This window comes from Lathyrus oleraceus, chromosome 6, assembly GCF_024323335.1.
Source record: "Lathyrus oleraceus cultivar Zhongwan6 chromosome 6, CAAS_Psat_ZW6_1.0, whole genome shotgun sequence".
NCBI classification, from domain to species: domain Eukaryota; kingdom Viridiplantae; phylum Streptophyta; class Magnoliopsida; order Fabales; family Fabaceae; genus Lathyrus; species Lathyrus oleraceus.
In genome coordinates this window covers 214,373,086-214,445,174 of record NC_066584.1, presented here as the reverse complement: position 1 = coordinate 214,445,174, position 72,089 = coordinate 214,373,086, and the positions used below count along the sequence as shown (strand labels likewise).

Genomic DNA, 72,089 nt, shown 5'->3' with positions numbered 1-72,089 from the left:
CCAGAAGGCAATTTAGCGCTATGTTAAGCAATCGTAAGTGGACTAATGTAGTAGTCACACCTATCTGAGGCCGGTCAATAAACCTATAGGCAAACGAACACAAGTTAGAGATCATGACTAGTAAGCCAAGCTCCTACAACTTGCCATGCCAAAAGAAAAGAAGAATGACCTTGTATGGATTTCAGGTTCTTTGCTTAACCAAGAAGCAACCTATCTTGGACACAAAGCAATTCACTTGATCTTTGATCAAGTTGAATTTGATTTGGATCAAAGAAGATTAAGCCCCTCATATGTCAAGGCTAACCATAAATCATTAACTCATTGGTCAAAAAAAAAGATGAAGAAAGGAGATGAAGATAGAATGTACAAAATGAAAATTCTAATGACATAACCAAAACACATTGATCAAATATGAATGGAATCAACATAAATCAATGGTAAACAGAAGTGAAATGAAGATTAGAAGTCAAGAAAGGTCAAACATATTTTTGGTATTTTTGGAATTAAAATAATACATAAAATGAAATGAACAAAATGAGGTCAAACTTCAAATCCAATTCAAATCAACTTGGATAAGTCCAATTGGATCATCATAAGTCTAACATGGTCAACCAAGGTTTGACAAATTTTCTTAACATTTTTTGAAAACAGAAACTATTTTTAAACAATTAAAAATGAAGAAAAATAACATGATTGGACTAAAATCTCAAATAAATATCAAATCAATTAAGAAATTGATGAGAATATTTTTCATAGACTTATCATCATCCAAAGATGTTAGGAAAATATTTTTGGAATTTTTGAATATCTAAAAGTATTTAATATGAATTAAAAACAATCAAAAAAAATAATTAAAAATCATATTATAAAACTAGAATTTAAGAGAAAATTTTTGCAATTGGTCCCATATTTTTGTGATTCCAAATAAAAGAGTTATGAATTAAAGAAAATAAAAAGAATTAAAGAAAATAAAACAGAAATTAATAAAAGCTGGAAAATCCACATCGCTTACATCAGAATTCATTAATTGACGTGGCTGATCCTAAGGCCATGAGGCGCGCGCGCATGGTGATTATGAGTCAACAGCATCACACCATGCATTAAAAAGAGTCAAACAAAAGCATGGCCAGGATTAGATCATAGCACTTGGATCCAATGGCCAAAGAGCTTCCACGTAAGGGACGGTGGTGGAAACCACCGTCTTCTCCGGCGAGCTCACTAAATCTGGCCACCAGTTGCAGGTTTTGCAACCTTAACAAAACCAAACGATCCTTATACCAAATTAAAGTTGGGGTGGTGTACATCACCCCTATAACCTTAGATTTTACTCAAGATCCCTATGGAAGGAGAAATCTGAGGTTGAAAATCTAGGTGTTCAATCTGAAGTTCAAGAATTCATGAAATTAAAGCCACCATTGGCTTGCCTCTCACACGAGGACTTTAGAAAACCAAACCAACACAAGCAATGCACAATATATAGTGAGATTTGAAGCAAAACAGTTGAGATGCAAACCTTTGAAGTGCAACTTTGATGAGCACGATCCAACCAATCTCTTGCTTGCAGCTTGATCTTGATGTATGATATGAGAGCTAGGCTTAGGAATTAGTATTGAAAATCAATTGATGTTGTTGAAAATCAAACTTGAAAAAGAGAATGAAAATTCAAATTCCTATGGTGAGAGGTTAGGATTCAATTGCAGCAGGGTTTCAGACGCCTTCAGGTTGATTATTCAATGAAGTGATGCATCTATTTATAGTTGAGATCCAAGGCAAGGTGGAAAGGAACTCGTGTGCATGAGAAAAGGGTCCTCCATGCATGGGCCTGTACAGGAAAATGTGAGGCCCAAAACCAATTGGAAATGCAAGCTGAAATGATTTAAAGCAAGTTTGGACATGCAGATTGAATGGCATTTGCTTGTGCATGAAGGTTTCACTTGGATTCCATATTTGTACCTAAATGTTCCCTTCTTCGAAAATCATACATAACAAATCCAAACATAGGCATGTGAGTAACGATTGGAAAGGTCTTTACATAAGGAATAAAAGCTATGTTGAAAAAAAATCCATTTGGAGTTTGGAAAATTATGAAAATTGGCCATGAAGTTTGATGTACAAAACATGTATTTGAAAATTGCCAAAAATGACCAACATCAAGCCCTTCTGTTTCATTGATGAAAGTCTCAAATGTTAAAACCTCCAACATTAAAGTTTTATACCGTTTCAAGACAATAAATTTGGACTTAAATTTTGCATCATTTGGATTTTTTATGAGAAAGTTATGGGAAATTGAAGTTGGACTTTTTCAAGATTCAATGGCTTTGGTCCAAAGTGACCTATAATGTTTTGTATTATCACATGTGTTTATTTTAGGATATGAAATTTTGTCCAACCTAAATATTGAATTAGACATCTCAAACAACTTATAATGAATGGATAGTGGGGGCTTTATTCTGCTTGGAATGTCACTTGTACTCAGAATGCCTGGTTGTTGGCTCAAGATAATACCATAAATAATGGATGGGAAGGCAATGGGCAGCTTCACAACATTTGTGGAGGCATGTCTGATAATTTGGTCAAACATAAACCTTCCAAAGTCATAGTTTATCCTGGTTCCAATAGCATGAATAATTCTTCCAAGACCAATGGTGATGGTAGAGATATGATTAGTAAGCACCCAGTTGGCTGAACCAATCCCTTGCAAGATGGCATATTTGACAATTAGCTTGCCAACATATATGTGATTCTTACTAGGCCATTCCTTAACTTATCCTGATATATGATTATTTATCATTAATGTTGCTCTTTCTTTTAAGTGGGCAGACACTATTTTTATTTCCTTTTCCTTTCCACTTTAATTGCCATAATTTCACAAGAGTCCAAATCCCTAATTTCCCTCTTACATATTCAAATTGAATATCATCCAAATCCCTTGTTACCTTGTCAGCTAGTTGCATTTCATGCTTTAGAACTATGAATTTGTCTTCCATAAATTTTCTAATGGAGTGATGACTACAAATAATGTACTTGGTCCAACTGTGCTGAATATGATTTTTGGACATAGTTGCAACATTCAGGTTGTCATAATACAATGAATGTCATGACATCGTGTGTGACATTGTATGCAATTATCAATAGTTTCATCCAACCCATTTGAGGACAGCTGCTTCCATGTTCTATATATTCATAATAAACACCATTTTCATCTTTCAAATGTGTAGGAGAAGGTGTCCTTTCACTCTCCATCCCAATCTTCTCCACATTGTTCTTGGCACTTTTGCTTTGAGATAGACACATAGTCCCTTGTGGCCCAGTTCCAACAAAGCTCTCTCCAATTTCAGACTGCATATGACTAGTCACATGTCCACCTATCTGATCTAACCTCTTAGCTATTTCGGCCATCATGACCTTTTCTCCTTTGAAAGTGAGGTTAAGTCTGAGCTTCTGGTGTGACATCCTTGTCTGACATTTCCCACAGACTTGTCTTTCATCACTCTTGAGAGTTCCTCTAGCAGCTATACTCATCTTCATCCCTTCTTCTTTGACATAGGTACACTTTGAGGAATAATCAATTTAAGAGCTCCACATGTAACAATTGTCTTTGGTCCTGATTCCTTTCATAATCATTTCACTGTCTTTGTTAGAAATTAGACATTCAGTTTTGGTGAAGTTAAAATTCAGACCTTGATCACATAGTTAACTGATGTTTATTAGATTTGTAGTCAAGCCCTTAACCAGTAGGATATTGCGAAGTTTAGGAACTTCAGGACAATCAAGCTTGCATATCCCCTTGATTTCACCCTTTGCTCCATCACCAAAGGTTACATAGCTTATGGCATGAGGATGAAGATCAGTTATCAAGTCTATGTTTCCAGTCATGTGTCTAGAACATCTACTATCAAAATACCACTCTTCTTTGGCTAAGACTCTGAGGGGAATGTGAGCTATTAGACTTGTAACAATAGTCTTAGGAACCCATTGCTTCTTGTTGATAGGCCTGTGCTGTTTGAGTCTGGGTTGATAGTGAGTCTGATGATGAACAGGGGTAGGATAACCATACAGCTTATAGCAGAAGGGCTTCAGGTGACCAAATTTCCCACAGTAATGGCATCTCCATCTTTGGTGTTTCCCTTTCTGCTGTTTTCTCCTCTGATGTTGTGACATATGATGTGACATCTCAGGTCTGCTCTTACTATGGTTGCACTTAGGTTTGGCTTAAGGTTTGCAACCAGTGTAACTGCTCTCAGCCTTAGATTTATTGTACCCAATGCCTGATTTGTCTCCTGTTATTAGTACAGTTTGGAGAATCTTGTCTAAGGAGTCAGATCCATTGTTTAGCATCCTTACATACTTGGTCATATCTTCTAGTTTTGAATTTAAGAACATAGCTTCAGTTTTTAACTTGGAGATGGTTTCCACATGTTATTCCTTCTCATTCTCCACTTGTACTATCTTCTGGCTTTCAACTTGTTGACTTTCATCTAGCTTGACATTCAGAGCCACTGCTTCTGTTTTTAATTAGGAGATGGTTTGGTGTTCTACCTTCTCATTCTCAAGTTGAGTTATCTCCTTCTTCTGGCTTTCATCCTTTTTACACAACTTTACACTTTTGTGACACAACTTTACACTTTTGTGACACAACTTTCTGTAGGTAGAGGCCAACTCTTCAAAGGTTACTTCATCATCACTTGAGTCTTCATCAGAACCCCATCTTCATGTCAACGCAGTCACAAATTTTGCAGCTTCCTCTATTTCACTTTCATCAGACCAAGTGGTAGCAAGACTCATCTTCTGCTTCTTGAGGTATGTTCCACATTCAGTTCTAATGTGTCCATACCCATCACATTCATAGCACTGTACTTCTTTTCCTTCTTTGGGCTTATCATCTGACCTTGCTCTTCCTCCAGCATTGTTGGATTTACTGATGTCAGATGAGATGTTCTTGACATTAGCCGTGGATCTTACATCCATCTTTCTCAACAGTCTGTTGAACTGTCTTCCCAGCATTGCTACTTCATTGGCCAAATCTTCATCACCATCCTGGCTATTTTCCTCTTTTGTGTTTGACATGAAGGCCATGCTTTTGGTTTTCTTTTCAGAACCATCATTCAATCCCATCTCAAAAGTTTGGAGAGAACCAATTAACTCATCAACCCTCATGTTGGAGATGTCTTGAGACTCTTCTATGGCAGTCACCTTCATAGCAAACCTCTTAGTGAGAGACCTGAGTATTTTTCTTACCAGTTTTTCATCTGATATCTTCTCTCCTAGGGCTTCTGAGGCATTAGCAATTTCAAGGATACTCATATGAAATTCATGAATATTTTCATCTTCTTTCATCCTTAAATTTTCAAACTTGGAGGTGAGCAGCTGTAGTCTAGACATCTTTACTCTAGAGGTGCCTTCATGAGTGGTCTTGAGAATGTCCCAAGCATCTTTAGCCACTTCACAGTAATTTACCAACCTAAAAATATTCTTGTCTACTCCATTGAATATTGCATTCAGTGCTTCAGAGTTTCCAAGGGCTAGATCATCCTCCTCCTTGGACCATTGCTCTTCAGGTTTCTTATCAGTTGTGGCTTCTCCTTCTTTAGTAATTAAAGGATGTACCCAACCTGTTAACACAACCTTCCAATCCTTGTTATCAAGAGATTTTAAAAAGGCTACCATTCGAGGTTTCTAATAGTCATAGTTAGAACCATCCAAAATTGGTGGCCTGTGAATAGATCCTCCATCTCTCTCCATTTTACCAGAAAGTATTGTCCCTAGATCTCACCCAGAACCAGAGCAGGATGCCCCCTCTAATACCAATTGAAATTCTGGTATCAGATATGAGATGTCGAATGTAATGTCACGACACTAATATCTGAGTAACACAAACAGGATAAAGATACAGAATGGTAAATCAAAAGACACAAGCAATTGTTAACCCAGTTCGATGCAACTCACCTACGTCTGGGGGCTACCAAGCCAGTAAGGAAATTCACTAAAATAGAATCAGTTCAAAGACTCTCCGTACACTTCAACAAGTTACAATCTTTCTCACCTAATCTCTACCCGTGCAATTTCTACCTAAGCACTCTTAGATATGAGAACCCACTCACTTCCCTACAATCACACCTGTGATTTTAAACAACAATCCCTTGAGAAAAGAAAACACTTTTCAATAACACACTCTTGATTTTACTTCACAGTTTCAATCAAGAAGACACACACTTGTCTTGCTTAACAACTTTGATCAAGTAGACACACACTTGATCTTGCTTCACAACTTTGATCAAGTAGACACACACTCTTGCTTAATAGCTTTAGAGTGACAAATTACGACCACAAATCGGACCAATTCAATCATCAAAGGATGACTTGAATGGCTTAAAAGTCTCACGACTAACCAAGACACAAACCCTAGCTCTCTCTCTATATTTTGCTAAGTATTGGTTGTGTTCTAAAACAGGTTTTCCAAGTCCCTTTTTATAGAAGCTTTCAGCTGGGCTTGGACATCTTGAAAACCCTAAAACTATTTTCCAATTAAATCTTTTCATAACAGCTGGTTAGATCTCCTTGGAAAATAAGTAAATCAGGTTGTAATCAATGATTGAATGCGCTTGCAAATCAGATCTTCAATCATACATAGATTGTCATTAATTGTGCAATCACAAAACACCAAATATTCACACTGAATGTTCTGTGTACAGGATGTCATGACATCGGGTCTGACATCCTTGAACAATCCTGCATAATTCCATAGTTCCTTTTATAATTTCCAGCAGGTACAAAACATCAGATGTCATGACATCGTGTATGACATCCTGATACAATCCTGCATAATTATGTTTTCCATTTAAACTCCAGCAGGAACAAAATATCAGAGGCCATGACATTGTGTATGACATTCTGAAACAATCCGGCATGATCATGTTCTTGAACTCCAGCAGGTACACATGATATCTTATGTTAAGACATCATACATACCATCTTGTGAACACTCTTTATTTTACCAAAATTGCTGCCAATACATAGAACCAACAGGATCAAAACCTCGTAGTTCAGGGTAAAAATCTCAAAATAAGTTGGTGAATTGATTTGTCAAAAGCCTTAAGGTCTTTTGTTATCAAAGGGAGAACACTCAACCTAAACCAACAATCCACCATGTGAGGAGAGCTTCAATATACTAGTGAGGGATCCACCCTATAATAAGTATGGAAGACTTATAGTCCAATCACTAAGGATACAGGTGAGGTTTATATCAACCACTATGATAACTCAAACCTAACGACTAATGTTTATGAAAAGGTTTTAACAAAGGTGGCCATTGGAACCACAAAAATCTCTTGAAGTGAGTTGTATTTACCGATTAGAAGTATTCACAAAATGAAGTCAAAGTTGACTTAAGATTCAATTCAAAATAAGTATTAATGAAAAGAGTTTGAAAAATCAAAGGCATAATTCCTAAGTTTCTAATTTGAAAACAATGTCAAAGTTTGCACAAAATAAGTTTGGCTTGGGTTAGAGTGGAGAGAAGAAGAGAATGACTAGTCCTAAACATGCAAATATGAGAGAAGAGAATAAAACCCTTGGAGTTCCTTTCTTGAGATCATAAAGATGATTCAAGTTGCTCCTTTCCTTTGGACTTAGCAATTAACTCAAGCAATCAAACAAATATTCAATCAAGCTCCTAGGATCTTCCAATTGGCTTGTCTCTCTTAACTTGGATGCTCATGACAATGGTCCTTCTAATTATCTAAAGTTTGGAATCCCTATCACATAAGAACAAACAATCAAAAAGTTCACAATGCAATATGAGGAATGGACAAAGAGAGTAGATTAGTAGGCCTTTCAAGTCAACTTCAAGATTAAGCATTCTAAAGGCATGAGGCCTAAATGATCTTCATTCAATTTTAGCATTCTAATGGCATGAGGCCTAAATGATCTTCATTCAATTTTAGCATTCTAAAGGCATGAGGCCTAGTTGCTCTTGAACTTCATTAAGCATAGGTAAGGTCCTAATTCTAAGTCCTTTCTCCTTTTTGCATTGGTTCACACAAACAAAACAAAACAAACACAAGGCAACAATATATTTACACAATAATGTGCTCAAGTGAGCAAAAGGCAAATGACATAAACATAAACATGATTTCAAGTGAGCAAAGGGCAAAAGCAATATGAATAAATGAGCAAGAAATTAAACTGTATTAAAGTAAATTGCAAGAATTAAATGCTTGAATTAAAAGTTAGTAATTAGTAGTTAGTGTTAGTGTGCCATAAGGCCATTTAGCGCTATGTTAAACAATCGTAAGTGGACTAATGTAGTAGTCACACCTATCTGAGGTCGGTCAATAAAACTATAGGCAAACAAACACAAGTTATAGATTATGACTAGTAAGCCAAGCTCCTACAATTTGCCATGCCAAAAGAAAAGAAGAATGACCTTGTATGGATTTCAGGTTCTTTGCTTGACCAAGACGCAACCTATCTTGGACACAAAGCAATTCACTTGATCTTTGATCAAGTTGAATTTGATTTGGATCAAAGAAGATTAAGCCCCTCATATGTCAAGGCTAACCATAAATCATTAACTCATTGGTCAAAAGAAAAAGATGAAGAAAGGAGATGAAGATAGAATGTACAAAATGAAAATTCTAATGACATAACCAAAACACATTGATCAAATATGAATGGAATCAACATCAATCAATGGTAAACAGAAGTGAAATGAAGATTGGAAGTCAAGAAAGGTCAAACATATTTTTGGTATTTTTGGAATTAAAATAATACGTAAAATGAAATGAACAAAATGAGGTCAAACTTCAAATCAACTTGGATAAGTCCAATTGGATCATCATAAGTCTAACATGGTCAAACAAGGTTTGACAAATTTTCTCAACATTTTTTGAAAACAAAAAATATTTTTAAACAATTAAAAATGAAGAAAAATAACATTGATTAGAATATTTTTCATAGACTTATCATCATCCAAAGATATTAGGAAAATATTTTTGGAATTTTTGAATATCTAAAAGTATTTAAAATTAATTAAAAACAATCAAAAACCAAATAATTCACCAAAAATATTAAATGGAATCACAAAAATAATTAAAAATCATATTATGAAACTAGAATTTAAGAGAAAATTTTTGCAATTGGTCCCGTATTTTTGTGATTCCAAATAAAAGAGTTATGAATTTTTGAAAATAAAAAGAATTAAAGAAAATAAAACAGAAATTAATAAAAGTTGGAAAATCCATAGCGCTTGGATCATAATTCATTAATTGACGTGGCTGATCCTAAGGCCATGAGGCGTACGCGCATGGTGATAATGAGTCAACAACATCACACCACGCATTAAAAAGAGTCAAACAAAAGCATGGCCAGGATTAGATCATAGCACTTGGATCCAATGGCCAAAGATCTTCCACGTAAGAGGGACGGTGATGGAAACCACCGTCTTCTCCGGTGAGGTCACTAAATTCGGCCACCAGTTGCAGGTTTTGCAACCTTAACCAAACCAAATGATCCTTATACCAAATTAAAGTTGGGGTGATGTACATCACCCCTGTAACCTTAGATTTTACTCAAGATCCCTATGGAAGGAGAAATCTGAGGTTGAAAATCTAGGTGTTCAATCTGAAGTTCAATAATTCATGAAATTAAAGCCACTATTGGCTTGCCTCTCACACGAGGACTTCAGAAAACCAAACCAACACAAGCAATGCAAAATATATAGTGAGATTCGAAGCAAAACAGTTGAGCTACAAACCTTTGAAGTGCAGCTTTAATGAGCACGATCCAACCAATCTCTTGCTTGCAGCTTGATCTTGATGTATGATATGAGAGCTAGGCTTAGGAATTAGTATTGAAAATCAACTGATGTTTTTGAAAATCAAACTTGAAAAAGAGAAATAAAAATTCAAATTCCTTTGGTGAGAGGTTAGGATTCAATTCCAGCAGGGTTTCAGGCGCCTTCAGGTTGATTATTCAATGAAGTAATGCATCTATTTATAGCTGAGATCCAAGCAAGGTGGAAAGGAAATCGTGTGCATGAGAATTAGGTCCTCCAAAACATGTATTTGAAGTAATGCATCTATTTATTCAATGGCCATGAAGTTTGATGTACAAAACATGTATTTGAAAATTGCCAAAAATGACCAACTTCAAGCCCTTCTGTTTCTATGATGCAAGCCTCAAATAGAAAAACCTCCAACATAAAAGTTGTACATATTTTAAATACAATCAATATGGACTTACATTTGTCATCATTTGGAGTTTTGATGAGAAAGTTATGGGTAATTGAAGTTGGACTTTTTCAAGATTCAATGGCTTTGGTCCAAAGTGACCTATAATGTTTTGTATTATCACATGTGTTTCTTTTAGTATTATGAAATTTTATCCAACATAACAATTGAATTAGACATCTTAAAATTTCCAATGCATATGGTCTCACATCAAAAGCATAAAAAATGAAGGATTCAGGTCCTTGGGAAGTTGACCCAAAATTAGGGTTTCAGTCAAAATGACCTATAATGTTTTGAAATGAGTGATGACCTTCCAAGTTTAAAATGAAATTTTTATGAACATGAAAGTTGTTCATGTGGTTCTTAATAACAGTTTTCCTCTTGGGGTCATCTTGATTTGATAAGCACATCAAAAGTTAGGTCTCAGTGGATTTCAAAATAGTCAGATGAATTGATTGGTCAACTTCTCAAGTCCAAACTTCAAATCTTGATGAGTGAATGATTGAGGATACTCACATAGGCTAATATATGCATAAAATTATGAATTAAATAACTTCCCTTGATTGAATTTGATCATAGGTTGAGGTTGCTTCATGAGCAAGGCACAATCAATGCACAGCTGAATTAGGGTTTCCTTGGGAAACCATCCTCAAGCCCCTTTGATTTATCTTGATGAAAATGACAAATTGAGATACTTGGGAAACATATATGATGATTGAGAACTTTGGGGACCATTGTCATACTTGCTTTCATTTTCATCTAGCCATTTCAATGGGCATAGGGGCCTTCTAAGAGCCTTGGATCACATGACTGCTTATGCTTTAAAACAAAAGATGTTAGTGACATATTTTTGTGCTTTTGGTTAGTAAACAAAATAATAAATGAAATAATATACAATTCAAGCATGCTTGGTGGTCTCAAACCAACTCACACAAGTCCCAACGCAAAGGGTAAGGAACCAAGATGCTATGATCCTTGAGGCAATGCAATGAGAAATGATATGATGCCATGAGGGATCTTAGGGTCAAAATTAGGTTCTTACAGGTGGTATTTCCTTTGGAATAATTTCTCCTTGATGGACAAGGTAAGGTAACAATTGAGCATATGGCACAGGGATCTGGTCCAGCTGAGGGCCCTTTCTATCATTACCCTTTTTCTGCCCCTGACATCAGTTATATTCCACAGTTTGTTGACTTTGCAGATTTTGAGCATGAAGAGGTTGTTGATATTGAGTTGTAACACCATATAGGAATGAGTAATATGACACGGTAACCGAAGGTACTTGGAACTGAGAATGAATCTAAGGAGTAGCCACTTGTAGGAACATCTGAGCAGAGTATATTAAGCCAGGATTTCCCATTGATTAGAAGTCTGATAACACTGAACCCCAAATGGAGCATAGGGTGCCCCAGGGTAAGTATATTGAGGTGCAACAATAATGGGAGACAATGCCCCAAGATAAGCCAAAGGTATCCTAGTGTGAAGCCTTTAATATTGATACTGTGCAGTGGGATAAACCACAGAAAGAGGAATTTGCATAAGAATCGGAGGACCCTTGTACTCAAACTCATTCTCAATAGGCGCCTCAGCAGTCACAAGTGTGAAACGTAACAAATTCTGATTAATGAGCTTTTGAACCTTGTTCTTGAGTGGGTAGCAATTCTCTATAGAAAGCCCTACATGTCCAACATGATACCCGCATGTGGCATTGGGATCATGCTTACGATGGTAGGGAAACCTGAAAGGCTCGATATTTTTGGGTAGAATTACCTCAACATGAATTAATATAGGCAGCGGATGTGCATAAGACATAGGAATTGGATCATAGCAAGGACATCTTCTTTCTTGATTGTTGTTCTCTTTACGTATTTGTTCATGCTCCAATCTCTGATTAACTTGAGAGGCTCTCTAATGTGGTAGGATACGTTGTTCTTGGGAGGGAAGTGTAAGACCTCAATTTTGACCCTAAGATCCCTCATGCTATCTCATCATATGCATTAGCATTGGGATCACAACTTGGCATCCTCCTTACCCCTCATTCATTGGGTTTGTATTGGGAGAGATCACCAAGCACTTTTGATTGTATCATACTTCATTTTTCATTATTTACTAACCAAAATACCAAAAATATGACAATGTATAGTTTATTGTTTTTGTAGGTGGTGTACATGCTCACCTATGCTCACCTAGTTCATCTGGGTATCTTGTGTGACTTCTTCAACAAGTTTCTTCAACAATTGATAAAATATTTCAAGGTATACTTCACCTTACATGATATTATGTGTAACGCCCTTCTAAATACCCCAAATATTTAATTAAAATAGCAGTATATCATCAGAGTAATTATGCCCTTAAGGGTGTCACACAATCATTTCACACCATTTTCCAAAATATCCTGTCATGCTCATTTATTTAATCAAATAAAATATTTGCATAATACGCAGCGGATACTGGTCAATCGATCATTCAAAAACATGTAACTCATACATGTAAAATCATTCAACAACCAATAATGAAAATAAGACAAACATCCCGTCCCGATGTTACATCTATCAGAGCATGACCCACTAAGGAATTACACTAGACTCCGAACATTAGCTTCTACTCAACTCACTGCTCGTTACCTGAAAAATAGTTGTAAGGGTGAGTTCCTCAATCGATATAATAAGCATTATAAATTAACATGTAATGCCAAGTAATTTAACACATTGATCACCCTAATCACATCGCACATTCGGTAACGGCACATCAATTCAAATATCATACTCAACACAAATACAACTCATGCTCATACTCAATATCAACACAAACACACGTATAATATTGGAATACATCCATTCATATTATACGCCATACACATTTTATGCAATGAGACTCCATGCATGCGGTACCGACTATTTGTGAACATATAGTTCACCTCACCGTCCAAATCCAGGCACGGCTACCAAGCCCACTAGTCCCACTCATTTGAGACCTAGTGACTCACTCACTAATTCCTCACCATGGGAATTAGCTACCACCCCCAACGGGCCATGAAATGCACGCTAATCACCTAGCATGCAAACATCAACAACAGTCCAAAATGACTAACTCACTAATTCCTCACCATGGGAATTAGCTACCACCATAAAGGCCACAATATGCATGCTAATCACCTAGCAATGCTACATCATCAACAACAATTCAAGAATAGACATATGCTCACACTCTAAGCCACAAAACAGTCTATTCACAAATGCACACATAACTGATACATTCACAGCATCATGCATACCATCACACATAATCAATATTTTATCACATAAGCATATCATATCATGCCAAATCACAACCACAGTATTAGCACACTCTACTAATACCTATACTACTCAAAACAACGGGAAATGATCCCTAATATATCATACATCAGCTGAATTACGTTACTCAGCCGAACAGTGAAAAACTGCACAACAACAGCTCAGGAAAATCACAATCCTGCCCATACGCGTATTGCCTATTCCCATACGCGTATGGCCCATTTCCACGCCAATCCCATACGCGTATCACCTGTCTCATACGCGTATGCTACGCGTACCACTTCCCCATACGCGTACCAACAGAGACCAAACCACGTTCAAAACCTCATCTTCCTCATCCATACGCGTATTGCCTAGTGCCATACGCGTACCAGACCATCTCATACGCGTATTGCCTAGTGCCATACGCGTGTGACCAGAAACCAGATCTCCAGATCTGCTATGGCATTCTCTGCTACGAGATCTATCCAATTCAACCTTCCACAGTCCAATTTTACACATTATTCGTCATATCATCTAACACAAATCATATCTTATTCAATCTCACGAATCCTAACACTATTGCATCTAATTCCTACGAATTTCCTTCAATTTTAATCCAAATTCGTTCATCCCAAAAGTTCACAATTTTCAGCACAATTATTCCAATCAGGGGTAAATCAATGGTTTATCACTACCCATGACATATTATCCCATAATACCCATTAAACGATGATAAACCCCCCTTACCTGAGTTAATCCGGCAATCTCTGAGCTCCAAGCTTTTCCATCCTTCAACCTTCGTTCTCTGGCCCTTTGCCCTTTTCCCTTTTCCGCTTTTTTGTCTCTTTTCCCTTTTCACGTGAAAATAACTCTTTTTACCAAATGGAACCCTTTTTACTGATTTCTACTTTTTTTCCAATAATAATAATAAAAATAATCCAATAATAATAATCCCAATAATATTCCAATAATTATTATTCCAATAATAATAATAATTCCAATTATTTAATTAAATTAATAATTATATTATTAACTCAATTTAAATAATTACCTTATTTTATCGGGGTGTTACATTATGCATATATGATCCGCCATGAGTCCCAAAAGTCAAGGAAATGTCAAGCTAGCAAGTTGGTTCATGGTGGTTGACCAGAGGAAGTCAACTGGTCAAAACTGGGGTTCCCTAGGCCCTATCTCCTACAATTTTTGTCATATGAAAATGATTCCAAGTACAAATTTACTTTAAATGACATTAAAAACAACTTTAATGTTGAGGTCTAGAGATAAATTTTCTTGGAAAGTCATTTTATATGGTGAAAGATTATAGGTCATTTTGTCTAAACCCTAGTTTGGAGGTCAACTTCCCAAGACCATAACATGCTCAATTTTTATGCGATGAACTCCATTAAAATTTAATGATCAAATTCAAGATGTCTACTTCAACTTTTATGTTTAGAGGAAGTGAAAATTCAAAATGAAAATGCATGTGCCAAGAGGAAACATTATAGGTCATTTTGGGCCATTACCATTAACCAAGTGATTTTCCTCAACTTCTAAAATGCATAACTCCTTCATGCCAAATCCAAATGAGGTCAAATTTGTGACAAGATTTAATAGGTTTGAAAGATCTACAACTTTTATGAAGGATAGTTTTTCATTTGAAGTCCATAAAAAAAGTTATTTAAGGTGGAAGAAGTGAACATTTGACTTGGGACTTAGAAAATTTTGAAATATGTTTGATTTCCCAAACTTCCACCTCAAAATTCATCATCATCCAAGATTCAAATGAAAAAGTGTTCAACATCAAAGTTGTTCCCCTTGATCTCACCTATCCAAAACATCTAAGATCATCTCATTTGGATTAAAATTGGGGGACTTTCGCATGGCTTCATTATGGAAAGTGTTTTGGCAAGATTGGACTTTACATGATCATTTCCTTTTGCATGCTTCCACATGATGAATTCAGCATACTTTGTACACAAAATAGGAGTGGATTGCATCATCCTCAAGGCCTAGATAATTGCCCATGCACCCATGTAAGGAGGTTTCTAATTTTGTCCAATTTTCAAGTGGTGCAAATATCAAGTGCATTGCCTATTTAAACAAGCTTAAGGCTTCAGATTCATCATCAACACCTTGCCCAAGCTTTGCTAGACCAATTCAAACCCTCACTGCCATCGAATTTTCTGAGATTTCTCTTAAAACCGAGCTTGAACTTCATCTTCTGTTTGGAAGTTCAAACTCCAGAAATTCACTCCCCTTTTCATCTCATTTGGTTTCTACAAGCAAGAGGAGGAGAAAGCCATCAAATCTAGATCAAGATCAAGTTGAATTAGATCAACTTGAAGGTGATTTTTCAGTAACTTCTCTTCGATTCTCTCTTAATACTCCATTATTCTTGTTGATTTTTGGTTTGCAGAAGTCCTACCAATGTAGGCAACAAGATTGAGTTGCTTTGAGGTCAAATCGAAGAAACACAGTTTATGATCCTCAAAATTCAATTCCTTGTATCTTTTCATATACTTGGAATTAGACAAAATTGAGGCCATATTCGAGCTCCTGAGCATCTTTTCTTTGAATCCATGTATTGCTTTTTCATTTTGGTGATGGTTGAAGGTGGACCAGTCCAGTGAGATCCACCAGTGAAGAAGACCGAAGCTCTGGCTCCGGCGATGTGTTGGAAGCATCTCAACCATAGTATCTGTTTAAATTGTTTTAATCTTGGGCGTTGATTGTGATAACCACGTGTGCATCTCATTTGACTTAGGAACATGTGGAATGCGCATTCTGATCCATCTAATATGCCACCTCTATTAATGAGGGAGATCAGATGGTCCACATTTTTTTTTATTTTTTGAAATTTCTTTTAATTGCTTTATTTTCATTAATTCATATTATTTTTATTATTGGTCCAAAAAATATGGGACTTTCACCAAAAAATTTCAAATATTTTTCTCTTTCATTTTCTGAATTAAAATTATTTTTTTGATCAATATTGATATTTTTCTTGATTTAATTGTTTTTGTGCATTTAAATACTTATGACATTTCAAAAATAATGAAATATTTTCTCCAAGGTCCTTTGACCTTGTTTGACCTATGATAAATCCCTTGGCTATTTATTTGCTATTTTGAAGAGGTTTTAGGTTTTTGATCAAACATAATTTAATTTAATGCATTTTTAATTTGATTTTTAATTGTTTAATTGTGTAGAAATTATGTTGAGCTATTTTTTATTGACTTGTGAAGTTTGACTATGTGTTCGGGCCTTGGTCAAGGTTGATTTGACTTTTGTTGGATTAAAATCATTGGATTTAGGGGATTGATGAAATGTATATTTCATCTCTCAAAATGAATGAATGATTTTAATTTGATAAAATTCCTCCCATGACCAATTTGTGTTTGTCTCATTTCCCCTCCCTCTTCATCTTAAATCTCATTCTATCGCCTCCCTCTTCATCTTCAATCCCATTTTATCCCATCCCTCTCATTGACCAATGACATCTCAATATCCTAAGGCTAATTGGTTCATTAATAACTTTGTGTTAGATGAACCAATACAAGTATGAATGAGATTAGGTCCACCCTTTGATCATTTTCTTTTTGTGTGTGGTATGTTTTAGGAGTATGGGGTTCATTATACCATATGTCTAACATGAATTAGCACTAAAATTTCTATTCCCCGACCTCAAATAATTGTGACTTCTACATAAGTCCAATTACGATTGCTTAACATAGAGCTAAATTTTGACCCAAAGGCATATCATTATAGTAAGTGAGATTGTAAGTTTCCCCCCTTTCATGGTATTATGTGGAAACTTGGCCTTTATTCTTTCCTTTGGAAGATGTCTTGGTTCAAGGATCCTTGCTTGTGAATAGAGGGTTGAGTGTTCTCCAAAGAGTGACTTAAACAATTGAAAAGCAAAACTTCATTAACATCTAATCAACTAACATTTGACTAACTTTTAATTTCAAGTCATTTACTTTATGCCATTTAAATTCAAGTCATTTATCATTTGCCATTATACATATCATTTGACTTGTTTATTTTAATGTCATATTCCCTTTGCTCACTTGAGCCATATATTGTGATTGTATATATTTGTTTGTATATTTTGTTTGTGTGGACTGTTGGATTTGATCCGAGCTTTGGACTTAGAATTAGGCAACATTCCCTATGCAAAAGGAAGTGGCCAATGCCAGTATTTTTGAAACCATGTTCTTGTGATTTGAATTTTCATTTGATACAAGTATTGATATCCATTTGAGTTTATCTACTACAATAGTCTTGACATAACTGTTACTTTGAACTTGTGTCTAATGCCTTGTTCTGAGCTAATCAAGGAGTATGTCATCTAATACATGACAAGAAAAAGAAGACTGCTAGATGTGAAATTGCTTGCTTGGATGTGTCTATCTTTATTTGATGCCTTGCTCTTCATATTGTTATTTACTTGTTGATATTGCTTGATTCAAAGTCCAAAGGGAAAATGGGTTTTCTATATGATATTTTTGTCTGTTGGATTGCATCCCATTGGTCAGATCTTTTCAACTCTTAACTTTTAATTTTATGCTTAGGATTAGTCTCTCCATCTTCTCCTACTTCTTAAATTTCAAAATCTCTCCCCCTTTTCAAAAACCTTCTTTGCTTGTGATTTCTAAACTTAGACTATATTGCAAATCAGAAACTTTGGCCTTATGCCTTTTCATTTTTAAACTCTTTTCTTAATCAAATTTATAAATGAACTTAACCATATTGACTTAAAATTTCAAAAGACAAAAAGAACTAACACTCATTCAAACTCTTTTAGACCTTTGTGCCTCTTTTAAATTTAAATTTTGATTTAAAGCAATCCACTCATTTTGAAATTGATACCATGAACTACGAGGTTTTGATCCCCCATCTAATGTTGGTACGTAGGCACAAGTCCGAAGGTCTTATCAAATCCAAAAATATAATTAATGAATTCATTTCTCATAACCATAGTCTATTTATTGCAAACATCATTTATACCAAAACACATACACACATAAAAAAGGGATCCCTAGGAGTAGCTAGGACACTTTGGGTGCTATCACCTTCCCTTTGTGTAACCAACCCCCTTACGTGTAATCTCTGGTGTTTTATTAGTTTTGATTTGAAAACTTCTTATCTTTGGGTTTTATTCGTACTTTTCCCTTTTCCTTTGGAAACAATAAAAGTGCGGTGGCGACTCTGGTTTTAGTGATGTTAAGTTTATCCGTAGCTTAATGGTCATGAGTTTACCGCTACAGAAATTAAGTGTCGACTCTGTTGGGGAGTAGTTCTCAGTGGGTTTAGCCTACTTTCGTATGTGTATATAATTGTATACTTGATGTTTATATATATTTTTTTTGTGATATAATCTGCTTGTTGTGCTTGGTGATCTCTGAGTGGTGAGATAAGTTCTAACCCGAACTTGAGTGCAATTAAGATAGGAGGATGATATAATCATGTTTAACTTTTGTGGAGTAGTCCTTAACAAGTTGGCTTGAGACTCATCTACTTAATGGAGACCCTTTTAGAGCTATTGATGTCACACAAGTTATCTGTGGTTAGGCATTACTTTCTCTGATTTGGGGTCCGAGAAGTTGAGGATCGTAGAACATTTAACCCAACTTGGCCTATTTAGGACGTAGTGCGGAGACTGTTCAAGTGTAAACTTGATAACAGTTGTTACGCGATAATACACTCAGACGAGTTTCTCTTGAGAATATTATGGGTTGATGAGTCAGTCATCCTAACCCGTAATATCCGATAGATGAAATTAAGACTCTGGGAACCTTTTAGAACATGATGTACAGGTTTTTATCCTTAGTACACTCCCTTGGGATGGTTCTTAACTTGAATCCATGCTCGTGACTCACAACAAACCCTTGATTCTTGGTTGATCCAATCAAGTCTTGTCAATATCAATGGAACTTGGGTGTTGATAAGGTGAAAACCATAATCCACCAAAATGGATGATTGATCTTGACAATGACTTGATTCATCCCTTGACCTTTGTTTGTTTGCCTTGTGTGTGATCCCTTATTTGTGATTGTTTCATTCATGCATGCATGCGCATCTTGACATTCATCGCACGAAAAATAGCTTCAAGGAACTAAGGTTTTATTTGCAAATATTTTTAGACCATGGATTATGGACGAAGGAACACTAAGAAGTACAGTTTCAGATGTCCAGACTGAAAAGAGCTAAGGAAGCTATCATTTTTTGTATTAGATCCCTTGGATTTCAAGCAACGTCATGGGAAGCTTTTGTTTGTGATATCTGCTAATGTAGTTGAAGGACTCTTGAGTGCGTTGGTTCAGTTCTATCACCCTCTCTACCGTTGCTTCACTTTTCCCGATTATCAGCTTATGCCTACGTTAGAGAAGTATGCCCATCTCTTGGGAATACCTATTACTGACAAAGTGTCGTTTAACGGATTGGAGGAGATTCCCAGATCTCATATCATAGCTGAAGCTCTTCATTTGAAGAAGTATGAGATTGAGGCTTATTGGGTGAAGAAAGGAGGAATATTTGGGTTGACTTCAGAGTTCCTTATTGGGAAAGCTACTTCTTTTGCTCAAGCCGGTAGTATGGATGCTTTTGAAGCTATCTTGGTTTTGCTCATCTATGGTTCAGCTTTGTTCCCTAACATTGACAATTTTGTTGATGTCAACACCATTAGAATCTTCTTGATTGGGAATCTTGTGCCTACTTTTTTAGGTGATATGTACTTCTCTTTGCATTTAATGAATTCTAAAGGTGGTGGAAATATTATGTGTTGTTTTCCTCTTCTGTACAAGTGGTTTATTTCGCACTTGCCTCAGACGCCTGCTTTTGTGGAGAACAAACAATGTCTACAATGGTCTCAGAGACTTATGTCTTTTACTAATGATGATATAGTTTGGTATGATTCTTCATTAAGTAGCTTGAATATTATTAACATTTGTGGTGAATTCTCTAATATTCCTCTCGTTGGTACATAAGGAGGAATCAACTACAACCCTACTTTGGGTCGTCGTCAACTTGGGTTCCCCTTGAGAGACAAACTAATAACACTCAGTTAGAAGGTCCTTCCTATCATGAGGATAAAGATCCCTAACATTTGAAGCAGAAGATAGTTCATGCTTGGCATAATGTGCATAGGAAAGGAAAATCTGAGCTTGGTCCGTGCAACTGTGTAGCTTTGGAAGCTTACACTCTTTTGGTAAAGAAAAGAGCTTTGGAATCGAAGATGTTGTATGCTTGTGAGAGACTTATGTCTATGGTTGTGGCTGAGCCATTAACTCTCCCTAACCAAGATGTAGAGGAGTGGGAAGACGCACTCCCCAAGATGAAGCAAGATAAGGATATGTGGGAAGAGCGGTTCCATGCTTTGAGCCGAAAGCATTAGGAGTTGCAGTTTTAGGCTAAGGACAAGGACACGCTTATTGAACTTCTTGAAGACCGAGAAGTGAAGACACAGAGAGAACCAGAGGGTCCACCTTCCTTTAGTATGCCTTAGCCTTCCGTTGCTTGGACAAAGATTGTTGATCAGCTTGTCCTTGAGAAGGCTCAGATGAAGACATCCTTCTTGACCGAGATTCGACGCATCCGAAGGAAGTACGTGCCTGCAGCCAGATCAGCTGACAATGTTGTTAGGGGATCCTTAGGATGATTAGTTTCCTATTCTGTTGTACTTGTATTTTGGTTTCTGAAATTGTACTCAGTGTAATCCTTCCAAAATTATATAAATAAAAGAGATTTTTATGGTCAATCAAATTTGTTATTGTTATTATATATATCTGCAAATAAAATAGTATGTTCCTTGAAAATAAAAACAAACAAAACATTGCATTTCATGCATCATTTGCATAACAGGTTTTCTTCTGCCAAATGTCTTATTGGTTATTCTTATGTGCTTTAGCCAAGCTGACTCATCGATATAACACTTGCGCCAATCAACCGAGAATCATGGAACATTTGGAACAAGAGAACTGAGAGCTGGAAGATGGGATTACTCGTTTGACTACCATGATGGAGTCTGTTTTAGCTGCTCAGAATCAGTCTCCTCCAACGCCTGCAATTCCTCCTCCTCAGAGGATTTTCCTTTCAAAGGTTGCTACCTCAACTGTACCTGCCACTCAGTTTGCTCCAATTATGCCTGTCGGATTCCCATGGGGAATGCCACCGAACTTTGTGCCTGAAGGGTTTGCGCCTACTTTTTCTTTCATGCCGAAATCTAGCCCAGGTCATGTTAGTTTCGCCTCTAGTTGTTCACACCCTGCCTCGTGTCGAGGACACCATCTGCCATTCCGGGCCATCTGAGGTTCCGGATGTTTATGAGAAGATGGACGAGATAAAGTATCAATTCCTTGAGTTGAGAAAGGAATTGAAGAATTTGAGGGGAAAGGACCTGTTTGGTAAGAGTGTTGCTGAACTTTGCTTAGTTTCGAATGTCAAGATCCCGATGAAGTTCAAAGTCCCTGCCTTTGAAAAGTATAAGGGAAATACCTGCCCACTTAGCCATCTCGCCATGTATGCCAGGAAAATGTCAACGCAAGTTGATAATGATCAATTATTAATTCACTATTTCCAACACAGTCTGACTGGTGCTTCCCTGAGGTGGTACATGAGGTTGGATAGTGCAAGTGTTCATACATTCAATGATTTGGGTGGAACTTTTGTAAAGCAATATAACTACAACATGGACATGGCGCCTGATAGAGACCAATTGAGGTCGATGTCTTAGAAGGACAAAGATACATTTAAAGAGTATGCCCAAAGGTGGAGAGAGCTTGTTGCTCATATCAATCCTCTGTTGGAAGAGAAAGAGTTGACCAAGATTTTCCTTAAGACCCTGAGTTCGTTTTATTACAAACGAATGATTGCTAGTGCCACCAGAGATTTTACCAAAATGGTAAACATGGGGATGAGGTTAGAAGAAGGTGTCCGTGAGGGATGTTTGTCTAAGGAAGAGGTATCATCGAGCAAGAAGTAGGCGAGCAGTTTCTCCAAAAAGAATGAATGTGAAACCAATGCAGTATTTATGGGGAGGTAGAGAAGGCCTCATGTCAAAAGAAATTCGCAACCACATCAGCATCATTATCAAGTTTCATCCATTATTCCAGTATTTTCAAACAATTAATCAGCGCCAGTTCAACAACAACGTCAACAACAGCCGTAACAAAGAACAAACAACTACAACAACACCAACAATAATCAGCAAAAATAGAATTTCGATAGGAAGAAGGTCTCTTTCGACCCTATTCATATGTCGTACGCCGAATTAAATTCGTCTTTGGTTCTCAAAAACCTACTCCAACCAAGAAATCCGCCACAAATTCCAGAACCAGTTCCGTGGTGGTATAAGCCTGAACTCCGTTGTGCTTTTCATCAAGAAGCTCCCGACCAAGATATTGAAAACTGCTATCCTTTGAAATATGAGGTCCAGAAGTTAGTGAAGAGTGGGATGGTGTCCTTTGAGGACCGTGCGCCGAATGTGAAAGATAACCATTTGCCTGCTCATGGTAATTCCTTTGTTAATATGGTAGATGGTTGTCCGAGAAGTTTCCGAGTGTTTGATGTGCGAAGTATACGTCGGTCCTTGGTAGAGATGCATAAGACCCTGTGTACCATCAGTGATTGTGAGCACGACCATGATGGTTGTGCAATTTGCAGTATAAACCCCCGTGGGTGTTCAATTGTCAAGAGAGATATCCTGAAGTTGATGGATGAGAATGTAATCCAGATTCAGCAGTCCAGGGATATAGATAATGTCAATGTGATTGTTCCAGTGTTTAAGACCCCTGAGCGGGTAGTGATTCAGTTTAACAGTAGAAGAAGTAACATCGTTAATAGATCAGTATCATCGTTAGTGATACAGTTAGCGGGCCCCATCCCCTATGCATCTGATAGAGATGTTTCATACCAGTATAATGCTACCATGTTGGAGAATGGTCAAAAGGTTCTATTACCTACGACCGATTTTGTTGTGAACATTACTGATATAGCGAAGGTGACCCTTAGCGGTCATGTTTTTAGTCCCGTTTTCCCGAAAGAGGTGATAGAGGAGGTTTCAGACGGTAAGAATATTGATGTACTTGTAGTGAATCCGGTTAGTGCTCCAAACTGTCAGTCTGGTGAGTCCAGCAATTTGTAGCCTAGTGATGATGATGAAGTATTGCGATTAATCAAGAAAAGTGAATTCAATATGGTGGAGCAGTTGTTCCAAACTCCTTCGAAGATTTCAGTGTTGTCCCTGCTTATGAATTCTGAAGTGCACAGAGAAGCATTGCAAAGAGTGTTGGAGCAAGCCTATGTCGAGCATGATGTAACTGTGGATCAATTTGACCACATTGTGGCTAACATCACTGTCGTACCTTAGAAAAAGGAGAACACGACATAGCGAAGCGCAATCACACGCTGGCAATGATGGACTGAACAGAGTTGCCACCGAACTTTATTTATTCCTAAAAAGGAAAGGGGAAATATCGATAAAACCCGAAAAAGAAAGACAATGATTATGGTCGTCGCAACCAAATCAGGGTTCGGGAGTCGGTTACGCAAGGGGAAGGTATTAGCACCCCTCACGTCCGTTGTACTCAATGGGAACTGTTAGGTTAGTTATGCGCGTTAGTGCTAGTTTAAAATGTTAGGCTTCTCGTGTTATTAGGAGGGAAAGAAGGAATAGAAGAGAGAAGAATGTTTTTGGATTTCTGATGAAGGACTAAACCTAAGTTTTTTATTAGTGGGCCTGACAAGATTTACAAATCCTACTCCTACGTATAGCAATAGAGAACTCAAGGCTTATGTAGTTCTGGGTAGAAAATGTTTGTTTGTTGGTCGATTTTAGCGAAAGCTACTTTGTGTCAATTGACGAAAACATTGTTGGACTACCCAAAACAGGTGGAGAAACATTGCCTTGCATTGTTTTGAAACAAAGTACCTTTCGTTTGAGAAAAGGTTTGAAGCATCAATTGCGCGGCGTCGAGAAAATATTTGATTGGTTTGACCACTATGCCAAACAAGGGATTAGACAGCGCTTTTTTTGACATTAGACAGCGCTTAAAAGCGCTGGCTATACTGGCGCTGGTATAGGTCTTAGACAGCGCTTAATTTACTAAAAAAGCGCTGGCATAGGGGGGGTTTAGACAGCGCTTTTTCAGTAAAAGCGCTGTCTAAAACCCCCCTATGCCAGCGCTTTTTTAGTTAATTTCATGTTGAAATTAACTAAAAAAGCGCTGGCATAGGGGGGGTTTAGCCAGCGCTTAACTATAACTATGTTGTAGTTATGCTATTAAAATCATGACAATTTGGATATTTATTATGATTGAATGTCAAATGATTGGAAATAATTTAGAGGACTAACACCCTATATGAATAAACAACTTATTTCCGCGTTTATCATATAATTGCTTATATTATAAGTCATTTCTATGAAAAAAAGAAGAAGAGGCAATAAGTTACTACCTTTTAATTGTGGATGTCAACAAAGCTTGTTAGCAATAGTCCTCAATTGAGTCCTAAGGAAATGAACACCCTATAAAATAAACAACAGCTTATTAGACATTAAACAGATCAAGCAATGTATCAATCAGTCAGTAAAGTAATCAACTAAAGTACAAGCAATTCAAGTAGGGTAATATGTCAATCCAAAACTAGTTCAGCATTGTCAAAAACCAATTTAATACCAATCCAACTTAGCAAAATATTTTCCAAACCAGTCCAACACATTCAAGCAAATAACAAGTGTAGTTCAAATGTGCAATATAGTTCAGCAGTCCAACATAATTCAAGTTTAATCAGTTCAGTTTCATGGCATCAGAAAAAAAACAATTCAACAAGGTAAAATCACAAGCCAAGTCAATGCAGTTCCATTCAATTAACTTTGACTCACATCATTCTCATTCTAACAAACTAGCCTTTCTTTAACTGTCTAACAGCTGACCTGCATTTTCTAAACTTGCATTTCAGTTTTTCATTCTAACACTAACCACACTAATTAACTATTTCATTAACACTAACACCATCTCCCTTTAACAGTTCTATCTAATCCTATCCAACTTACACGCCAATGCTAACAATCACATTTAACACTTGCTACAATTCATCATCAGTATAATAGAAACCTAATGGAAGCAAACACAAACCATCTCCCTTTGACATGGTGATTAATATCAAAAATATATACATTTGTTAACATACCACAAAAGAATCAACTGCCATAACACACAAAAGAATCAACTGCCCTAACACAAGAGAATCAACTGCCCTAACACATGAACCACAAAAGAATCAACCCAGAAGCAAACCTTTATCACTAATAAACTGCCCTAAATAAAGAAAGATGAAACGAACAGAAAATGCACTTACAAAAATGTAAACGGTGATGAACGAAGTGAGTGATGAACGCAGGAATCAAGAATGGAGGTTTTGGGAGAAGCAGTGATGATGAACGCAACGAGTATGAACGCAGTGAGAAGAAGGTTGTGGGAGCGAGGGAAACAAAATGGGTCTTAACGTACTGAATGAATTCATATATTATAATTTACTAAAAAAAAAATTTGGTAAATAAGGCCTTAGACAGCGCTTTTATGAAAAGCGCTGGCTAAGCTCACAAATTAAAATGGCCTTAGACAGCGCTTTGAAGGAAAGCGCTGGCACAGGAGGGGTCAATAGCAGCGCTTCTAAAAGCGCTGTATAAGGTAGGCCTTATACAGCGCTTTTTTTAAAAATTTAAAAGGCCTTAGACAGCGCTTTTGGGAGAAGCGCTGTATAAGGTGACCTTGTCAAAAGCGCTGTATAAGGTAGGCCTTAGACAGCGCTTTTGTTGTGATTAATTTAAATAATTTTAAGGCCTTAGACAGCGCTTTTGGGAGAAGCGTTGTATAAGGTGGACCTTCTCAAAAGCGCTGTCTAAGGTAGGCCATTTAGCAGCGCTTTTAAAAAGCGCTGTCTAAGACCATCCATTTAGCAGCGCTTTAAGCCATCTACGTATTCAGTTTCCTTATTTTTATTTTTTTTTAACGTGTAGCAGCGCTTTTGGAGAAAAGCGCTGTCTAAGGGGCGCTGCCAAAAACCTGTTTTGGCGTAGTGGACGTGTTTTGAGTAATGGCGAGAACTTGGATGGGCGAGATATCCATCTCGAATCCTAGTCTAAGGAATGTGTGGTATCCACCACGTTCCATTTCCATCTTATTTGCAAAAGTATTTAATAAGAATTAAGTGTTTTCTGAATTTGATTGAGAAAGAGTTTGAAGAAACCGCATTAACAAATTTGGATGATGGCGAGAGCTAAGATATGCGAGATATCCATCTCGAATCCTAATATCAGGAGTGCGTTGTATCCACCAAGTTCCATTTCCATATTTATTGAAAAGATCTTAAATATGAGTTAAGTTTTTTGAGTTTTTATTATGAAAATGGATTGACGTTGGATCAAGCATTTGATGAGTGGTTGAGAAAGATTTGAATGAAGTGGTTTGAAAGAAAGGGAATGGGTAGAAATAGGTGGATTGAAATGGATGGATTTGAGAAAAAATACCCGACGTTGGATCGAGTTTTTACTTTTGATCTTTTGGAAATGATTGATTTTATTCTTGTATTAGTAACTGGCTAAACAGTCAAACGAATAAAGAAATAAAAAGCGATAAAATTATTACATACCATGGGAATGGGGGTACATTTGGTCGAATGGGGATTCAAGATAGTGAAATAATTAAATCGGGCCTAATCAACGCATAAACAATGCATGAGTGTAAGTGCGATATGACGGTCTCATTGTAAGAAAGCCCAAGAGTAAGCTATGTGAGGTGGACGGCGATGCTTAAAGGAAATCGACTTACAAGGGTGTGGAGATGGGGAAATTACAACTAAGCATTGTGCTCAAGACCAGTTTATGCATCGTGTCAACATCTAATTATCATGTGCGACCAATCGAAACGCAGCGAAATTACATTGTTATCCCGATAAAACAACTGTGGATAAACAAACATGAGAGTAGTTGAATCCATAAATTAAAATCGATGCTTTGTCAATTAAAATAAATAAAAGGGGTAAACATTAAAAATAATGAGTATCGGAGAAATTATAATAAAACATGAACATGGGAGGATTAAAAAGAAATACGCAAAAAGAAATTAAAATATTACAAAACCAAATATGGAACACACGGGTATCGAACCCAACACTCAAGGGGAGTTGGCACAACTTCTCCTCCACCCGGCCACAAACAACCAACTGTTAGGCTATCGGCGACCAAATATATAAATAAAGAAAGAAATAAAAATAAAAAAATAAATAAAACTAACTAAAAGTACACAATGGGTTGTAGGAGTTATGATAAACTAAGGCCCACGAACCTAGACTATGGGCTTGGGTCGAATAAACACCCAAAAGTCTCTTGGACTGTTTGGGTTCGAGTCACATAAGACTCGCTCCCCCTGAGTCAATGCATCGTTTCTGGCAGCAGAATCTCCAGCAAGACGAGTTGCTTCTTCAGCGGCAGCGTTGGCTTTTGCGTCAGCTTCAGCAGCAGCAGCAACATCAGCTAGAGCTTTGGCCTTAACTTCTTTGATTCTCTGAAGTTCTTCTTGCCTTGCTTTCTCTTCAGCTTCCTTTCTTACCCGCTCCTTAGCTTCTCTGGCTAGACGCTCCTAGAGTCTAATCTCAGCGTCTCTGATGAAGTCATTGCGGACTTGTTCAGAGAGGCATTTCAGCTTGAAGGCTTCAGAGGTCATCCAACTTATCACTGTGTTCCAGTGAGTCCTTGCAGCGGAGGGATCATCACTGATGCCAAAGTTGATGCTCAGAGACTTGACCTTGTCAACTGAAGCTTCTGCAAAGACCTTGATTGCTTCCTCAAGGGTCAGAAGGGTGGTTTCTGGTTCAGAGGCTTGGGTGGAGAAGTGGGGGGGGGGGGGGGCTTAAGTTAAGAGTGGGAGTTAGAGGGTCAGTGGAGGTAGTTGGTTGGGGTATTTCAGAGTGTTGTGGTTGGGATGGTTGTGATTCAGAGTGGATTGGTTCGGATGGTGGAGGGTCAGAGGTGGTTGTGTTTGGGTTTTCTAGGGGTGGAGAGGTAACTTTTGGTTCAGGGTTAGAGTGTGTTGGTTGTTGAGAGGCCAGAGCACGGTTTTGAAGCTGAGCCAGAGTTGGGGAGTGAGGGTCAGAGTGTTAAGTGTCAGATGAGATGGTGTAGTAAGGTGGGGATTGTGGAGATGGTGATGAGGAGGGTGAAGTGGTTTCGTTCAGCATTTCTGCTTCTGAAACAGATAGAGATATGGTGGCAAGATTGAATTTTTAAGAAGGTTGTTTAGAGGGTCCAGAGGTTAAGGGAGGAGTTTCAGAGTTTGTGTATATGGGCGAAGGTTGAGGGAGTGAGGAAGCAACTGGTTTAATTTTTACAGAATGAGGGAGAGGTACAGACTTACTAGGTGATCCAACCAGAGGTACTGGAGGTCTTGATCTAGATGATTCTCCCAACTTTACTCTCTTTGCCTGCTTTGCCTTCTCAGATGGTTCTCGCGTCCTCTTCATGAAATCTGGAGGAAATTCGGGAAGCCAGTCTAAGGTGAAATCTGAGATGTCTACTCCTTGTTTGCGCAAATCATCTAAGTAGTACATGACTACCTCTGGAGGTTCGACCTTTGAGAACAGATAGAGTCCATTTGTGATCTTCCTCTGATCTTTAAGTGCTTCCTAGGAGGTTTCCAAGGTTGGTTTGACCCTTACTTGATTGATAATTCCCATGCTCTTCAGATTGCGAGCGTTTAGAGGTCTTCCGGTATCTATCATCACGTCTTCCATGAGTCTGAACTGTATCAGATGGTCCATAAGGCCACTTTCAATCAGCACATCAGATATAAGCCTCCCTAGAGGAATGTAATTTCTTGTCTTCATGTTGTTTCTGGTATCTTTCACGGAGTCTCTGAGATATTTAAAGAGGAGTGCAGGAAGGCAGAGCTTCAGACCCTTGTGAATGCAGTACAAAATGCATTTCTGGTCTGTGTTGATATAATCTGAGGAGTTTGAGGCTGGGCGGTGATGGATAGTGCCTAAGATGATCTTCATCCATACCCGAAGGTTCTGATGCAGTTCCTTGTTCCTGGAATGCTTGCCTTCAGCACTCTGTTGAAAAATTGTAGGGTTTATCTCATGGGACAAATACTTTTCCCTAGGATTGATGTTCTATATGCGTCTTCCTCCAGTCTTCTCTATGCCCAGAAGAGCAGCGATTTATTTTTCTATGATGACCATCTTGACTCCCAGAACGTAGGACACAATGTAGTGATCGTCAGCATCGGCGAACCTCCAGAATTCTTTTACCAGATTTGTGTAGACTAGGCCATAGAGACGTTGAAAGTAGTTTTCCCACCCTTGCTTCTTCAGTTCATAAGTGAGGTCGACACCATTTCTTCTCATGTTGTCAAAATCCACCAACGTTTCACACAACACTTCCAGCTTTTCAAACGGTGTTGCAAAATGGATATGAGGCTCACGATCAAGAATGTGAGGTTCTTTGTAAATGGGAGTGGAAACGACGCCGGTGACTGCTGGGTTTTGATGACTTGAACTAGAAGCTTGCTCATTTGAGTTCATCTGTTGAGAGAAGTTGTACACAGAATGTTGTTGAGAATCCATGAAGATCGTTGATGAACTTGAAGTGAAGGTTGAAGAACTTGAGTAATCACTGCAGAAAAGCCTTTGAGAAAGAGAGGAAAATTGAAGGAGAGGGTTAGGAGTGTTTGTGAGTGAAAAGTGTGCAATTATGAAAAGCAGCGTTTAAATACCCAAATTAGGGCGCATGCAAAACGACACACACAAATGAGTTTAGCACAAAAACCAAGTACGCACGTTAGAGGGAGAATGATTACAGCTCATAAATGATGTCTAATCCCAAAATCAGCACACTGCTCGAGGAGAACTCAAGAGACTGTTTCTTGATTACTGCTAGACAGTTGTCTAGAAGTTCTAAGGTCAGACACATGATGCTCCACGTGTTACTTTATTTGATCTTCAGGAATACCAAAGGCTTGGTTCCAGGCGATTTCTCTCAGATGACTTCTAACTGGTAGTAGCATCGGAGTCAGATACAGAATCCAATTGTTTACATCAGAATCTTATTTCGCTATCTCAGAGGCACATTTTATTCAGGACAATTTTGAATGTTTAGATTCTTTAAGATAAAGGAGAATCTATCTTCAGCAAGGGGTTTGGTAAAGATGTCAGCCCATTGATGCTCTGTATCAACAAATTTTAACATTACTATCGCTTTCTGAACATAGTCTCTAATGAAATGATGTTTTATTTCTATGTGCTTAGCTCTGGAGTGCAAAATAGGATTCTTACTTAAATAGATGGCAGCAGTATTGTCACAAAAGATAGGAATATTACTCTCAAAGATTTGAAGATCCTCTAGTTGATTCTTCATCCAGAGCATCTAGGTAGTGCATAATGATGCTGAAATATATTCTGCTTCTACAGTGGACAAGGCTATGGTCGATTGTCTTTTGCTGGGCCAGGATATAAGATTCTTTCCCAAGAGCTGACAATTTCCAGATGTACTTTTACGTTCCATTCTGTCCCCCGTGTAATCTGCATCACAATAACCAAAAGTCTATACTCTGATGTCTTCTCATACATCAGGCCCATGTTAGGAGTTCCTTTCAGATATCTGAGTATTCCTTTAACAACTGTTAAATGAGATTCTCTAGGATCTGATTGGAATCTGGCACAGAGATAAACACTAAACAAAATATCAGGACGTGTAGCAGTTAGATAGAGAAGAGAGCTTATCATACCACGATAAAGCTTCTGACAAACCTTCTGACTAACTTCTTATTTTTCCAGAACGCAAGTTGGATGCATGGGTGTCTTAGCAGGTTTGCATTCCCCCATTTCGAATTTCTTCAAAATGTCTTTTATGTATTTACTTTGATGAACATAGGTGACTTCTGAAGCTTGATCGATTTGAATTCCTAGAAAGAACTTTAGTTCTTGCATTAAGCTCATTTCAAATTCTGCCTGCATTAGCTTAGAGAATTCTTGACATACAGAGGAGTTAGCTGAACCAAAAATGATGTCATCAACATATATCTGGCATATCATGAGGTCATTATTAATGTTTTTACAGAAGAGTGTAGAGTCAACCTTCCCTCTGATAAAATCATGTTCTAGAAGAAAATTACTTAGCCTTTCATACCAAGCTCTAGGAGCTTGTTTTAGTCCCTATAAAGATTTCTTAAGTTTAAAAACATGTTCTGGACAAATTGAATTTTCAAAACCTGGAGGTTGATTGACATACACTTCTTATGATATATAGCCGTTAAGAAATGCGCTCTTGACATCCACTTGATATAGTTTGATAGAATGATTTACAGCGAAAGAAACAAGTAAGCGAATAGATTCTAACTTGGCGAATGGTGAAAAGGTTTCATTATAGTCAATGCCTTCTGGTTGACTATAACCTTGAGCCACAAGTCGAGCTTTATTTCTGACGGCTTCGCCTTTCTCATTTAGCTTATTTCTGAACACCCATCTGGTTCCAATAATGTGAATGCCTTTGTGTTTAGGAACAAGATCCCAGACGTCATTCTTTGAAAATTGATCTAGCTCTTCTTGCATGGCTAGAACCCAGTCGTCATCTTGAAGTGCCTCATCACAGGAAGTAGGCTCGATCAGAGATACTAGTCCTAGAGGGGTTTCTTCAGGTACCTTGAAGGTTGACCTAGTTCAGATAGGTTCATCCTTGTTTCCCAGAATCAACTCTTCAGATATGTTGGGGCGACTTTTTGATTTCTTTTGGATCACTAGGGCTTTAGTTCCTTCTGAACTTTGTATATCAGATACTTCTGGTGCTTTGATCTTCTCGTCAGAACCTGCAAGAGTAATCTCTAGATCTGCAAGTTTCTCATCTAGCTTTGACTTTTCAGGGTCTAGCTTATCATCAAATCTGACGTGAATTGATTCTTCCATAATTTTGGTTTCTGTATTGTATACTCTGTAGCCTTTAAGCGTTCTGAGTATCCTAACATAATACCTTTTTGTGCTTTTGAATCAAACTTGTTCATATGTTCTTTAGTTATTAGAATAAAGCAAGAACATCCAAAAGGATGAAAGTAAGAAATGTTGGGTTTTCTTCCTTTACACAGTTCATAGGGAGTCTTTTCCAAAATAGGTCTTACGGAGATTCTATTTTGTATATAACACGCTGTATTTACTACTTCAGCCAAAAATGCTTAGCCACATTTGTTTCATTGATCATGGTTCTGGCCATCTCTTAGAGTGTCCTATTCTTCCTTTCTACAACTCCATTTTGTTGTGGAGTTCTAGGATAGGAGAAATCATGGGATATTCAATTAGAGTCAAACAATTCTTCAAAAAAATTATTTTCAAATTCTCCACCATGATCACTTCTGACTCTGATGATTTTAGAGTCAAATTCGTTTTGCACTTTGGAACAAAAGCTAGTGAATACAGAGTGCGACTAAAATCATCAACAATAACTAATCTGTATTTCTTCCGATTGACTGATGCTGTTTTCATAGGACCAAACAAATCAATGTGAAGAATTTCCAGAGGCTTAGAGGTAGAAACAATATTTTTCTTTTGAAAAGATGATTTTGAAAATTTTCCTTTCTGACATGCTTCACATAGAGCATCTGAAGAAAACTTCAGCTTGGGTAGACCTCTGACTAACTCGGGTTATTTAGTTGAGATAACTTTCTCATGCTAATGTGGCCCAAGCGTCTATGCCATACCCATTGCTCTTCATGAACATACATTAAACATTTTAGATTTTGTTCTTTTAAATCTGAAAGATTTATTTTATAAATATTGTTTTTCCTCTTGCCAATGAATATGACTGTTCCATTGTTCTGATTAATTGCTTTACATGTTTTTTGATTGAAGATTACGTCATACCCGTTATCACTTAATTGACTTATTGACAACAGATTATACATTAGTCCTTCTACATAGAGAACATCCGATATAGAGGGAAGAGTACCATTACCAATAGTTCCGGAGCCTCTGATCCTTCCTTTCTTATTTCCTCTGAAACCTACGAAGCCTGCATCTTTAAGTTCCAGGTTTTGGAACATATACTTTTTTCCTGTCATGTGTCGCGAGCATCCAGAGTCCAGGTACCATGATTGGTGTCTTAACTCTGCTGCATAAGATATCTGCAACATAAACAATCTTATCCTTTGGTACCCAAAATCTTTTGGGTCCTTTGTGATTAGTTTTCCCAAAGTTTCTTAACACTTTGGGTTTTCTAGCATTATCAAAGCGTTGTGCTTGTGTACGTGTATAGTGATAAGAAAATAGAGATTTAGGTTTGTCATTAGTTGAAGTTTTATCTTCACTAGGATCATACCCAATTCCTCTTCTATTGTTCTGACTGACCCCATAAATCACGGATGCCATTCTGCTTCTCTCTATCCCATTCTTCAAAAACTTTTGAAAAGATTTTTCATATTCATAAATTACTGTGTTTGAAGTTTATGGAGCTTGAGATAACGCTTCTTCAAGTTTTAAACATTGTTTATTTGTGGAATTTCTTTTAAATGTCAAAATTCGGTTTTCATCTTTTAGGTCTGAAACTGTTATCTCAAGTTTACCACATTCTTCGAGAGTTTCTTCAAGCACCTCTTTTACAGTTTTAAATTTTTGTTTAAGTTTTTGATATGAGTTTAGAGTTTCAGATAGGCATGATTAAAGGTTAGAGCGAGAAAGATCAGAAAATACCTCTTCGGATTCAGATTCTCCATCTGAAGTATTCTTGGAGGTGGTAGCCATGAGTGCCACATTTGCCTGTTCATCAGAGTTTGATTCTGATGAGTCAGATCCACTGTCGTCCCTGGTAGCCATCAGTCCTTTTTTGGTTCTGAAGGAATTTTTCTTGAAGTTCTCTTTTCTGGAGCTTTCTTTCTTCAACTTGGGACATTCGTTTCTGTAATGACCTGTTTCTTTACATTCATAACAAGTTACATCTTTGTTAGATTTACCTTTTGAAGTTGGTTCTGATCGATCTCCTTTGGTTCTTGGTTTTCAGAAGTTATTATTCCTTTTTCTCCAGAGTTGTTTTACTCTTTTGGTTAAAAGGGATAATTCTTCCTCATCGTCAGAATCTTCCTTTTCAGAGTCATCAATGTCTTCTTCTTCATCCTGGAAGGTTTTGTTTCTATCAGACTTGCGCCTTTCTGATCTGGACTTTAGTGCTACAGATTTGATCTCTTCTGAGGCTCATCTTCCTCCAGTTCTATCTCGTGACTTCTGAGTGAACTGACGAGTTCTTCAAGGTTGATGTTGTTCAGACCCTTTGATAGTAGTAAGGTTGTGACCTTATGTCTCTATTTCTTTAGCAAGCTTCTGATGATCTTCTTGACATGGTCCGCAGTTGTATATCCTTTATCTAGAACTTTGAGTCCTGCAATTAAAGTTTGGAATCTAGAAAACATTACCTCTACAGCTTCATCGTCCTCCATTTTGAAGGCTTCATATTTCTGGATTAGAGCCAGAGCCTTTGTTTCTTTGACTTGAGAGTTTCCTTCGTGAGTCATCCTCAGGGAGTCAAGTATTTCTTTAGTTGTTTCTCTGTTGGTGATTTTTTCATTCTCATTGTAGGAAATGGCATTGAGAAGTATCGTTATGGCTTTGTGATGATTCTTGAATTCACGCTTTTGATCATCTGACATTTTACTTCTGGGAATAGCAACTCCAACATCTGTTACAGGTGGTATGTAGCCAATTGTGACAATGTCCCAGAGATCAGCGTTGTAGCCCAGAAAGAAACTTTCAATTCTGTCTTTCCAATAATCAAATTTCTCTCCATCAAAGACTGGAGGTTTAGCGTTGTAACTATCTCTTTCATTTGTGTTGGCCATAGTTTTTCTCGTTCTGGATCTCTCTACACTATTTAGTGTTTGATTAGAAAATCAATAACAGAGCCGAAGCTCTGATACCAACTGAAGGTGAGAAAAACAAGAAAGGGGGGTTTGACTTGTTTTGGAAATAAAAGCTTTTCAAAAATAAGAACACACGGAAATTTTATACTGGTTCGCTTAGAAAACAAAGCTACTCCAGTCCACCCGGCCAAGGTGATTTCGCCTTCAAAAAGGACTTAATCCACTAATCTTGAAAGATTACACAACCAAACGTCTAAGAGAATAATCTCTTAGCCCTCTCAAGTATACAGACTTCGCAGAGTCACTTGAGGAACAAGAATAATTTAAGCAAAATAGATTTGTAATGTAAGGTGCTTCTAAGAGTAAGCAAGTATTATAGCAAAGTATTAGAACAAGAATTTTTCACGTAAGAACAGCAGCTCGTGAAAAATGAGAGAGAATATGAATGAATATTCTGTGCGTTGCAGGTGTGTCTATCTAGTGAGGTAGATTATCCTTTATATAGTAGTTGAGAAGGACCGTTGGAATGATGACATGATCTTGGTGTTTGATGAGTATTCAATGTCATTACTTCTGTGTTTCTGGGTATAACCATTTTGTCAGCCGTTTAATTTCTTTCTAAAAATACTTCCTTTCCATAGTGAGAATTATTTTCGTTATGCTTTTTGGACTTTGTAAATCTTCATCAGAGTTATTCTTCAGAGGATGCTCACGTCTGACTTCATCAGAGCTTCTCAGAGTACTGGTCTTCTTAAGTATCAGAGTCTACGACCAGTAGTTTGTTGGAGCTTCTGGTTCTTTTGCTGTCTTTCTTTGATTAGAGTCAGAACTTTTTGGACGTACTTCTTCCTTAGCGGCGTTTGATCCTCTAGCACTTTGTATCTGAAAAATGTTTGTATTTGATAGATGATCAGAATCCTTCGTTACTGTTCAGAGTCCTACGTGAATGTTTAGAGTCCTGCATACTTAGAAAAAGTCTCGTTAGAGTGCAATTTTTGGTTTCATCCTTTGTTATCATCAAAATCTCAGAAATCTATTGTAGAACCAATTTTGTTCTTACATTGCAAGCTGTGATGTTCGCAACCACCCCACCAAATTGGTCTACTGTTATGCTTTGTGTTACATGAGCTTGGGCAAGCACCTTCAACAAAGCCTCCCTGTGGGCCTGGGAGTTCAATAGCATAGACAGAATAAAGATATTAAATGGTGTTTGATGCAGCTGATGCACCACTTTGTAGTCACTTCTCTTGATCAACTTCAAGAATTCAACAAAATCCTCAGATGGGATCACTTCGGGTTCTTTAGCAGGAGTTGCAACTGTAGATTCCTTGGTCGGCCCTTGAGGAGTCACGTTGAATTTTCAGGTGTATAGATTCGACCACTACGGGTCATTTTGCTCATTCCGGGAATCTTGGTGACGTCCTCACTCACAGCTTCTGTCACTTCAACGTCTACACTTCCTTCAAAAACCTTATCCACAACAGTAATCTCATATTTACAAGGTATAACCTTGGTGCTATCGTATGGAAAAGGCGTGGGCATACATATCTCAACAGGCGACGACTGACTATTCGTAGGAACCACTCCACCACTATAATATGGGATTTCAACTGGTTCAGGTAAATTGAAGCAAGGTTCAATTACCAACATATCTTCATTCTTTGTAACGCTGGATATCTGAAGTGCTCCTTTTTTCATCAAGTCTTGAATGTTGTCTCGTACCACCTGACACCCCTTTGGGTATGTGGCACACTCTTCACAATTTTCATGATTAACATTAATCAGGCCAGCTTCCACCAACTGGGCATGGAACGCTGCCAAAGGAGTCTTGACATCCTCCACCTTCTCAACCATAACACCAACAGAGACATCTTCAAGGGCGTTTACTGCAGGATCTCCATGGGAAGGAAGAGGATTGTTCTTCACATTCGGTCCCGTATCTTTAAAAGACAGGATCTTGCTGTCAATCAACTCACGAACCCTATGCTTCAAAGCATAGTAACCCTCTAGGTCATGCCCGAGGGAACCCTCATGAAAAGGATAATGTGCATTAGGGTTGTACCATGGAGGCAGACAATCAGGTGGAGGTCTCATAGGTCTGGGAACTACCAAACCCTTTTGCAATAGGGAGGGGTAAAGCTCAGTGTACGACATTGGGATTGGATTGAATGTCACCCTATCCCCTTGCCTCTTATTATGGTTCTGAGCAATTTGCCTTGGAGCTTGAGCTCTCGGCTGTTGATAGACAAGAGCTGCTGGTGCTTGTTGATAAGCTTGAGGAACTATAACACGTTGTTGAACTGGAGTTGGTCGGTAAGTTGGAGGCGCTTGATAAGCCTGAGCAGTTTGTTGATTGAAGGCGGGCGTCACAGCAGCTACGTACGGTTGCGGGGCGTACTGAATGGGATACATGGGCTGCTGATATGGGAAGGGTTGTTGAACATATTGTAGTGGTGAATATTGTTGTTGTCTCCTTCCTTGGCCGATAGACGCAACATTAGTTTCACCTTCCTTCTTTCTAGGAAACCCTCCAGAGAACTTCTTTGGAATAGCATTTGAAGTTCCAGCCACAACTGCAATTTTTCCATTTCTTAAGCCATATTCGACACGAGCCCCTATAGGAACAAGCTCGGAGAATCCTAAGGAAGTACTTCCAACCATCTTCTCATAGAATTGGGATTGGACAATGTCGATGAACAGTTCGGCCGGTTCCTTTTCGGCAAGAGTGGGTTCAACTTGAGAAGCCAGTTCCCTCAATCTCTGAGCATATTCCTTGAAGGACTCCTTGTCATGTTGGAACATGCTTTGCAACTGTTTTCTGTCAGGCGCCATGTCCATGTTGTATTTATAGTGTTTTATTAACACGTCCGACAGGTCTTAAAAACATCTGATCCTACTTTAATCCAGACTCAAATACCACTTGGAAGGAGCTCCACTCAAGCTATCTTGAAAATAGTAGATCATCAGCTTGTCGTCTTCCACGTGTGCAACCATTTTTCGGTAATACATGATGAAATGGCTTTTTGGACAAGTATGCCCCTTGTATTTGTCGAAGTCTGGAGTTTTGAATTTAGCCGGTATCACCAACCCAGATACAAGTCACATTTCTTTGGCGGCAAATCCAAAGACGTGGTCTCCTTCTAAATATCAGAACTTTTTCTCAAGGAGATGCATGTTCTCCTTTACTTCTCTGAAATCTTCAATTCTTACTTCGTCACCAACAACGATTGAGTCGACAGTCTGATACATGTGATGCTGATCTTCAAAGTGCGGAATGAGCCTAGCATAAGCAGCTGGCGGAGCAACGATATGGATGACTAGGCGTGCGTCGGTGTAAATCGGTAGTGGCACAACTTGTTGGACAGATTGCCCCATGTTGTGCACTACTTCCGCTCGAGGGACGAAGTCGTAAGGTAGCCCATATGGAGGAAGGGTTGAGGGTAACGTCCTCTAAAGTTGGACTTCCACTGCTGGGCCTGTGGTCTCTGAAATCACGGTAGCTTGCGAAACCTCAAATCTGAAAGTCAAAGCTTGTAGCATTGCCCTCATCCGGGACATGCCCCTCTTGATCTCGTCTAATTCAGCTCTAACTCGGGCACTCTCTTGCTCTTGTTCATCCATCCTTTGTCTTGCTCGGGTGTGAGTATTGTACGGGTGTTGAAGATTCAGTGTGAAACTGGAGGAAGAAAGGACGGAGTGAGACTCTATTTTGAAAATGTATGAATGCATGTATGGATGCTTCTTGTTTGCAAAACTCTTGGTTTGTTTCAGTCATTTATTTCAGAAATGCCACATCATTTGTTCGCAAATATTTAAAGTAATAAGGAAATAAAACAAAATAAAATGAATCTCAAAAGCGATTTTTTCATTAATTCATAGCAAAGTTCAAATACAAACAAAAATTCCTATGGCTTATGGGCTTTCTGAACCGTAGCAAGGTCGGTAGCCAGCCCCTCCAACATCGCCTTATAAAACTTAATGAAATTAAAGACTTGATGTGGGGTGTTCTCTGGACACATGTACCAATCAACTTCTTGCAGTTTCTCAGGTAGCTCTTGCATGATGGAATTCGCAAATCTGGATAGCCTTAGAAATTTTCCCTTCCACTCAGTGTAAAGCCCTTGGAGGTCTTGAATGATGTGCAAGTCTTCAGCCTTGGTCACCTCTATGTCCCTATAGAGGTTTCTCCAATATCAACACTCACCCAGCAACATCATATAGGCAACATCCTGATCCCCACTTTCAAGTGCCTGGATTCTAGCATTGGTTTGTTCCAACTGATAGTTCATCCGTGTGCAAACTCTTTCCGACTCTTTAATCATCAGCTTCTCGCGTTCTAGACTATCCTTGTATTTCTGAATGGTATTCTCCAGTTCACGAGTACGAATCTCAGAAATCAGTCGTGCTTCCCTTTTCATTTCAAGGTTAGATTCCAGAGTCTTGTTGAGTTTTTGAATCCGGAGTAAAGGTCTATCCAACTCCTCCTCCTTTGTCTTGAACACAGATTTAGTGCTGCAGAGTGCTTGTCCGAACTTTTCTCTCCTTGCCTCAGACTCCCTAGATCTTTTGTTGGACATTTCAAGCTCTTTGTCCTTCTTCTATTGGCCATCTTTCAAATTCCCATTCTCTACCGAGACTTGGGCGAGCTTCATCCTCAAGTCAGCATTCTCCAACTCCAGCTCCTTAATATGGGCATTAAGCTTCTCCACATCTTCAGGTAATACGGGTTCTGGCTCAGGAACCAACAGATAGATAGAAGGATCAAATGGAAAAGGGAGTTTAACCATCTGAACCCTCTCGCTCACTCAACAAGTATAAGGCTCTCGAGCGATGACGTTTCTCTTACCCAAATCCTTACCCTTTCTGATAAATTCTTGCCAAGACCTCTTGATCTGCTTCACCATGGGATGATCTGCTTCAGCACTGTGTAAGATGAAAGGCTCTAAAGCTTCAGCTTTTAGAGGGCCATTCATAGGGTAACTGTAAGACCCCAATTTTGACCCTAAGATCCCTCATGTAACTTCATCATAGGCATTAACCTTGGGATCATACCTTGGCATCCTCGTTACCCATTTTTCATTGGGTTTGTTTTGGGAGAGTTCACCAAGCACTATTTGATTCTATCATACTTGTATTTTATCATTTTACTAACCAAAATACCCAATATATGTCTTTTTATTTGCCTAACTCTTTTGTAGGAAGGGCATGATCCCATTGATTCATCAAGTTCATATCTAGGGTTTGAGACCCTCATGAACAAAGAGCACAACCATGAATTGATCCAAGAATGGTTATGAGAATCATATATGAGTCCCAATGTTCTCTACATGTCATTTTTATCAAGTTTTCTTCAAGAGTTTGAGGGTGATTTGCCTTGGAAACCCTAGTTTGACTGGGTATCTTGAGTAGCTTCTCCAACAAGCTATCTCACCAATTGGTCAAATTTCTCAAGTTACACTTCAAAATTCATCATCTTATGCATATATGATCTACCATGAACCAAGAAAGTCAAGAGAATTTGATGTTAGCAAGTTGGTTGATGGTGGTTGGCCAGATGAATTCATCTAATCAAAACTGGGTCTCCCTAGACCATATCTCCTACACTTTTCACCATATGAAAATGATTCCAAGAGAAAACTTACTCTAAATTACATTCCAAACAACTTTCATGTTGATATCTAGAGCTAATTTTGCTTGTAAAATCAATTTCTATGTTGAAACATTAAAGGTCATTTTGTCTAAACCCTAATTTGAAAGTCAACCTCCCAAGGCCATAACTTGCTCAATTTTTATGAGATGAAATATTTCCAAGTTTCACAATCAAACTAAAGATGTCTACTTCAAATTTTATGTTTGGAGTGAGATCTAAATCAATTTTTATGAGCATGTGATATGAGGATACATTATAGGTCACTTTTGACCTATACCATTGATCAAGTGATTTTTCCAAACATCAAAAATGGATAACTCTATCATTTCAAATCCAAATGACATTAAATTGGTGACCAGTTTGAAGTTCTTTTAAACAGCTATAACTTTGATGAAGACACTTTTCTCATTCGACGCTCATATAAAGAGTTAAGCAAGGTGGAACATTGAGACATATGGCTTGACACTTAGAAAAAATTTGATATGTCAAAATTTTCCAAACTTCCACCTCAAATTTCTTCATGATACAAACTCCAAATGGAAAAGTGTTGAACATGAAAGTTATTCCTCTCAGTCTCACCTTTTTAAAGAGCTCAAACTCATCCAATTTGGACAAGGAATGCATAGGTTGCGCATGACATGAACATGGTGTCATCACTTGGCAAGGATCAAACTTCAAATCTTCATGTACACTTGCCTTGCAATCCAAGTTGAATTCAGACTATGTCACACTCATTTGTAGACTTATGGCAATCATTTTATGGGCCTATGGGCACCCATGCACCCATGCATCATCAATACCAAATTTGGAAAGTGGATTTCAAGTGTTCAAAAAGCAATGGTTTCAGCTATAAATAGAGCCTCACATGCTCAGCATTTCAAACACATTCGCGCCAGCTTTGATCCCCTACCTCTAACCCTCACATTACAAAGGATAATCCTGAAAAATTCACTTGAATTTAAGTTTGAATTTCCATTGTTTTGAAATTCAAAACTCCAGGGATCCACAACCTTTTGAGCATTTAATCCTTCTTCTGCACGCATTTGGAGTGAGATCAAGCACGACCAAAAGCAAGATCAGTTGAATCTAGACCTCCATTAAAGGTATTTTCCATAAATTTTGATCTCTTCAATTCTCTCTAATTCTTGCAGACCAATGTAGGCAAGAAGATTGAGTTGCTTAGAGGCCAAATCGAAGCAACTCAATTCATGTACCTCAAATTTCAAGTCCATGTATCTCTCAATATACTTGGAGTTAGAGTCAATTGAGGCTAGATTCAAACTCAGTGCCATTTTTACTTTGAATTCATGTCCTTGTTTTTAATTTTGGTGATGGTTATGACTAAACCAGTCCGGTGAGGTTCGCCGGAGAAGACAATCGGCCCTTGGCCGTCAGTGGTGTGCTGGATGGTTCTGAGCCATAGGATCCTTTTAAAATGATCTAATCATGAGCGTTCTTTCTGAATACCAACTGTGGGGCGCGCTGACTTAAGTGCACGGTGGAACGTGTGTTTTGATCCACTTGAGTTGCCACCTCAATTAATGAGGGAGATCAAGTGGTCCACCTTTTTTCTAATATTTTAATTTTCATTTTAATTGCTTTCTTTTCAATAAGTCATATTAAATTTAATATTGATCCAAAAAATATGGGACTTTCACCAAAAAAATTCAAATATTTTTCTCTTTCATATTCTGAATTAAAATCATTTTTTGGATCATTATTAATATTTTTTTGAATTAATTGATTTTGTATTTGTTTTTAATTGTTTAAAAATATTTTTAATTGTCCAAAAATTATGAAATTTTTTCTCCAAGGTCCTTTGACCTTGTTTGACCTATGTTAAATCTCATGGCCATTTCTTTGGTGTTTTGATGAGATTTTAGGAATTGGACAAACCATATTTAATTTAAATGCACTATTTTAGTATTTTTAATTTGAATAAATGCCAAAAAAAATTGTTGACCAATTGTGATGACTTGTTTATGTTTTACTCTTGTTGTTGGGCCTTGGTCAAGGTTGATTTGACTTTGTCAAATTAATATCATTGGATTCAGGGGATTGATGGAATGTACATTCCATCTCCCAAAATGAATGGATGATATTAATTTGGTAAAGGTTCTCCTTTGACCAATTTGTGTTTTGATCCATCCCCCTCCCATTTCATCTTATTCCCTTTCTTCATTCATTCATTCCATTTGGCCTATGATATCTCAAAATCCTAAGGCTAGTTGATTGAAAAATTGACATGAGTATGGATGAGATTAGGCCACCCCTTTTGCATATTCTCTTTGTGTGTGTGGTATGTTTCATGAGCATAGTCCATTATATTATGTCTCTAATATGCATTAACACCAAAAAAAAATTGCCTGACCTCAAATAGTTATGACTTCTACATAAGTCCAATTACGATTGCTTAACATAGTGCTAAATTTGTGATATAAAAAGGCATAAGCATTCTAGTTAGTGAGATTGTAAGTCTCCCCTCTTTCATGGTATTGTGTGGAAACTTGGCCTTTTTTCCTTCCTTTGGAAGATGTCTTGGTTCAAGGATCCATGCTTGTGATAAGTGGGTTGAGTGTTCTCCAAAGAATGACTTCAATTAAAATGCAAAAGCCAAGAAATACTAACTTCTAACCTATTAACTACTAACTTTTAATTTCAAGCCTTTACTTTAATGCAATTTACTTTTAGCATTTTATTTCATTTGCCATTGCTCATATCATTCTAATTGTTTATGTTAATGCAATTTTCACTTTGTCCACTTGAACCATATTGTGTGATATATTTTGTTTGTATACTTTGTTTACTTGTGTGGTCTTTGACCATTAATGTACATAATAACAACAAAAAAACCTAAAAACTTTTGTGTGGACTATTGGATTCATCTTGGACAAATGGACTTAGAACCTAGGCAACTTTCCTATGCTAAAGGACTTGGCCAATTCCAACTTGTTGAAGTACCAAGTGCTTGCAATTTGAAACTTCATCTGATACATCATTCAAGATCCCTCTAAAAGTTCATCTGCAACATGATCATTGTGAAGCTGTCATTTTGAACCTGTGACTTGTGGAATTCATCTATTACATGGGCTATTTTGAATAAGATCATGCAATGGATAAGCTTGGATGTGGCCATCTTTATTTGATGCCTTGCTCTTCAAGATAATATAACTGTGCATTTGTGTGTTGCTTGATTCTAAAAAAGTCTAAGGGAATTTTGGGTTTCTAGTGACATTCTTGTCTATTGGATTGCTACCCATTTGGTTAAATCTTTTCAACTCTAAACTTTTAATTTTTGTACATAGGGTAGTCTCTTCATCTTCTCCCCATTTATTTCATTTCAAAATCTCTCCCTCCATTTTTCAAAATCTTCTTTGTGTGAATTATTTTTGTTCTAAAACTTTGACCACTTGGCAAAAAGATAGAAACTTTGGCCTTATGTCATTGCATTTTCAAACTTCTTTTCTTAAATCCAACTTGTAAATAAACTTAACTATACTTGACCTAAACTTTCAAAAAGTCAAAAAGAACTAACTCATTCAAACCATTTTAGGCCTTTGTGCCTATCAAACTTAAATTTTGTTAAAAAGTAATGCATCCACTTTGAAATTTGTATCACGAACTACGAGGTTTTGATCCCTCATTTTTATGTTGGTACGTAGGCACAAGACCGAAGGCCTTGTCAAACACAAAAGTATAATTAATGAATTATTTTCTCATCCCCCCATTCTATTTATTTGTAAACATCATTTTATATCAAGTACATATGCACACAAAAAGGGCTCCCTAGGAGTACCTAGGACACTTTGGGTGATAACACCTTCCCGCTGTGTAACCAACCCCCTTACCTGTAATCTCTGACATTTTATTAGTTTTGATATGAAAACTTCTTACTTTTGGGTTTTGTTCGTACTTTTTCCCTTTTCCCTTGGAAACAATAAAAGCGCAGTGGCGACTCTTGTTATTTGATCTCTAGCTTGTCAATAGCTTGATGATCATGAATTTACCGCTACAGTAACCATGTTTCCTCAAAGATAACACGGGGTTATAGTTAATGCAACCTTTGGTTCCTATCAAAGGTACATTAGGGAAGTCTCCAATGCTGACAATAACATCCTCGGTTTCCCTATCCCTGATATACCACTTAACATGATTGGAGGTGAGGGAAGCTAACTTCTGGGAGGGCTTGAGTTCCTTTGAGACAAAAGGGCCTTCTTCGGGCATATGAGATCTAAACCAGGCATGCAGCAGCTTCCCACAACATAAAATGGTTGCTCCCTCTTCTCATGACGATCGTGGAGAGCATAGTGGAGGTCTTCCAGGAGGAGCGGTACAGGCTTACCAGAGAGGAAGATTCTCACCGCCAGGTGGTCCACAAAATGGTCAATATTTGGGAAGAGAACTATCCCATATACCAACACGGCTAACACAGCATAAAAGGCTTCCCAATTCCCATCCTTTTCCATCTTCTTAGCTTGATCTTCCAAGAACTTCCTAGAAAAACCATTGAGAGCTCCATTCACATCCCAATTGTCCACGACTTCAAAAACCTTCAAACCCAAAGCTAAAGCTACCCTCTTGGGAGGAATACCTTCATCACACTTAGGAAATGGATTATGATCCCTAAGATTCCGGCCTACAATCCTTTCAAATTCCTCCAAGGTAGGAGCCAATTGGAAGTCAGAAAACGTGAAACAACATAGAGGTGGATCATAGAATTGCGCAATAGTCACTGCGGTCATCATGTCCATCTTCTCATTTAGGATGTCCAGAATTCTTCCATAGTCTTGCACAAAGCTGTTGAGTTTAATTGGTGTTACTTTGGCACTCAACTTTTGTAGGCTAGCAAGTTCCACGTTCTTGTATTTGAATTGAAAAGTGCTTCTTCTCTCAAGATTCATTTTGCTAACAAGTTTTGGATTCCTGAAATAATGCGAAACAAACTAATAGTTTTTCTTTTTATGCGTATGCAATGAATGGATGGATGCAATAGTTTTTTTTTTGGTACAGGTTCAAAGATCTGAGGTATGGATAACTCTGATTGCTTCCCAAAACGGAGTTCTCACCGGGTATGATCTAGGGTTTTGTTACAAAGGACCCCCAGAGTCATTGATTCACAAGAATGTTTGACGCTTACGGAAAATACTTTCCGGTTGTTAACCTCATCAAGGAAATCTATTCTGGGTAAGGTTCTCGTACTGACTCTTACGAAGTATTCACCTCGGGAGTCCGCACTATGCAACCATCGACTTTGGTTCTAGATAGGGTACTCAGAGTCATGGATTCAAAAGAATGTTTGACGCTTATGGAAAATACTTTCCGGTCATCAACTCCATCTAGAGAATCTATTCTGAGCGAGGTTCTCGTACCGATTCTTACGAAGTATTCACTTCGGGAATCCATACTACACAACCATCATTCCTAGTTGGCCAAAGGTTCAATGTTCTAAAAGGTCCTTAGAGTCACGGACCCCTTTGAAATATTGAAGCTTACGAAGTATTCACCTCGGGCGATAATATTTACAAAAGGATCTACTCTAAGTGAGGTTCTCATACCGACTCTTATGAAGTATTCACCTCGGGAGTCTGTACTACTCAACCATCATCCTATCTTATGTTTTTCACTCTAGACTCGGGTGTAGAGTCTTTCCCACACGGTTTGCAATCAGAATATCCAAATACCAACAATCGCAATGGAACCAATATACAATAGATATATCAATATAACAATAAAGATAATAAAAGCAATAAAGAAAAGCCACACAATTAAACAAACAAAGGCACACAAACGTCCTAACTATGCTTGACTAACATAGGGAATAACATATCCCCAGCAACGTCTCCATTTGTCGTACCTCGGAAAAATGAGAACACGACCTAGCGAAGCGCAATCACACGCTCGCAATGATGGACTAAACAGAGTCGCCACCGAACATTATTTATTCCTAAAAAGGAAAGGGGAAATATCGATAAAACCCGAGAAAGAAATACAATGATTATGGTCGTCGCAACCAAATCAGGGTTCGGGAGTCGATTACGCAAGGGGAAGGTATTAGCACCCCTCACGTCCGTTGTACTCAACGGGAACCGTTAGGTTAGATATGCGCATTAGTGTTAGTTTAAAATGTTAGGCTTCTTGAATTATTATGTGGAAAAGAAGGAATAGAAGAGAGAAGAATGTTTTTGGATTTCCGATGAAGGACTAAACCTAAGTTTTTTATTAGTGGGCCTGACAAGATTTACAAATCATGTCCCTTACGTAGTTCTGGGTAGAAAATGTTTGTTTGTTGGTCGATTTTAGCGAAAGCTACTTTATGTCAATTGACGAAAACATTTTTGGACTACCCAAAACAAGTGGAGAAACATTTCCTTGCATTGTTTTGAAACAAAGTACCTTTCGTTTAAGAAAAGGTTTGAAGGGTCAATCGCACGGCAGCGAGAAAAGATTTGATTGGTTTGACATGTTTTGTGTAATGGCGAGAACTTGGATGGGCGAGATATCCATCTTGAATCCTAGTCTCAGGAATGCATGGTATCCACCACGTTCCATTTCCATCTTATTTGCAAAAGTATTTAATAAGAATTAAGTGTTTTCTAAATTTGATTGAGAAAGAGTTTGAAGAATCCGCATTGACAAATTTGGATGATGGCGAGAGCTAAGATATGCGAGATATCCATCTCGAATCCTAATCTCAGGAGTGCATGGTATCCACCATGTTCCATTTCCATCTTTATTGAAAAGGTCTTAAATATGAGTTAAGTATTTTGAGTTTTTGATGTGAAAATGACTTGACGTTGGATCAAGCATTTGATTAGTGGTTGAGAAAGATTTGAATGAAGTGGTTTGAAAGAAAGGGAATGGGTAGAAATAGGTGGATTGAAATGGATGGATTTGAGAAAAAATACCCGACGTTGGATCGAGTTTTTATTTTTGATCTTTTTGAAATGATTGATTTTATTCTTGTATTAGTAACTGGCTAAACAGTCAAACGAATAAAGAAATAAAAAGCGATAATATTATTACATGCCATGGGAATGGGGGTACATTTGGTCGAATGGGGATTCAAGATAGTGAAATAATTAAATCGGGCCCAATCAACGCATAACCAATGCATGAGTGTAAGTGCGATATGACGGTCTCGTTGTAAGAAAGCCCAAGACTAAGCTATGTGAGGTGGACGACGATGCTTAAAGGCAATCGACTTACTGGGGTGTGGAGATGGGGAAATTACAACTAAGCACTATGCTCAAAACCGGTTTATGCATCATGTCAACATCTAATGATCATGTGCGACCAACCGAAACGCGGCGAAATTCCATTGTTATATCGATAAAATAGTCATGGATAAACAAACATGAGAGTAGTTGAATCCATAAATTAAAATCGATGCTTTGTCAATTAAATTAAATAAAAGGGGTAAACATTAAAAACAATGAGTATCGGAGAAATTATAATAAAACATGAACACGGGAGGATTAAAAAGAAATACACAAAAAGAAATTAAAATATTACAAAACCAAACATGCCACCCACGGGTATCGAACCCACCACTCAAGGGGATTTGGCACAACTTCCCCACCACCGGCCACAGACGGCCAACTATTAGGCTATCGGCGACCAAATATATAAACAAAGAAAGAAATAAAAATAAATAAATAAATAAAACTAACTAAAAGTACACAATGGGCCGTAGGAGTTATGAGAAACTAAGGCCCACGAACCTACACTATGGGCTTGGGTCGAATGAACCCCCAACAGTCTCTTGGACTGTTTGGGTTCGGGTCACATGAGACCCGCTCCAGCCTGGCCCAAACGAGGAGGCGCTGGGAATAGTAAGCAAAACCCTAGCCGCGTGGCTGTTCGGTGGAAGAACAGAGGATGCTAATGCTAACATAAGCTGGCAACATTTATGGAAAGGCTCTGGAAATGAAAATCCATAACTGCTTTTAATGGCACGTATCCAACTTCCAACAAATGGCCTTTTACTGTATTAAACATCAATTAAAAGGAATATATATATATTTTTAAAGGGAAACAAACAAATAACCATAGAAAGCGTATTCTTTCCTCAAGCAAAAGCGGACGGCCATGGAGAGAACGAAAGCAATCATACGTGAGGGAAAAACCAAAGTTAACCCAAAATACATAAACAATGATGAAGTGGGAGTCCAAAGAAACGAACGGAAAGAAGGATCCAAACCGGAATAAAAATGTCGTTTACCTATTCACAATGAGGTCACCGACGATTGAAGCGGCGATGTTGGATCGTCTTCTTCAAATGCTTTCTCTCCCGTCGATTCCTTCCAAGGGTATTCGCTCGCCGGCTTTTCTTTCAATGTCGGTTTCGTCTAAACAACGCCAAGGTGAAGTTCTTGGATCTTTTGAGGAACAAGCCGCCCCCCGTTCTCTAAACTTTCCTCATTTTCTTTTGATTTTGTTGATTTGCCATTTTTGCCGTTGAAAAATTATTAGTGTTTTCTTCATTTAGAATCCCTCTTATATATCACTAATAATTCCCTTTTTTCTTCTATTAGCTTCTTTAGAGTGGCAGAATGCATTCATACGGAAGATGCTTGGGAATTTTTTTGTCCTCTTCCAGCTTGTGATCCCTCCTTGAATTTCTTATCCTAACCCTTTATTGTTGGTAACAGGTAAATTACCGCGGTGCATTCTGCTTCATCCAAAGAAATTATGCAGTAGTGAAATTTGGTAAATGTTTTAATTAAAACATCAATTATTACAAAGCCCGCCGGGTCATGATTTAGTTGGTATGTTGATGTTGCTATGATTTTGTTATTGATTTGTCGCATGGTTCTTGTTTGACATGGTTTTCGGTTGGAATTCCCTCTAATCTAGACAAAAACATAAGCAACTTTGGTAACATAGCCAAGAAAAATGTGAGTGCAATTTGAGGGAGATAAGCTTCGAGCATTGTCTTCACAGCGGGGATATCCACAACTGGTAATAGGAATGGGAGAAGCTTCACCAAATTCTTCAGAGTCGTAAATGCATATATGAACCTGACATGATTCATGTAAAAGAATATGGCGAGTGCAACAATGAAATACACAAGGTACTGCCTCAGTTCTCTTTGAAAATACTTAATTTTCAAATCAGGCCATAATAGTTGACAGGGTTCAGGAGCATCAAAAATCGACCATATATCAACCGTTTGCGCATGTAAACTCTAAGACACAGATGCTGCAACCACCCTGTTTGAAAAAAATGATAGCATCATTTTGTTGCTTCTGGATTAGCAGTTGTTTTTGAAGCTGCATATACTACTTCAGCATGAGCAAGCTTCTTCTTATACCCTTCCATATCTTCCCAAATCGTGTTCACCTCTTTATTGTCTATTATAATCATAGATATGTAAAATGCTTCGGGATATATGGTTTTAAAATAAGAGTCACCCTGTTCCTTCCTAGTGTGACCCTCAGGAATAAGAGGGATGTCTCTCACGACAATCGCAAACTGTTCAGGCTTCATATCAGGAGACTTGAAAGCCTCAGATTGCAGAAACGAAACGTGTTTATAAGCCTTCCATAAGAGGAATAACGGAACAAATGAAATCCAATAGCAGGCGATAAAAAACGCCCACAACCTTGGACTGCTTGCCGTGATGTTTCCCATCGATAACTCGTCAAGTTAATTGAAAGTCCCTTTGCTAACGGTTTGTTTCTTTCCACCACCATCAGTTATAACAACAGGTAGAGGAAACGGTAGCAGAATAATGCGGACTACTATTAAGATACTGAATACAGTGCTGAGAAAGACAAAGTAGACAGTAGCGTCAACACCAGAGATATCAATAACATCCTGTTCAGAAGAAGAATGAGCTTCTATAATCCAAGAGAAAGGGTTTCTTGACTTATATCCAATTTCAAATGGATCCAAACCCTTAATAATCTGATTAGGATAGTACACCACATTATTTCCAAGTGTACTTTGTAAAAGATAAAACAAAATCATCAAAACCAAAAACACCAAAAAGGAAGTACCAAGAGATGTTATGAATGAAAAGAAATCCATCTAAACAATTCAACACCAACAAAAAAGTTTATCAGTTTCAACTACCTATAGTGCCTTAATTGAAAAAGAGTAACGTTGAAATTGGAATAAATGAAATTGGAATAAATGAATAGAAATAGTTAGAAATAGGAGAGATATGAAAAGGTTGGTTTTTGATTGTGTGTAGGTGAAGTAAATAGGAATGAGTGATGACCCAAGATGAGAAATGGAAAGTGAAAGAATGGTGGTGATTAAATAAGGTAAAGTGATCATTGTTGTATGTGGGATATCTTGAATATGAATCGAAAATTTTCCAATGTGAATGAAGAAATATGAATAAACATTTCGAATATGAAATGTCGAGATATGGACATGAAATAGAGGATATGAATGTGAATGCAGAAATATGAGTGAGATTTCTTTGAATCACGAATGAATGAAAAATGAATATGAATGATTGAATTAATGTAATGTTTGTATTTGGCATATAAATTCATTAGAAGTGAGTGAGGATTAGGAACACGACAATGGAATGTGAATGACCACATAAGTGACAAACTTGAACGAGGGGTGAATGGTGTCTTATGAGGGAGACAAAACATGGATTGAGTTTAGACATGAGAATAAAAGTCATGAGGTTCCACCCGATTCTATCAAATGAAAAGGGATTCGGAATCTTGCTTGACTATGGAGATTAATTATCTTAGACCGAAAGAAAAGGCAAAACCCAAAAGTTGTGGAATGGCAAGTGATAACAAGTCCACACAAAGAATGTAGGCGGGTAGCCTCATGACCAAATGAAAAGGTCATGAGAAGTAATGCAAATGAATCATTGATTGGGAGAAAGTTTCAGGGCCAAAAATCAGGGTATGACAATCACTTCCTAATCTAAGTTTTTGTGATGAACAACTTCCTGAGGAAGGCAGAAATCACAATCTGGAACTACATATATCAATCCATTGCAAGGAAGATGCGCTGTAAAATGTGTTGGTTGATAGCGGTTCTTCATTGAATGTACTCCCCAAGTCAACTCTGTCAAGATTAACGTATTAAGGCACCCCTATGAGGTACATTGATGTGATTGTCAAAGAATTTGATGGTTCTCGTAAGACTATTATTGGTGAAGTGGACCTTCCAGGGATGATAGGTCTGAGTGATTTCCAGATTACTTTTCAAGTAATGGACATCCACCCGGTCTATAGTTGCTTATTGGGAAGGCCATGGATACATGAGGCTAGAGGTGTGACATCGACTCTACACCTGAAGTTAAAATTTGTGAAGAATGGCAAGCTTGTCATTGTTGGTGGAGAGAAAGCGTTTTTGGTAAGTCACCTATCGTCTTTTTCATATGTGGAAGTTGAGGATGAGATTGGAACTTCGTTCCAAACTCTATCAATTGCTTAAGTGAACAAAGCTGGGGCACTCATTTCCTCTTTCAAAGACGCGTAGAAATTTGTTGATGATGGAAGTTCAGATCAGTGGGGCCGTATGGTAGAGGTCGCCAAGAACAAGAACATAGTCGATTTGGGATTCCAACAAGGGTCGTCTTATGTCAAAGCTGAAGATGTGCAACCTAGTTTCCGTAGCGGAGGGTTCATCCATGGTAATGAACAACACTCAGCTATGTGATCGAGGGGATGAAGATGAAGACTGCACCAATTTTATGACGCATGGAAAGGCTTGCAATAATTGGATCGTTGTTGATGTTCCTATTATCGTCCATCGCTCTAAGTAAAAGGATGTGAAGGAAGTCTAGATTGGGTCTCAACTGTGTCCAGAGGTTATGAAGGGGTTGATTGATCTTCTTCGAGAGTACTCAGATGTGTTTGCTTGGTCCTATCAAGACATGTCTGGTTTGGATTCTGAAAGTGTGGAGCATAGATTGTAGTTGAAGCCAGAATGCCCGCCAGTCAAGTAGAAGTTGAGAAGGACTTATCCTGATATGGCAATGAAGATCAAAGAAGAAGTGCAAAAGTAGATTGATGTCGGTTTCCTTGTTACTGCTGAGTATCCGCAATGGGTGGCCAATATTGTACCCATTCCTAAGAAGGATGGAAAAGCCCGTATGTGTGTTGATTATAGAGATTTGAACAAAGCTAGTCCGAAAGATGTTTTTCCCCTGCCACAGAATAAAATGTTGGGTGATAATACAACTAAGTTCAAACTCTTTTCATTTTTGGACGGATTTTCCGGTTATAATCAGATCAAGATGGCACCCGAAGATTAGTAGAAGACTACATTCATTACACCCTGGGGAACATTCTGTTAAAGAATGATGCCTTTCGGTTAAAGAATGCTGGTGCAACATGCCAGAGAGCAATGACCACTCTTTTTCATGACATCATGCATAAAGAGATTGAGGTTTATGTTGATGTCATGATTGCTAAATCCAATAATGAAGAAGAACACGTTGAGCATTTGGTGAATCTATTCCAGCGTTTGAGGAAGTAGAAACTCCGCTTGAATCCCAAGAAGTGTACTTTTGGTGTTCGCTCTGGTAAGTTGTTGGGATTTATTGTCAGCGAGAAGGGTATTGAAGTTGATCCTACCAAGGTCAAAGCAATACAAGAGATGCCTGCACCCAAAACTGAGAAGCAAGTTAGAGGTTTTCTCGACCGTTTGAATTATATCTCAAGATTTATATCGCATATGACTGCCACATGTGCACCTATATTCAAGCTTCTTCTGAATGATCAGTCTTGTGATTGGAGTATATTGCCAGAAAGCATTTGACCGTATCAAGGAGTTTCTGCTTGAGCCTCCAATTCTGTCTCCACCTATTGAAGGAATACCGTTGTGAAGGAGAATATCGTTCCAAAACGCAGCAAAATTTAATTTTTTTCCTTTAGTGATCCTTATGAATGGGCATGATCTGTAATAGAATCGTTACCTCTTGTGGTGATTGACACCTTTGACGCAGATCTACGGAGCGATCACGAACGTTGAATGGTGACAACGCCTCTACTTAGTCCACACGAACGGATTCCTTCAATCTCAGTGCTAGCTGCTACAATGAAGGCTTTGAGTGAGAGAGAGAGAGAGAGAGAGAGAGAGAGAGAGAGAGAAAGAGAAATGAAATTATAACTACATCAATGCTTTTGTAGAAGGGTTCTATTTATAGAACCACTTGTGTGGGATGCAAGCTAAAAAGCCCTCTTAAGTATATGTAGCCCATATCTTATGATATGCCAAAATCACTTAAGCATTTGGTACCTTACCATATTTCGTATTCTACTTGCAGTGTTCCTTAGTTACTATATCTCTCATCAATCCATCCTTTTGTGTGTGACCCTGTAGGTTTTCGCGACATTAGCAATTATATTAAATCACGTATTTGACATAATAAATAGTGAGCAGTATCTAGCAACACATCACTACTACACAAGACACAAAAATGTTATGTGATCTGAAAAATCCTTTTGTAATAATACTTATGTGTATAATTACCCTTTTTCCCTTATGTCTATATGGAACATAAGGCATAGACCGTGTCATCCTATTCCGGTTCAATTTTCGGCCCGTAGACATTTATCCTATTACACAGGATGGGAAAATTCCATCTAGGTCACTCATGTCCCTCAGCATGCTTCGCGGAGTACCCATCAATTGTCTTTATGGTCATCCAGTTACGGACAATGTTTGATCAACAATAAGGCACTCGACTCTATATCTAGGGTCCATAGTGGTTCCAGATCGAAGGGTGGTATACACCATTATCACCATGAGAATAACTTATGACACTTTGCATAACATTCTATATAGTATTCTCGTAGCGGGTCAATCCAGTATAAATATTACACTTAATATTCATAAATATGTTTAAGACTTGATAACTCCTTATCCGTGATCCATGAGATGTGATCATCAGTCTATATACATAATAGTCTTAATGCTTTAATGTTATCCCACTTCACAATAAAGCTCGACTACGGATACTTTAAGAATAATGTCCTTATGTTTAATGGGATCTCATGATTAAGTCACACTTGATACATTAAACGGACTAGCTATTCTAGGGACTTTATTAAACAAATATAATAAAGAAAAAGCCTTTTATTATTAATAAATAATTCGATACAAGTACCAAAAGTATTGGCCACTAGGGCTTACACCAACAATCTCTCACTAGCACTAGAGCAAATCAGGAATACCCCTAATGCCCATAGATCTAGTATGGCCATCATGTTTCTGCTGCGCAAGAGGCTTTATCTGTGGGTCAGCAATATTGTCAAGTGTAGGTACTCTGCATATTTTCACATCTCCTCTATCTATTATCTCTCGAATGAGGTGATAATTCCTAGGTATATGTTTGGATCGTTGGAGATATCTAGGCTCCTTAGGTTGTGTGATAGCACCATTGTTATCACAATAGAGATTAATGGGATCCACAATGCTGAACTTAAGGTAGCAATATACTCGGCCTCGGTTGTAGAATCAACAACGGTATCTTGCTTTGGACTTTTCCAGCTCACAGCGCCACCGTTTAAGCAAAACACATAACCTTATTGCGATCTAAAGTCATCCTTATCTGTCTGGAAGCTAGCATCGGTATAATCAATTACAACAAGCTCTTCCTGACCTCCATATATCAAGAATAAGTCCTTAGTCCTTCTCAAATACTTAAGGATATTCTTGACAGCTACCCAATGAGCATCATCGGGATCAGATTGGTACTTACTCGTTGCTCTTAAAGCATACGAGACATCTTCTTGAGTACACAACATGTCATACATGATAGATCCTATTGAAGATGCATATGGAATCTTATTCATGCGACCCCTTTCTTCCATAGTTGAAGGGGATTGTGTTTTTGATAGACACATGCCATGTTGCATCGGTATGAATCCTTTCTTGGAATCATGCATATTAAAGTGTCTCAGCATTTTTTCTATGTATGTACTCTGACTTAAACCAAGCAGTTTATATGGTCTATCTCAATAGATCCTGATTCCTGATATATAGGCTGCTTCACCTAGGTCCTTCATAGAACAACATTTCCCCAACCAAGACTTTACTTGTTGTAGGGTAGGGACATCGTTTCCAATGATTAATATATCATCTACATATAATACAAGGAAGACGATCATGCTCCCACTAACCTTCTTGTAGACACAAGGCTCATCTTCATTCTTGATGAATCCATATTGTTTTACTGTTTCATCAAAACAAAGATTCCAACTTCTGGAAGCTTGCTTCAATCCATAGATTGATCTTTGTAACATACATATCTTTTGGGCTTCTTCTGGTATGTCAAATCCTTCAGGCTATGTCATGTACACATCCTCAAGAAGATTCCCATTAAGGAAAGCAGTTTTGACATCCATCTTCCATATTTCATAATCATGATATGCAGCGATGGCAAGTAAAATCTGAACAGATTTAACCATTGCAACTGGTGAAAAGGTTTCATCATAGTCAACCCCATGAATTTGTTTATATTCTTTTGCAACCAGTCTTGCCTTATAGGTATGTACCATACCATCCATGTCAGTCTTCTTTTTGAAGACCCACTTGCATCCTATAGGGTTAACTCCTACAGGAGGCTCTATCAAGGTCCAAACTTGGTTTGTGTACATGGAATCCATTTCAGATTTCATGGCTTCTAGCCACTTCTCAAACTCGGGACCAGTTATGGCCTCTTGGTAGGTCACAGGCTCATCTTGATCCATGAGTAATACATCACCTTGATCAGTTATGAGATATCCATATCTCTCATGTAGGTGACGTATCATGCTTGACCTACGTTGGTCTTGTTCTACTTGAGTAGGTTGCTCTTCCACAACTACTTGTGTTTCCTGCTCTAATTCCTCCATAGGTGTATCAATACTTTGTGATTTTTGAATTTCTTCAAGCTCTACTTTCGTCCCACTGATTCCTTTGGAAATAAAATATTTTTCTATGAAAACTCCAGTTCGAGCGACAAACACTTTTCCCTCAAAAGGATTGTAGAAGTAATACCCTCTTGTTTCTTTAGGATACCCCACGAGTAAGCATTTGTCAGATTTAGGCTCATGCTTAGTTGAAATTTGTCGTTTCACATAAACTTCGCAACACCAAATCTTCATGTAAGACATATGTGGTTTATTACCACTCCATATCTCATATGGTGTCTTCTCACCTTTTCCTATGAATGGAGACTTTGTCATCTTTCCAATTAAACAAGTTTTGCATGTCTCATATGATTCATAATCAAAAGAGTCCAAGAGTCCATCTTTATGGAGTTTGGAAATGCGTTTCTCATTTATGTGGCCTAATCTACAATGCCAGAGGTATGTTAGATTTAACTCATTAGATTTCATCCTTTTAGTATTAATGTTGTAAATAGGCATTTCAAGATCAAGGACATATAGTCCATTTTTCATTTGTGCAGTAGCATAGAATATATCATTCAAATAAATTGAGCAATAATTATTCTTTATTTTAAATGAAAAACCAAACTTGTCCAAACAAGAAACGAAAATATTATTCCTTCTAATTGCATGTACATAATAAGAGTTCTCTAAGTGAATTATTAAACCACTAGGTAAAGTCAATACATAAGTTCCTACGGTTAAACCAACAACCTTTGCTCCATTGCCAACTCGTAAGTCAACTTCACCTTTTGCCAAATCTCTACTCCTTTTTAGCCCTTGCACATTGGTACAAATGTGAGAACCGCATCCAGTATCTAATACCAATGATGCAGAAGTAGATAAATTAATTTCAATAACAAAAATTATCTTCCAGGTACTTTGGGCAGTTTCTCTTCCAGTGTTTGGCCTTACCGCAATGGAAGCAACTGCCTTCCTTTGTTATGCCTTCGCTAGGCTTCAAAGCCAAGAGCACAATGGATATTGAAGTCGGTAGAAGGATCAGTGGTCATTGTATTCAATGTAGCCCTTTTCCCTGTAAATTACCATTTTTCAACTTTTATAAAGATCTATGGAGTCTTGTCACTTACAGACTACCATTTTATTAAATAAAGTTGAGATTTTATCCAATTATTTCTACTCTTACTTTTTAGCCAAACAAAATTTAAATTTTATGATGACCATTTTGAAATTGAATTTTTAAATCAAAATCATGTTTTCTTAAATAATAAAGGCAATTACTTTTAAGAGCAATCGATTTCATTTAAGGAATATCAACAGCGGTATGAGAACAGGTGAGCCCTAAAATGCGAAGCATTGTTGGTTTTCCCCTAGCAGTTGGCGTGATCTTTGTTTCATCCCCAGCAACATTTCAGCATCTCCAGCCGAATTTTGTTGGTTTCCCCAGTCGAGTTTTCATTTGCCTCCCGTGAGTTGTAGGCGCGTATTCTCAGCGATTTGCATAGATCCAGCACAAGATTCTTATTTCCCCTCAAGTCTCCAGTGGATTTCATTTAGCATTGGTCCTATAACAGTATGTATGATCCTCTCTAAAGTTGTCTCAGATTTGATATGGTGTTGACCTAAAAATTCGCTGCATAGTTGATGGTGCAGATCCTCGGCGGATCTTTTCCTTCGCCCCAGCCAGCATTCGAGCCTTTGGGATGGATAGGTTGCGTTCATCCCTTACCTCTCTTTCTCCAGTTGATTCCCTCCGGTTGAGATTGGCTGAGATGTTGTATTGATGATTCAGATTGGCGATGTTTGTATCCTTTGTGATCGTTTTGTCAGCATAATCATCATCATATATATATCATATATATATATATATATATATATATATATATATATATATATATTTATATATATATATATACATATATATATATATATATATATACATATATATATATATATATATATATATATATATATATATACACATATATATATATACATATATATATATATATATATATATATATATATATATATATATATATATATATATATATGCTTATACATCCATTATTACATTATTGCATTTTGTGAGTCATTATTTCTCTGATCCTCTGCTATGGTGGTATCCTTTCCCCCACGTAGATTCGGTGTGTCTCTCCTCTTTCAATTGTAAGGTGTCAGCACCTTAAGCAAAAAGAGTTTAACCTTTCTCATTCCCCACTGAGCTATTTCCTCGTGGATAATTATTACTTTAGCTTCCTCCCTAGTTGATTATCTGGATGGAACCATTCCCCCTGAGTTATATTCTCATTGGCTTGAGTCTTTGATAAACCTTATCTTTCTAGATCTTGCCTAGATAGATGCTTTTGGATCGACTGAGAGTCTGTTACCCAGTAACTGGTAATATTCTTCTCAATTTATGAGTAGTTTACTTTTGCCCAATACCCGGTAAAAGTAATCTATTTCCTCTTTCTCCCCAGCGGATTCGTTTTCACAGTTCCCCAGGAAGTATATCCTTGATATGTTTGTCCTAACCGTGACAAATATTTTCTTCCCTTGCTTTGAGTATATCCTTGATATGTTCATCCTAATCGGTGACGGATATTCTCTCCTTTGGTATTCTACCCAGTAAAAAGGTAGTTTTAATACCCATTCTCCCCAGAGAGTTAATCCTTGATATGTTCATTCTAACTGATGACGGGTTTCCTCCTCTTTTGGGTCTTCTGCCCAGTATCCGGTAGTTGTAAATCCTGCTTCCCCCTTTGTGGAGTTTATCCTTGATATGTTCATCCTAACCGGTGACAGATATTCTCTTTTTGGTATTCTATCAACTAACCGATAGATATATTTCATGTTTCTCCCCTCAGAGTTTATCCTTGATATGTTTACCTTAACCGGTAACAGATATTCTTCCTAATTCCCTAGGTGGTCTATCCTTGATATGTTCATCTTAATTGATGACTGATATTCTTCCTTTGAGTCTATCCTTGATATGTTCACTTTTATCACTGACGAATATTATCTTTCTTTGGTCTTCTGCCTAGTAACCGGTACTTGTAAACCCTATTTGGCTTTTCCCCCAACAGGTTATTCTTACCCAGTGACTGGTAATGAATGCACCTCCTGGTTGCCTTCAGCGAGTCATCCTCGATATGTTTACCAAAACCGGTAAGAGATGTCCTCTCTGACAGATTTTGTTATCTCCTCACCCAGTAACCGGTAGTAGATAATATACTTCTGATACTCCTGTGTTGAAGTTCATTTCTTCCCCGGTCGAGTTTGAGTGTGCATTTCCTCAATGAAGTCGCCATCCCCTGCTTGGTTCAGGCATTTCAGCTTTGTTATGATTTACCTATTTCCCCTGCAGATTTTTTCCTTTTATCCTCGACTGAGTCTTTCCATTGATTTATTTTCATGGAATCTCTCGTGTCCTCCAGAAGTTTTAAGTCGTAGTCTGGCCTACACATAATTCTTTATCCCCCAGAGTCTCTGTCTCCCCAGTGAGTTTTCCTTATGGAATGCATTGTGCTCCTGCGGACTTTCAGTCTCTCCAGATTCTTTTTCCTTTGTGGCAACATTTTCCTCACATAGATTATTTTTAACATTTCATATCATATGCATCATAAGGTCTCTTAGGGACCAAAATTTGCTTCTATTATTTTTATTTAAGTCCGTTCTACTGAGTCGATATGAAGATTTTAACCTTCATGTCCTCAGCTAAAACGTCCTTAAATAGGGGCAGCTGTAAGACCCCAATTTTGACCCTAAGATACCTCGTGCTATCTCATCATATGCATTAGCATTGGGATCACAACTTGGCATCCTCCTTACCCCTCATTCATTGGGTTTGTATTAGGAGAGATCACCAAGCACTTTTGATTGTATCATACTTCATTTTTCATTATTTACTAAGCAAAAGACCAAAAATATGTTAATGTATAGTTTATTATTTTCGTAGGTGGTGTACATGCTCACCTATGCTCTATCAAGCTCATATATAGGGTTTGAGACCCTCAATGCAAAGAGCTCAATCAATAAATTATTTACTATGGCTCTAAGTATGAGATATGGATCCCCATGATCTTCACATGTTATTTTGATCAAAAAATCATAATGAGTTTGGAGTTTGTTTGCATTGGAAACCCTAGATCATCTAGGTATCTTGTGTGACTTCTTCAACAAGTTTCTTCAACAATTGATCAAGTATTTCAAGGGATACTTAACATTACATCATCTTATGTATATATGATCCACCATGAGTCCCAAAAGTCAAGGAAATGTCAAGCTATCAAGTTGGTTCATGGTGGTTGACCAGAGGAAGTCAACTAGTCAAAACTGGGGTTCCCTAGACCCAATCTCCTTCAATTTTTGTCATATGAAAATGATTCCAAGAGCACAGTTACTCTAAATGACATTCCAAACAAATCTCATGTTGAGGTCTAGAGCTAATTTTTCTTGTAAAGTCAATTTTTATGGTGATCTATTATATGTCATTTTGTTTAAACCCTAGTTTGGAGGTCAACTTCCCAAGACTATAACTTGCTCAATTTTTATGATATGAAATCCATTCAAATTGCATGATCAAATTCAAAATGTATACTTCAACTTTTATAACTGGAAGAAGTGAAAATTCAACTTGAAAATTCATGTGCCAAGAGGAAACATTATAGGTCATTTTGGGCCATTACCATTGAACAAGTGATTTTCCTCAAATTAGAAAATGCACAACTCCTTCATGCCAAATTCAAATGAGGTGCAATTGGGGATAAAATTGAAGAGGTTTAAAATATTTAAAACTTTGATAAAGGAAGTTTTCTCATTGAAGTCCATAGAGAAAGTTATTCAAGGTGGAAGAAGTGAACATTTTCAAATATGTTTGATTTCCCAAACTTCCACCTTAAATTCATCACGATCCAAGCTTCAAATGAAAATGTATTCAATATGAAAGTTGTTCCCCTTGATCTCACCTTTCCAAAACACCCAAGATCATCTCATTTGGATTAAAATTGAGGGACTTGTGCATGGCTTCACTATGGAAATTATTTGGGCAAGATTGGACTTCACATGATCATTTCCTTTTGCATGCTTCCACATGATGATTTCAACATACTTTGTACACGAATTGGGAACGGATTGCATTATCCTTAAGGCCCAAATCATTTCCAATGCACCCATGCAAGGAGGTTTCTAATTTTGTCCAATTTTCATGTGGTCTAAATATCAAGTGAATTGCCTATTTGAATAAGCTTAAGCTTCATATTCATCATCAACACCTTGCCCAAGCTTTGTTAGACCATTTCAAACCCTCACTGCCATAGAACTTTTTGAGATTTCTCTTGAAATCGAGCTTGAACTTCATCTTCTGTTTGGAAGTTCAAACTCCATAAATTCACTTCCCTTTTTATCTCATTTGGTTTCTGTAAGCAAAAAGAGGAGAAAACTATTAAATCTAGATCAAGATCAAGTGAAATTAGATTAACTCAAAGGTGATTTTTCAAAAACTTCTTCTCTTCAATTCTCTCTTAATTCTCCACTATTCTTGTTGATTTTTGGTTTGCTGAAGTCCTACTAATGTAGGCAACAATATTTAGTTGCTTTGAGGTCAAATCGAAGCAACTCAGTTAATGATCCTCAAAATTTAATTCCCTGTATCTTTTCATATACTTGGAATTAGACAAAATTGAGGCCAGATTCGAGTTCTTGGGCATTTTTTCTTTGAATCCATGTCTTACTTTTTCATTTTGGTGATTGTTGAAGGTGGACCAGTCCGGTGAGGTCCACTAGAGAAGAAGACCAGAGCTCTGGCTCCGGCGATGTGTTGAAAGCATCTCAACCATAAGATCTGTTTAAATTATTTTAATCTTGGGTGTTGATTGTGATTACCACACGTGTATCTCATTTGACTTAGGGACATGTGGAACGCGCGCTCTGATCCATCTGATTTGCCACCTCAATTAATGAGGGAGATCAGATGGTCCACGTTTTTTTTTATTTTCTAAAATTTCTTTTAATTGCTTTATTTTCATTAATTCATATTAATTTCATTATTGATCCAAAAAATATGGGACTTTCCCCAAAAAATTCAAATATTTTTCTCTTTCATTTTCTGAATTAAAATTATTTTTTGGATCAATATTGATATTTTTCATGATTTAATTGTTTTTGTGCATATTTTTAATAAATTAAAAATACTTCTGACTTTGCAAAAATAAGGAATTTTTTTCTCCAAGGTCCTTTAACCTTGTTTGACCTATGATAAACCCCTTGATCATTTATTTGGTGTTTTGAAGAGGTTTTAGGTTTTTGATCAAACATAATTTAATTTAATGCATTTTTAATTTTATTTTTAATTGTTTACTTGTGTAGAAATTATGTTGAGCTATTTCTTATTGACTTGTGAAGTTTCACTATATGTTTGGGCCCTTGTCAAGGTTGATTTGACTTTTGTTGGATTAAAAACATTGGATTTAGGGGATTGATGAAATGTACATTTCACCTCCCAAAATGAATGAATGATTTTAATTTGATAAAATTCCTCCCATGGCCAATTTGTGTTTGTCTCATTTCCCCTTCCTCTTCATCTTCAAACCCATTATATCCCCTCCCTCTTCATCTTCAATCCCATTCTATCCCATCCCTCTCATTTAAAGGTAGAGAAAAACAAGAAAGGGGGTTTGAATTGTTTTGGAAAATAAAAACTTTTTGACAATTTGGACACACTCATAATAAAAACAAATTAACACATAATTTTATACTGGTTCGCTTGAAATTCAAAGCAACTTCAGTCCACCCGGCCAAGGTGATTTTGCCTTCAAAAAGGACTTAATCCACTAATCTTGAAAGATTAAAGAAAAAACTGTCTAAGGGAATAATCCCTTATCCCTCTCAAGTATTCAGACTGCACAAAGTCACTTGAGGAAGTATCTTAAAGAAAATTGATTATAATGCAACATGCTTCTAACAAAAAGCAAATATTACAGAGTTATAAGAACAACAGTTTTTCACGTAGGAGCAACAGCTTCTGAAAATGTAAGGAAGGATGAATAAGAGTGGTTGTATTCTTGTGTGTCTCAGGTGTATGTTCTTGTGAAGTGTTCAGTCCTTTATATAGGCGTTGAGAAGAACTGTTGGAGTGATGACAGGATCTTGGTCATTGAAGAATATTTATTGTCATTACTCTCCTTGTTTCTTTCTAAAACAGTTCTGTGTGCGTCATAATTTCCTTCTAGAAATACTTTCTTTCCAAAACCAGATTTCTTCATGGTTATGCGTTCTGAACTGATGAATTTGTATCAGAGTCTTGTTAGTTAGAGTTCAACTTCAGAGGTTGCTTTTATCTGACCATATCATAGTTTCTCTATGCTCTTGACTTCTTCAAATTCAGAGTCTGGATTCAGTCTTCTTTGCCAGAGTTGCTGACTTCTTCCTTATTCGTTGGTACCTTTGTTGATCAGAATCAAAGCCTTCTGGACGCGTTTTCTCTGAGCAACATCTGATAGTTGAATTCTATATCTGATGTAATTATCTATCTGATTGTTTGATCAGAGTCCTGCACACTTAAGAAAAATTTCGCTAGAGTACCATTTTTGTTTCATCCTTTGTTATCATCAAAATCTTAGAGCTACATTGTAGAACCAACTTTGTTCTTACAATCTCCCCCTTTTTGATGATGACAAAATACTACAGAGTAGAGGTGAAACAGTACAAAATATCTTAGATCATATAAGGAAGAGGACTCCCCCTGAGTTAGATTCTTAGATAGATCAGAAGTTTTTACCGGACTTTCCTTGGTTTTGTGCTTTAGCTACTTTCCTGCATATCTTTAGTCATTGATTTAGTAATAAGTTTTTAATAATGTTTGCAGTGCTTTGAGAAGATTTAGTTATGTTTCCATTAGAGCTGTTTTAGTTCTCCCCTTTTTTGTCAGAATCGAAAAGACATAGTAGAAAAAATGGTTGATATTAATAAAGAGGGCAGATACAGATAAGCAACACAGAGGTCACATATCAGAAAGCAAAAGAAACAACAAAATCAGAAAGGCAACAAGCAAATATCCTAGGTTCCTAAGGGTTTGGGGGAGGAGGCATCCTTTGGAGCAGTTGAGACAACATGTTCTGAATGTTGTTGACAGAATCCTGTTGATCCAGGCTAGCCCGAACCACTTGTTGTTCTTTCTGTAGTTCCTCCAGAGTCTTCAAGACCAGAGGGACGAACCCAGAGTTGTAGTGCTCCCCCTGAGTCAGTGAATCAGCTGTGGCCTTGGCAGCTGCTTCTTCAGCAATATGAGCTGCTTCTTCAGCGTCGGCTTTAGCTTTTTCCTCAGCCTCAACAATAGCCTCCGCAGCAGCAACATCAGTAACAACCTTCTCCTCAGCTTCCCTGATCCACTGTTCTTCTTCTAGGTGTGCTTTCTCTTCAGATTCCTTCCTAGCTCGTTCCTCAGCCTCTCTGGCCAAACTTTGTTGGAGCCTGATCCCAGCGTCTCCGATAAAGTCGTTGCGGACTTATTCAGAGAGGCCTTTCAGTTTAAAGGCTTTAGAGGTCATGTAACTGATCACTCTATTCTAGTGGACCCTTAATGTAGAGTGATCATCACTGATGCCAAAGTTGATTGTGAAAGACTTGATCATCTCCACGGAAGACTCTACAAAAACCTGTATTGCTTCTTCTAGGGTAGTGAGGGTAGTCTCTGGTTTAGTGTCAGATGCTAGGGAGGATGAAGAAGGTGAGTTTGAGGCACTGAGATTTAATGTGGAAGTTATGGAGGCAACGGAAGTTGTGGGTGTGGGAATGGCAGAGGGTGATTGTGTTTGTTCAAGTTATGGGTGTGGTTCAGATCGTGAGTGGGTTGGTTATGGTTCAGAGTTGATTGGTTGTTCAGGCGGTGGATTTGGTTGTTGTGCAGGTGGTGGTATGTGAAGTTGTTCAAATGTAGTTGGATTTGGATGTTCAGGAGATGGGGAAGTGACTTCTGGTTCATGTTCAGAGTGTGATGGTTGTTGAGAGGCCAGAGCACGGGCTTATAGCTGAGCCAGAGTGGGGGATTGGGGGTTAGATGGATCATTGTCGAAGGAGAGTACGTAGTATGATGGGGATTATGGAGATGGTGATGATGATGGTGAAGTAGTTTCATTCAACATTTCTGCTTCTGAAATGGGTAGTGTGGTGGTAGCAAGGTTGAATTTAAGTCAGGGTGGGTTAGAGGTTCTGGAGGTTGAGGCAAGAGTTTCAGAGATGGTGTATATTGGGGTGGTTTGGGGAAGAGAAGAAGCAAGAGGTTTTATTTTAACAGAGCGAGAGAGAGGTACAAACTTACTTGGAGAGCCAACCAGAGGGACTGGAGGTCTTGACCCAGAGGATTCTCCCAGCCTTGCTTTCTTAGCCTTCTTGGGCTTCTGAGAGGGCTCTCGCATCCTCTTCATGAAGTTTGGTGGATGCTCAGGTAGCCAGTCCATTGTGAAGTCAGAGATGTCCACCCCTTGACTGGCAAGGTCCTATAGATAGTAAGCTACTACCTTTGGAGGGTCAATCTTGGAGAACAGATAGAGTCCGTTGGGGATCTCCCTCTGATCCATGAGTGCTTCCCAGGAGGTATCAAGTGTTGGTTTGGCTCTGACTTGATCAATGATTCCCATGCTCTTCAATTTCCGAGCATTCAGCGGTCTTCCAGTGTCAATAGTGACATATTCCATGAGTCTGATCTGAATCAAGTGATCCATTAAGCCCTCTCAATCAACACATCTGATATGAGTCTTGATCCGCTGTCGCGTGCGACTCATAATCGAGTTATTTTAAAAACGTAGTATAGTGACAATGACTCGAATCGTCTCTCAAGGATTCTTGATTATTACAAACCAAAGGTAAATCTATTTAGGGGGGGTGGATTCAGGATCAATTAAGGAAAAAAACATTATTAAATAAGTGATTATTGAAATAAGATGTTATGAAATAGGTGATTATAAAATAAACGGATTTACTTTGTCAAGTTCTACTTATCATCGATTGTTACAACTACGACTTCTATCCTATTTGAACACAATATCATTCAACAAGCGTGATCGACACTGTAAGGTATATATTCTTATTGTCGGATTAAGCATACGGTTATAGATATCGCAAATTTAACTGTTAAACATAGTTGAATTGCGATCAAAAGTCAAGAACATATATCATTCAAATTTAACCAACAATATTACATGGAAATCGGATTAAGCAAACAACAATCATATAATATTATTGAAAGGAATAGAATTCTGGTTGCAATTATAACAATCTCAATGTAGTGAACCTGAATACAACAAATCCGTCCGGATAGATTAGTTCTCCATTACGGTTCTTTCAAGCGTAAGAAAAATAATTCGTGAATCGTCAAAAAAATATGAATAGTGTTTTCGGATGCTATGTATTAGGGGAAAACCAAGGCAATCCGTTTATAACCCAACTGGGTCAAATACATAACCCAGGCCCAAAACTAATGACCCAAAACTAAAATAAAACTAATGTTGCAGTTTCAAACGAAATTCTGGAATATAAGCGCTCTGAATCTGACTTCGACTCCAACACAAAAGTTGTATCTCTTTTTCTTAGCTTTCCGGCAATGATATAGGAACAGCAAGTAAAATGTACAAAAAAAGAAATGATATAGGAAAGGGACCCATGAGGCATTTCACTCTTACGAGTGACATTTGTACCTGCTATCTGGCACTCTTTACAAGTACGATAAACCTCATAGGCATTTTTAAAAATAGTGGGCCAATAACAACCCGAGTCTAGGACTTTTCTTGCAATCCTTTGAGGACCAAAATGTTCGCCGACTTGAGATGCATGAGAAAAATTCAAAATGGATGCAATCTCATAATCGGGGACACATCTCCTGATAACCTGATCACTACCAAACTTCCAAAGATATGGATCATCCCAAACATAATATTTCACAATAGATCATCCCAAACATAACACCAGCAACAAGATAATTAACAATATCAGCAAACCAAGGAGTAATACCATGCACAAGTAAAAGATGCTCATCAGGAAAGTCATCCTGGATATGAAAAGGATCTTCATCTCTCTCTATTCTGCTCAAGTGATCAGCCACTAAGTTCTCAGCTCCACTTTTGTCTTTAATCTCTACATTAAACTCTTGGAGCAATAACATCCACCGAATCAATCTCAGTTTTGTTTCCGACTTCTTCAACAAGTACTTTAAAGCTGCATGGTCAGTAAACACAACAACCTTGGAACCTAGCAAGTATGATCTGAATTTATCCAGAGTAAAAACAATAGCTAGAAGTTCTTTTTCAGTGGTGGTGTAATTTGACTATGCAGAATCTAAAGTCCTGGAAGCATAGTCAATATCATGGGCAGCCTTGTCAACTCTTTGTGTAAGGACAACCCCAACAGCATAATTAGAAGCATCACACATAATCTCAAAAGGGACGGTCCAGTCGGGAGGCTGGATGATGGGAGCGGAGGTCAATGCTTTCTTCAAGAAGTCAAATGCTTATTTGCATTTGTCATCGAAAATGAAATTGACGTCATTCTTCAACAAGTTTGATAGCGGAAGATCTATCTTGTTGAAATCCTTGATGAAACGCCTGCAAAAACCTGCATGACCAAGAAAAGAACGAATCTCGCGAACGCAAGAAGGGTAAGGCAATGTAGAAATTACGTCAATCTTAGCAGGGTCAACAGAAATTCCTTTTTCAGAAATCATGTGACAAAGAACAATTCCCTACTCAATCATAAAATGACATTTTTCATAATTTAAAACAAGGTCAGTCTCTATGCATCTCTCTAAAACCATATTCAAACTTTTCAAGCATACATCAAAAGACGAACCATAAACAGTAAAGTCATCCATAAACACTTCCATGCAATTTTCAATAAACTCAGAGAAAATACTAATCATGCATCGCTGGAAAGTGCCAGGAGCATTGCAAAGACCAAAAGGCATCCTCTTGTAAGAAAATGCACCGAATGGGCACGTGAAAGTGGTCTTTTCTTGATCTTCAGGTGCAATATGAATCTGAAAGTAACCTGAAAAACCATCAAGAAAACAATAAGGTGATTTACCAGCTAGCCGTTCAAGCATTTGGTCAATGAACGACAAAGGAAAGTGATCCTTTCTGGTAGCTTGGTTCAACCTCATGTAATCAATACAAACTCTCCAGCTATTATGAATTCTAGTGGGAACAAGTTCATTCTTTTCATTTTTCACCATTGTGAGTCCAAATTTCTTAGGTACAACCTGCATTGGGCTTACCCATTTACTGTCAGAGATAGGATAAATGATACCTGCTTGCAAGAGTTTGGTTACCTCTTTCTTTACCACATCAAGAATCAAAGGATTAAGCCTCCTTTGGGGCTGCCTTACCATTTTAGCACCGCCCTTAAGTAAAATCCTGTGCATACACATGGAAGGACTAATATCTGGGATGTCAGCTAATATCCAACCAATTGCCTTCTTGTGCTTCTTCAAAACCTGCAAAAGTTTATTTTCCTGATCGGAATCAAGGTTAGAAGAAATAATAACAGGGAGTTTTTCATCACTCACCAAATAAGCGTATTTCAGATTATCCGGGAGTTGTTTCAGCACTAAGGATGGGGGTTGCTTGATGGATGGGGCGTTTGAGGCAGTCGGGATGTCGAGAGCATCAACTTCATAAACAAATTCGTTTACAACAACTTCACCTGTAGGAAACATGTCACCCTGTAAGGAAGCATCAATCTCAGCACATACAACACAAATGTTAGTGTCAGTACAATCAGCACATGAGTAAACATCATCAAATCCAAGTAAGGATGGAAAATCAAGTGAAAACAATTTAGAATAAGTTTCATTAACCAAATCAGATATCAACTCAATATAAAAAATAGAGTGCTCCTCCAAGGTATGTTTCATGGCATCGAAGATGTTAACTTTTGCGACAATGTCACCAAATTCCATGGACATGGTTCCATCGCCAACATCAATTTTTGTCTTCGCTGTTTTCATGAACAGTCTGCCTAAAATGATGGGAGCCCTGCTTGACTTAGTTTCTCCTTCCATTTCCAGGATGTAAAAATTTGTAGGAAAAGTTAAATCGTTAACTTGAACAAGGAAATCTTCCAGTATACCAGCAGGGCGGGCATTGCTCCTGTTCGCCAACTGAACGATTAAACCTGTATGCTGCAAAAGACCAAGATAAATGTTATTATAAATAGAAGTAGACATAACATTAATGCCCACTCCCAAATCAAGCATGCAATTATCGAATTGCTTATGTCCGATGGTACAAGGAATAGTAAAAGCTCCCGGGTCCTTGCACTTTTGTGGCAAGACCTTAGAGATGGCTGAAACATTTTGCTCGCCTGTAACTTTTTCAGAATGGGGCTTGGGCTGAATAAAACCATAAATATTTCTTCCCAAGTTAACTCTCTCACCACCTTTCATTCGCCTCTTGTTTGTACAGAAATCTTTCAGGAACTGTGCATACTTAGGAACCTGCTTAATGACATCAAGAAGTGGAATGTTTACCACAACTTTTCTAAAAACATCCAAGATCTCCCTCTCTTTGTCTCCTTCCTCAATTCTTTTATTTTTCAGAACTCTATGTGGAAAGGGGACTGGTGGTACATATTCTTTTTCTTTGTTCTTTTCAGTTTCTACCACAACAGAAGAAGGTGAAGAAGGTGAAGAAAGTTCAGATATTACCTCAAGATTTTTTTTATTTTTTTCGGGGGCTGGTTATGTGACCTTTCCGGACCTCAAAGAAATTGCACTAACATTGGCATTATGACCTTTTGGATTCACAACTGCTTGGGAAGGAAGTTGGTTTGATCCTTGGGATTGCATGGTATTCATTGAGGTGGCAAGTTGTCCAATCTGTGTGTGCAAGGTTTGAATACTAGATTCTTTTTTTTGTTGAAACTTAAGATTATTAACAACTAGTTGTTTGACCAGGTCCTCTAATGAAGGTCCAGAGGGTGTATAAATGGTGGCTTGGGGGGTAGCTGCTGGTTGGGTTGGTTGCTGGTTTCCATATCGAAGGTTTGGATGGTTCCTCCAATTGGGGTGGTATTTATTGGTGGACAGGTCAGGAATGTTGTTATACTTGTTTTGATTGTTGCCTTGATTGTAAATGTTTGCTGCATAAGCTTCAGGTAACTCAGTGATCGATTCATCATGCAAAATAGGACAAGTATCGGTTGGATGCTCAGGAGAAGTACAAATACCACATTGGTTTGCCGCTTGAGTCTTACGTACAGCCAACTATTTCACTAAAGAGGTGAGCTCGTCAATTCTGGTTTCTAAATCTTTGTTGGAGGAAACCTGAATTTCATTCACATCCTTTGCTTGGACAGAATTGTTTCTGGTTGTAAATTGTGGGAGTTAAGGACATATTTTCGATCAAAGCTTTGGCGGAGGCTGGAGTTTTATCGACGAGTGCTCCACCGCTAGCAGCATCAAGAATATTCCTATCCATTGGTAACAAACCTTCATAAAAGTATTGAATGAGTAATTGTTCGGTGATCTGGTGTTGAGGACAACTGGATACTAATCTCTTGAATCTTTCCCAATACTCAGCAAGTGACTCATTATCCTTTCTAATACCACAAATCTCTTTTCTGATCGAGGCTGCTCTGGAGGCAGGGAAGTATCTCTCTAAGAAAACTCTTTTTAGAGCATTCCAGCTTGTGATCGAATTTGGCTCAAGATAATATATCCAATCATTTGTTGCACCTTGCAATAAAGAAGGAAAAGCTCGAAGTTTGATATGGTCTTCAGTTATTCCTTCAGGCCTCAACGGTGTAGAGCACATAACTTGGAATTCTTTGAGATGTTTATGTGGATCCTCACCTGCAAGACCATTAAACTTTGGCAACAAGTGTATCAAACCAGATTTTAGTTCAAAAGGAGTGTCAGCTTCAGGATATTCAATACACAGGCCATTATAATTCACATCATGGGCAGCTAACTGCCCTTAAAGTTCTTTGGTCAGCCATATAAAAAACAACTTCAGAATCCGAATCAAACAAGTTATGAAAGTAATTAGAATCAGAATCAGAATCAAACAAGTTATGAAAGTTCTACGACATGTGTGCAAAGTTCCCTCTACCTTAGGATCAAAATCAAAAAGCTCAGAACAAAAAGACCTAGTAGCCAGGACTAATGCACAACAATGCAACAACAATTGTTAAAATGCCAACAATGTCCCTAATAGTAAAAAACAAACACA

The 72,089-nt window shown here is 37.8% G+C and overlaps 1 protein-coding gene and 1 pseudogene across 1 annotated transcript; both read right to left on the bottom strand.

Annotated features, from left to right (window-relative positions):
• Positions 1-36,747: 36,747 nt before the first annotated feature.
• LOC127094832 (uncharacterized) lies at positions 36,748-38,232 on the bottom strand. Its single transcript, XM_051033606.1, has one exon. It carries the CDS (start codon positions 38,230-38,232, stop codon positions 36,748-36,750), a length of 1,485 nt encoding a protein of 494 aa, XP_050889563.1.
• An 11,600-nt stretch (positions 38,233-49,832) lies between these two features.
• LOC127094831 (CSC1-like protein ERD4) lies at positions 49,833-51,082 on the bottom strand (annotated as a pseudogene).
• Between the last annotated feature and the right edge of the window lie 21,007 nt (positions 51,083-72,089).

Coding starts and splice junctions, on each gene's coding strand:
- LOC127094832 (XM_051033606.1), bottom strand. CDS start 38,232: ATGGCGCCTGACAGAAAACAGTTGCAAAGCATGTTCCAACATGACAAG.